The 70,789-nt window shown below is 45.9% G+C and overlaps 4 protein-coding genes and 1 non-coding gene across 7 annotated transcripts; 4 read left to right on the plus strand and 1 right to left on the minus strand.

Moving 5' to 3' along the window:
• The first annotated feature begins 8,063 nt into the window (after window positions 1-8,063).
• Window positions 8,064-9,568, plus strand: LOC123084648 (uncharacterized). Its single transcript, XM_044506131.1, has 2 exons — window positions 8,064-8,437; window positions 8,565-9,568. The coding sequence occupies exons 1-2, from the start codon at window positions 8,146-8,148 to the stop codon at window positions 9,311-9,313; spliced, it is 1,041 nt and encodes a 346-aa protein (XP_044362066.1). The 5' UTR covers window positions 8,064-8,145; the 3' UTR covers window positions 9,314-9,568.
• Window positions 9,569-15,341: 5,773 nt separating this feature from the next.
• On the plus strand, window positions 15,342-23,280 carry LOC123103754 (uncharacterized). Of its 2 annotated transcripts, XM_044525434.1 has the most exons (16): window positions 15,342-15,795; window positions 15,896-16,115; window positions 16,812-17,089; window positions 17,617-17,793; window positions 17,942-18,685; window positions 18,767-18,861; window positions 18,980-19,042; window positions 19,134-19,222; window positions 19,316-19,405; window positions 19,531-20,187; window positions 20,871-20,945; window positions 21,677-21,747; window positions 21,835-21,892; window positions 22,050-22,067; window positions 22,165-22,363; window positions 22,475-23,280. In XM_044525434.1, the coding sequence occupies exons 1-16, from the start codon at window positions 15,572-15,574 to the stop codon at window positions 22,984-22,986; spliced, it is 3,570 nt and encodes a 1,189-aa protein (XP_044381369.1). In that variant the 5' UTR covers window positions 15,342-15,571; the 3' UTR covers window positions 22,987-23,280. The 2 variants fall into 2 exon arrangements, with proteins under 2 accessions (XP_044381369.1, XP_044381377.1); XM_044525442.1 differs by lacking the exon at window positions 22,050-22,067.
• A 276-nt stretch (window positions 23,281-23,556) lies between these two features.
• TRNAL-UAG (transfer RNA leucine (anticodon UAG)) lies at window positions 23,557-23,636 on the plus strand. The gene has a single exon. It is a non-coding gene; the product is annotated as a tRNA-Leu (tRNA).
• Window positions 23,637-26,491: 2,855 nt separating this feature from the next.
• On the plus strand, window positions 26,492-36,422 carry LOC123103770 (uncharacterized). Of its 2 annotated transcripts, XM_044525454.1 has the most exons (6): window positions 26,492-27,379; window positions 27,483-27,587; window positions 28,120-28,294; window positions 29,210-29,337; window positions 32,651-35,791; window positions 35,866-36,422. In XM_044525454.1, the coding sequence occupies exons 4-5, from the start codon at window positions 29,258-29,260 to the stop codon at window positions 35,742-35,744; spliced, it is 3,174 nt and encodes a 1,057-aa protein (XP_044381389.1). In that variant the 5' UTR covers window positions 26,492-27,379; window positions 27,483-27,587; window positions 28,120-28,294; window positions 29,210-29,257; the 3' UTR covers window positions 35,745-35,791; window positions 35,866-36,422. The 2 variants fall into 2 exon arrangements, with proteins under 2 accessions (XP_044381389.1, XP_044381395.1); XM_044525460.1 differs by having other exon boundaries at window positions 26,492-27,587.
• Window positions 36,423-56,584: 20,162 nt separating this feature from the next.
• On the minus strand, window positions 56,585-57,653 carry LOC123084659 (protein PHLOEM PROTEIN 2-LIKE A1). Its single transcript, XM_044506139.1, has 3 exons — window positions 57,511-57,653; window positions 57,304-57,425; window positions 56,585-57,167 (listed from the first exon to the last, which is right to left on the minus strand). The coding sequence occupies exons 1-3, from the start codon at window positions 57,634-57,636 to the stop codon at window positions 56,789-56,791; spliced, it is 627 nt and encodes a 208-aa protein (XP_044362074.1). The 5' UTR covers window positions 57,637-57,653; the 3' UTR covers window positions 56,585-56,788.
• Window positions 57,654-70,789: the final 13,136 nt, after the last annotated feature.

Genomic DNA, 70,789 nt, shown 5'->3' on the forward strand with positions numbered 1-70,789 from the left:
AGTCGTGCCGTCGTGGATGACGCGGTCGATTCCGTCGTCGTGACGCGGTCATTGCCGTCGTCGAGGTCGCGTCTTGCAGAAAAGTCTGTCAGAGGACGCTAGGTGTCCATCTTGTGGACAAGGCAGCGGCGGTGTGTTGACAAAGATGTTGGTGAAGACCATGTTGATGAAGACCTTGGCGATGAAGTGTCGGGATGACGTTGCAGCAGCGTGTCGACGATGATGCGTTGCTTGAAGGCATCCCTCCGCAGCGACGGTGTGTCGATGTCGTGCCATGCTGAAGAAGTATGTTGGCTTGTAGCCCGGCGTAGTCGTACAGCTCAATATCGTTTGGCTCAGGTCGATGAACATTGGTGCAGATCGCTCGGTCTAGGTTTGATGTGTCGGCTCGGTGTAGATGATCTCGGGCGCTCAGGTCAGCGATGCAGGAGACGTTGTAGACATGCCCGCAGGTAGGTGCAGATGGCTCGGTGTAGGTCGTTCGTGCGCCGGTGACTGATGATGCAGATGAAGTGCCCTCCTGTAATCCGAGACATGACGCATCGTGCCACGTAGCCTCTTGCTGGAGTCTGGTGCTGACGCCGATCGACGCATATATGCCCATGCATGTGGTGCTAGCTGCACGAGAACGTCATGAACTCATACATGTGCATGAGGCCTAACCTTGCATGGATCCTGAAACTGGCCGCTCGCCGTGTTGCGCCTCTGTCGTCTGGATCGAAGGCAACTGAAGCCGCTCGCCCAAGTCCATGGATCGCATGCGTCTGCACCTGTTGATGAAGATCTGCGCGTGCGTGTATCTGCCTCCGATCTGCGGCAGGCTCGCCACGCCTGCTGTTCGATCTGGCTCGTAGCCGAGAAGGGCTCCACGCATAGCCATCTCCGCGGCGTGTGGACATCATTGTTGGAGTAGATGCGACGAGGTGTCGCATGTTGATGCCGAAGGAGCGCTGCTGCTTGACGGGCGTGTGCGAGGCCGTCCCTGGAGGTCGTGCTAGTCGATGGGACTGCAGACATGTGGAGACACGCGCTGGAGGTGTCGGCCGGGGATCCGCATGCGAAAGCCCGCCCTCCCGTGATCGGGACGGGCATGATCTTGTCCGCTGTTGGCCGGTTCGCGTCGTGGTCGTCTCGTGCTGATGCAAGCTACGTAGCCTGCGGTTGGTGTCGTCAATTCTTTCGGGCACCGTGGATGCGCGGCCGGCACATGCTATCTCCCGATGGAGAGGCGACTGCATGTGTCGCCTTAGTTGCTCACCGTCAAGGATTGATCTGCACTGGTTTTCACCGGATAGAAGGTCGTCAGGTTTATTTGTGGCTAAGAACAATATTGATCTACTCGATGGATATGAGAAATTGGGAAATTGGAAACCTATGGGATCGATCTAATATCTAAACTACAGAACTGATCCAATCTTTATTGGGATCGGGTGCCGCGCCCCCGGGAAGAGAAGATTAATCTCCCCGAGGGCGGCGCGCTGCGGAAGTGGTGAAGAAAACCTAGGATCGGCGTCGTGAGACTAACCGCTCTAATACCATGTGGAAAATTGTAGGATGGCTGAATATTGTTGTTCTATTAATCTGACCCTCATAGGGGTATCTCTACTACTATAGTACATCAATTTTTGAACATGGACTAGCAGTCCATCGTGCTGTAGTAGCAAACCCTTAGCCGTTGATTTGTTACACCTGGTGAATCTCCACTGTTTATCAATACTAGACTTAACCGATCCAACGGCTGAGGTTTCCTGGATTCGCGTTGTACAGACGCGCGCCAAAACGCTGCCAATTTGGATCTTCCAGACTTGTCACGGACGCGCTGTTGGCCTGCAACCATAGCGGTCTGCTGTAGTGAAGAATTAAACATTCCACCAACGAGTATTTACACGTACACGCTCGAACTATCTAGACCAGGTGCGTGTAGAGGATAGCAGCCTATACTACTACAGGGGCGATTTACTCCATCTCACGGAGTGCTACATGCATGGAAGCATTTCTCACTTCTCTCAAAAGAAGTAATGTGCTGTAGAAAAGACGGTACACATTTTTATTGCAGGTGAAGAAAAGAGTGTACACATGGCAATATTGCTGGTCGCTGAGTGAAATATTCAAAAAAACCAGTAGAAAATTTTGATTTTGATTTTACTTTATTTTTCTTAACAGGATGTTAAGTTATTTAACACGCTGTGAGGTCGAGGATACACAAATGAAATAGATTTTATAAGAAACCTCTGGCGTAAAGGTGTGAAAATTACTGCATCAAACTGATTTACTCTATATTTCAAATTTCAATTTTAAAAATATAAGATTTCACAAACATGTCAATAACAATAACATTTCTCTTGGAAAAAATGTATGCTTTTTCTAAAGCATTCTTCATATAGGAATTCGTTGTGCTACAGTTGTTTGATGTGAATAGAAAAAAAAAGTTTCCATGAGCTCCCACTCGGAAACACAAATGTACTTTTGAAAATTGCATGACAGTTTTATCATAAGATAGGTGATTTAGTTTTAGTTTAAATGATTTAGTATTTTGATTACTCATAATAATCTAACGTGCAAAGCACGTACAAATTACTAGTATATAGAGTACATCATGAAGGAAGAGACTTGAAGTACAAGACTAAACACAATATGTTTAAACTAATTCTATCTTTATCTTTTCTTATCTCTAACTACACGTATGTATTCTAACAAGGACAAGCTCCGCGGGTCGGGTCTCGCTTTCGACTGACTCATCGTTCGCCGACTTTGAGCCGATCGAGGTTGGACTTGAAAACGAGAGCGTGTGTGGTTGGCAGAGCCAAACAGCTGATGCGACCATTTGCACGGCTTAGTTTGAATAAACATTGTGTACTATGTATGTTTTACTTCTCCGTTCTTAAATATAAGGCTGATCACAATGGGCAAGAACATAAGCTAATAACTTACACACTTTCCTAGACTACGTTACTACCTTCATAATGGATAGAAACATCTATGTAGTGTCATGCAACGATGTATTTATTAGGTTATAGACTCATTGTTTCTTCGAGTGTGTGATGTTTCGGTAACTTAGCAAGTTACCACAAGCACCTCTCTCTTCATTAAATATGTGCCACATAAGCAAAGTTGTATTGGAGTGTGTGATGTTACTCCTAAGTTCCTCCCCATTGTGACCAGCCTAAGTCTTTGTAGACATTTCAAATGGACAACAAACATATGAATGTATGTAGACATATATTAGAGTGTAGATTTACTCATTTTGCTCCGTATGTAGTCGCTTGTCGGAATCTCTAAAAAGACTTGTATTTAGGAACGGAGGGGTGTATTTCAATAGTACATAATTGGGTTGGTGAGGTTAGTTCGAATGTCCCTCCATCAAAAAGTAACTTACATATCCTATTAAACAAAGCAACTTACGAACAGTGGGGCATGTTCTCGTGGTTTTTCACCACTAAAAAAAGTCCAAAATAAACCTAAAATTCGCAGATGAAAGCGAAATCAAACCCTAAACTTGAAATTTCAGAAATTAGCACAAACTTTGTGAACCCGGTCTATTTTGAATCTTAAGGGCGTTCAGATGGTATCCACTGACGTGGCAAGTCAGGCCGGCCCTTCTGACGTGGCAAGTCAGGCCGACCCTTCTGGTGGTATTCACTCATGTGGCAAGTCGGGCCAGCCCATTAGCGCAGTCGCTGGTGCTGGTTCTGCTCTGGTTTATTTTTTTTCTTTTCACTTTATTCTGTTTTACCCTTTCTTTTCTTGTTTGTTTTCTTTGTTAAAAAAATTAACTTTTTGTAATGACAAATAACATTTCTTTTAAGCTACACAAAAGCACTTGTCCTGTATAATTTGAACTCAAGATCAGGCACTTACAGAGTCACAGTCCCAGCAGCTAACCACTCACACCCAAGCACGCTCGTGACAATAGGTAGCTCGACCAGTATAAGAACAGACAGAAGCCCCCCTAAAAACACACACACAAGTGTGTGCCTCTGTAAATATTTTTGCAAAAAATTGAAACGTTTATTAAAAAGGGTGAATAATTTAAAAAATTCCAAAAACATTTTTTGGAAACTGTTTGAAAATCCAAACATTTTTTGAAACATGTGAACCACTTTTGAACTCCAAACATATTTTGGCAAATGTGAACAATTTTTGAAATCACGATCGGTCTTTAAAAATGCAAATAGAACTTGTAAATTGCGAATTTGTTTTTAAAAACACAAAACATTTTTGAATTTGTGACCAAAAATAGAAAAAATAAGCATTTTTGAACTTCTGAACTATTTATGAAATGCGCAAGTATTTTTTTAAAATTCCTAAACATTTTTTAAATTTATGAACGAAATTTTTAAAAAATTCTTGAATGTTTTTACAATTTTTTTGCAGGATTCGAATTTTTTCCCGTTTTTTGAAATTAATTATGTTTCAAAAAGTGTTCGCTTTTTAAAAATTGGTGTGTTTTCGAAATAATGTTCTTTTTTAAAAGTACTTAGAATTTCAAAAAGTGTTTGCACTTTAGAAAATGTTCGGGGATTTCAAAGTTGTTTACATTTTCAAAACTAGTTTACCCTTAAATAAGGTTTTCAAATAGCGATGCTACGATTTTTGGATAAATACGTTCAGGCTTCTAATAAAATCACTAAAAACAGTCTATTCTACTGGCTGGCAACTCGGTCTGCATAGTCAAATGCAAAGTCGAATCCCCTGTGTCTCTCTCATTTTGGGGCATTTTTACTTCGAGCCTTACAGAAAATAAATAAAAAACCTAGCTTCACGCTTGTTGGGCTGGCCCAATCGTGTTCGCAGCCAACAATCCCATGATTTAATCTGGCACATCAACAAAATCCTGTATTTTTCTCTCAAAAAGAATCTTGTATGGAAACGCCCTCAAGGTTCAAAATAAACCAGGATCGAACACTGTAGATATCCATGTTGTGTCGGCGGGACCTTTTTACTGTTTTGACCCATGCATTAAGAAAAGATTAGCACAATTTGACCTTTGTTTGGATTTTTTTTGGATGCGACCTTTTTTGAGACGACAATAACCAAGGCATCTTAGTTAGGGTCTTCGGCGTCTGGCCATGACCCACCTCATATCAATTTTGTTGATCATCGACGCGGCAAAGGGCAAACACAAGGTATGGTCGTGAGTGGCAGAGCTTACTGGAACCTTGCAGCCCCCCCCCCCCCCCATTTGAGTAAATTAGTGATGAAAAGTTTTCTGGGACAACATACATTAGATGATACAGTCTGCTCCCCCCCCCCCCCCCCCCCCCCGCCCATTGGCCACTGATGGTCATGTACGAGTGAAGGCATGAATCAAACACATGAAGTGCATAATTGGAACTTGGAGAAACAAGAAGTGTGTGGTAGTGTAGCTGCCAAAAGCGAGAGAGAGAGAGAGAGAGAGAGAGAGAGAGAGAGAGAGAGAGAGAGAGAGAGAGAGAGAGAGAGAGAGAGAGAGAGTTTTACGACGCCTAACTTCGCGGCTTTTTTGTTATCCCTTCCTCTGTGTATACCATGATTCCAAAGGAGCTAACTACGTGACTAACAACTCTTGGTCATCCAGCTATGCCGCGCCATCACACAGCTGCTTCTATGTGCCATGCTAACTAGAGGAATAAATCAAAAGGAAGAAAGAAATGTGCATGCAACACTTCCACTATCCTAGCTATGTGCATGTGTACGTCACATCCACGATGTAAACATTATTAACAGAAAAGCAAAGTCTAACTAGCGAAACTATGTATCCCGGTCCATTCATCTCAATTGCTTTCAACCTCGATCAACATATTTTTATTTCTCGTTTACAATCTGAACTTTTATTTATTTGTTGCAATAATCACTTCCAAACACAAAGTGCATTAGTACTTGTAAGATTGAACTCAACTAACACACACAACTCTTTCTGCGAGATCATTCATGTAAACATTGGAGATTATGCAGCAAAGAACTCATAAGAATGCATGACTAAAACATGTGCAAATCTGTTCATAAAGTGGAAATTCATCTCACTACACCAAACACGCCTTAAAAATTGCATCAGATGAAGCATAATCATATAGGGCAGCTCATGTGATTATTGTATTGAAGAAAGAGGTTCATATTACCACCTAGCTGCTCCTATGGACCCATAGTTCAAAGGAGGACTACTCACACACATGGAGATGGTGGCGGCAAGGTTGATGTAGATGGTTGTCATGATGAATTCCCCCTCCGACAGAGTAGCGAGGAAAGGCCTCCAGATTGTATCACGATGAAACAGAGAGGTGCGATGGTAGGAAAAAAAAATCCTCGATCATTATTTTAAGGGTTTTTTGGAGTACATAAAGGCGGCTGAAGAAAGAGGTGGTGGAGGTGGGCCATGCGCTCCAACCCTAGGCTATGCGGTGGGGCCACGTAGGGCCCATGGGAGACGCTTTATGCTCGCACATGTGCCCTTGGCTTCGTCACTTCTCAAAACTTCCAGAATTTTTTTCTGACTTTATTGGTCCCACAAAATTGGTTTTTCGGAAAAGTCTAAAAACAAAAAAAATATTGACAATTGGCACTTGGCACTGAATTAATAGGTTAATCCAAAAATAATAATAAAATCTGATGTGAAAACTATTCCATTAAGGTATGATTATAGATACGTCTAGGACGTATCATGCGCCCCTCTGGATTTTCTATATGTACGCCGCCGCATGCTCATTACTTTTGGAAATTTATTGTTTCTTTTTCTGTGAGAATCTTATTGTGTTCAGAACATGTAAATACTCCAGGCTGCTAAAGTGATAACCTCCACGAATAAAGGGACTCCTAGTTTCCATTTGGTGGCCACAAAAGGCTTCAAGGCTCGGAGAATTTAGAGTTTGTCTGGCACACAAATTCTACTTTCCGTCCGTTCTGATTTACTCGTTGTGGTTTTAGTTTAAATTTGAATTAAAACCACGACGAGTAAATCGGAACGGAGGGAGTAGCATCTAGCAGCAGCAAAAGGATACTACGAGGAAGGTTGTTGCCTTGACTAGACACTCCATAGCTGCACAATCGCAGGAAGGCGTGGAAAAGTTTTTCATGTGCAACAATCTCTTTGTGTCTAGTAGTCCATCATGAAGGAGTTGCATGTCTGCGTGTCGACGCCTACGCGGTGCAGCCGCGTACTGCCTCGCCGGCCGGCGGTGGCGCCACGCGGTGCCAAGATTAGTTAGCTCCCTAGCTCGCCGCGTCAACGCATTGACAAGCCCTCGTCTTCACGCCATGTCTCGCCGTAACATGCATATGCGCCGCTAGTCTCGCCGTAATTCCACGCGGCACCAACCCTACGTCGCATGGCACGGTGATCAAGTGAGGACGACGCGAGACCAAGGAAGAAGAAAGAAGATGGCCAAGTCGACCAACGGAATGGGCCGAGAGCTTGGAAGCAGGGTAGCCAGCGGCTAGTGCATATACACAATAGAAAATAGGGACTAGATACATGGTCGTTTGCATTTCGCATGCATGTTATGTATGGGGCACATACGTACGTACGTGCGCGCGGGCGACGCCATTGACCATCGATCCTACAGTTATCCACGTAGAAGCGTAATCCACCAGGCCATGGAGCAATTTTTGCATTACCTACGTAGGGTTGCTTCGCAGGGAGAAATGGGGAAAAAAATGCATGGCCTTCATAGGTTCCTATTTTTTCACGTCGAAGCGTATATGTTTGACTCTCAAGTCTCAACTGGCTTGGCACTTGATTGATTGATGCAAGTGTGCAACTGTGCATGCAATAATTACTCTGTGCTACGCACATCACGTTCGGTAGCTTGGCGAGGAGAAAATAGCTAGTTGAGAAGCAGGAATAACTAGCTGACGATCGGTCACCTCGCCTAAACTTATGCAAGTGTGCATGCAATAATGACCGTCTCGTGGCCGTGGTGCGTCCATGCATGCACGCTTCGCAGGTAAGAAAAGCCACCGCCCCGTTGCTGGCCCGGCACGTACCCTCCAGCAGCTTTGCCTCTAGGTCAACGCCCCTAGCTAATCCATGGCGCCCAGCCGCTATAAGACACACGCACCCTAGTACCAGAGCAACACCAACAACCACAACCAGCAAGAGCTAGCCAGAGAAACACAAACTCATCTATCCAGCATTCAACCAGTCACTAGCTTGTCCAGCCGCAGCTAGCAATGGCGGTGCGGTGGCCGTCGACCGCCGTGGCCGCGTGCGCGATCGGCGCGAGCCTCCTGGTCCTGTGCACGCTCATGGCGTCGTCGGCGTCGGCCCAGGCGCCGCCGCCACAGGTGCCCAAGGTGCCCAAGGGCAGCAACCTGGTGGTGATCAAGCCGGGGGTCGGGAAGCGCAACAGCAAGTTCACCTGCACCGACACCAAGAAGAAGCGTCCCGGGTGCGAGGCCACCTGCCCCAGCCGCTGCCCCAAAGAGTGCCTCGTCCTCTGCCCATCCTGCATGACCTTCTGCCGTACGTAGTTTATAAGCACAACATGGCTATTATTACTTGATGAATTGAGTGTAATTTTTGTAGTGTAATCACACATGCATATGCTAATCTTCTTGCATTGCATGCATGATGTACTTTTTGTATGCAGTGTGTGACTTCTACCCGGGGGCGTCCTGCGGCGACCCGCGCTTCACCGGCGGCGACGGCAACAACTTCTACTTCCACGGCATGAAGAACCAGGACTTCTGCATCCTCTCCGACGACGACCTCCACATCAACGCCCACTTCATCGGCAACCACAACCCCTCCACCAGCCGCGACTTCACCTGGATCCAGGCCGTGGGCGTCCTCTTCGCCCACCACCGCCTCCACCTCGGCGCCGTCCGTTCCACCCAGTGGGACTCCGCCGTCGACCACCTCGATCTCGCCTTCGACGACGAGCGCATTGACCTCCCACCCACCGACGGCGCGCGCTGGTCCTCCGCGTCTGTGCCAGGCCTCTCCATCACCCGCACGGCGCAGGCGAACAACGTGGTCGTCGAGCTCAAAGGGGTGTTCCGGATCGTGGCCAATGCCGTGCCCATCACCGCCGAGGAGTCGAAGGTGCACAGCTACGGCGTCACCGCCGACGACTGCCTCGCGCACCTCGACCTCGGGTTCAAGTTCCAGGCCCTCTCCGACGACGTCCACGGCGTGCTCGGCCAGACCTACCGCTCCGACTACGTCAACAAGCTCAACGTCACCTCGAAGATGCCCGTCATGGGCGGCACCGCCGACTACGTCTCCTCGGCCCTGTTCGCCTCGGACTGCGCCGTCACGAGGTTCGGCCGCCCCGCCGCGGCAACCTCATGGACCGCCGGCGGCATCGCCATGGTCACCGACGCCAATTACGTCTAAGCGATCGATCGAGGAGTCAAAACCAGCCCGGTACTTGCGTGCGTGCTAGCGTACGTGCTGCGTCTGGCGTCAACCTTCAACTAAAGTAACGTGCACTAGCGATCTCTACGTATCTGATCTGCTAAGTAATGTTTGTTAAAGTAATTTGTCATGGATTGACCATCCTGGCGATTAATTCGTTGGTATATACTCCTATGTAAGTGGATATGTATTGTTTTGACAATAATTAATGAAAAAAATTCTACTTTTTTCTTATCTTATTTTACCTTATATATTAATAATAAAGCAAGTATTGCTTCTCGTCGCCCATCTAAAAATTACCCTCAAAGTCCCTCTCTCCGGAAATACTTGTCGGAAGAATGGATGTATGTAGATGTATTTTAGTTCTAGATACATACATTTTTATGCATTTCTCCAACAAATATTCCCGCACGGAGGGAGTATATATTACCCGCTATGCCGCCCTGAAAACAATTTGCTTTTTTTTCAAAGTCGCTGTCCAGCTCAGACTTTTATAGGTATGATACCCACTCTATAACACATGCACCCTAGCCACATAGTGGCTACAACCTCTCTCTCCGACCAAGAAGACCAGGGTTTGAACCCCAGGTTCCATCATTTTCCCCACGTACGTATTCATGGGCCACGGGGTGTGGCGCCTCTATTTTTTTTACCATTTCGTTTATTTGTCTTCTCTTTTCTTCTTTTTGTTTTTTATATATTTCTTATTTAATTAATTCGGGGTTTATAAATTTCAAAAAGTTGAGACTTTTGAATAAAATGTTTGAGAAAAAAATATTTTTATGAATTTAAAATGTTTGAAAAATCATAAAAATTTCGTGGTTTCATAAAATGTTGGTGATTTTACAAAAATGTTCACAAATTATTAAAAAATCACAATTTGGAAAAACAATATGGAGAAATAAATTCATGTTCTTGATTTTGAGAAAATGACTGTGTATTCAAAACATATTTGTGAATCTAAAAAAAAATGTCCATGAAATTTTAGAAACTACCCAAAAAAATAAATTTGTTTGTGAATTTCAATATTTTGCCCTAATTTTTAAAAAATCATCGATTCAAAAAATGTTCATGAATTCAAAAACTATTCATGTATTCAATGAATGTTCGTCTAAATAAAACAAATGTTTTTGAATTTTTAAAAATGCCTAATTTTTCTAAAAAATGTTTGTCGATTCAAAAAATTGTTTGCCGTTTCAAAAGTCTTTTATGCCTAGGTTTTGATTAGTTTCTGGAAAGTCTTTATACGTCTAGGCTTTGGGAGTAATTCGTGGTCGATGAGATTTATTATAAGTTTTAGACATTTCCTTGCGCTACACAATGACAAGTGTGTCGTGTGGATGCAAGCTCATTGCCTTGGGATTTACAATGTTGAATGCATTGTGATCACGTGGACAACACGTCCATCATCAGCGAGGGTCGAAAGAAGGATAAGTGGCAAAATGATAAGTGATGTCTACTACACAACCTTCTTCTTATAGACGTTGTTGGGCTTGCAAGTGCACGGATTTGTAGGACAATAGCAAATTTCCCTCAAGTGGATGACCTAAGGTTTATCAATCCGTAGGAGGCGTAGGATGAAGATGGTCTCTCTCAAACAACCCTGCAACCAAATAACAAAGAGTCTTTTGTGTCCCCAACACACCCAATACAATGGTAAATTGTATAGGTGCACTAGTTTGGCGAAGAGATGGTGATACAAGTGCAAAATAGATAGTACATAAAGGTATTTGTAATCTGAAATTATAAAAACAGAAAGGTAGCAAGCGATAAAAGTGAGCGTAAACGGTATTGCAATGATAGGAAACAAGGCCTAGGGTTCATACTTTCACTAGTGCAAGTTCTCTCAACAATAATAATATAGATAGATCATATAACAATCCCTCAACATGCAACAAAGAGTCACTCTAAAGACACTAATAGCGGAGAACAAACGAAGAGATTATGGTAGGGTATGAAACCACCTCAAAGTTATTCTTTCAGATCAATCTATTCAAGAGTTCGTACTAGAATAACACCTTAAGACACAAATCAACCAAAACCCTAATGTCACCTAGATACTCCATTGTCACCTCAAGTATCCGTGTCATGATTATATGATATGCATCACACAATCTCAGATTCATCTATTCAACCAACACAAAGTATTTCAAAGAGTGCCCCAAAGTCTCTACCGAAGAGTCAAGAACGTGTGCCAAACCCTATGCATAGGTTCATGGGCAGAACCCGCAAGTTGGTCACCAAAACATACATCAAGAGGCACATGATATCCCATTGTCACCACAGATAAGCACGGCAAGACATACATCAAGTGTTCTCATAAAAGACTCAATCCGATAAGATAACTTTAAAGGGGAAAACTCAATTCATCACAAGAGAGCAGAGGGGGAGAAACATCATAAGATCCAACTACAATAGCAAAGCTCGGGATACATCAACATCGTGCCATAGAGGGAACACGAGAGAGAACACGAGAGAGAGAGAGAGAGATCAAACACATAGCTACTGGTACATAACCTCAGCCTCTGACGGGGGCCGTCTGGGCGACATGGGCCGCGAGGGCAGCCCGGCGCTCGGCGCGGGCTCGACGAGCGTCAGACATGGATGCGACGGACGGAGAAACGCAAGACGGCAGAAGGCGGATTCCGGCGCACCCCTACCCGACGCGTCAAATGTCGGATTTCGGGTTCCGGCAGACCCTTAAGGTTTGAACTCTGGGGTGCGCGCGGAGATCACTCCCCCTACCAACTCACGTCTCGTCGCCTCACAAAGGATCTAGACTACATGAAGAACAACACAAGGGACGCGAGGTTTATACTAGTTCGGGCCACCATTGTGGTGTAATACCCGACTCTAGTTTGTGGTGTGGTGGATTACCTCAGGGGCTGATGATGAATAATACAAAGGAAGAACTGCCTCGCAAGGGGAGGAGTTCTTGTGTTGGTGGATCTGGCTAAGGTTCGCTTCGTCGACCTTCAGATGCCTCTATACTATGGTGGCTAGCCCTATTTATAGAGCGAGACCCTGGTCATCTTCCAAAATATTAAGCGGGAAGGGCGTCAACAATTGGCCATTTTGAAGGGGAACATCTAGTACACTTATCCTGACTAAAGTTGGTCCTCGCCTGCCAAAGACTCTGACGATGACGCCTTCCTGGGCTCCACGATGACCTCCATCCTGCTGTTCTGCTGGTCTTGGTCTTGTTGCACCGAAATGGTTGCCTTTGCTTGATACCTTTCCTGCGCTTGCCCCCTTTGCACCAAAGAGGAAACAAGGACTCTGCGCAGGCCGGCTCCCGCCTAGCTTCGGTCGTCATGGCTTGCGTCATGGGCACCTCGTGAGGTACCCCGCCTTGATTTCTCCACCTCCTCGCGAGCCAGCCTGACGAGGCTGCACCCGAGGAAGCTTCCTGTCGTCCGCCCCGCGAGGCTTGGCCCCTCGCGAGGGTCTTGAGCTTGTGTTGATGAAGGTGGGCCATACTGGGCCACTCCTTGAGCCATGTCGCAGGCCGCAGGCAGGCAAATCTGGATACCCCCGTTCCCAGAACGCCGACAGCTTCTGCATCTTTCTCCTTGGCTTTCACTACACTTACTCTTCAAACCTCACAAATGACATAAGCGTCAAGTAGTAACCATCCTTATTAGACCGACAAACATTAAATTTCCTATAATTTAACCGTTCTTTTCCGTATGTAGTCGCGGTCCTACCTAGGGATCTAGATACCTCCAGCTGTCGCATCTCCTCCGCTGGTAGTTCATCGTCATCCTCCTCCTTCATGGGCTCCGCGGGTGGGGGAGTGCGGGGAGGCTTTGCTTTATCTATAAAACGGGGTGAAAGCCTGTTTCGAGAGGAGTGAGGGGAGGCCCCAATCCATCGGTGGGAGTTTTAATTCACTCTCATCCTGGGGCTTTTCATAGGTCTTCGGTGTTTGTCACTTTGGCCCTTCTGGCAGTGGTGGCAGCACCACTTCATAATGGTTCATCCGACTTCTTCTATGTCTAAGGCGATGCGTGAGATGTTGGTACCCGCGACGAAATCCGATAGATATGTAGGTCTTTGTTGTCTGTCGCTTTAGCCCTTCCGGCGGTGGTGGCGATGGTGGGCAATAAGTCCTTCTCTTGTTTCTCCGGCTTTGGCGATGTGTGCACTGTCAGATCTACACTACTAGGAAAAGGCCTACTAATGGCGCACCTAATTTGGCCATTAATGGCGCATCAGTGGTGTGCCATTAGTGCCACGCCATTAGTATATTTTACTAATGGCGCACCACTGGTGCGCCATTAGTATCTGGTATACTAATGGCGCAGCACTGGATGCGCCATTAGTACATACAACAGTGCGCCATTAGTATGCCTCCCAGGGGGCCATGTATACCCAGGTGCTTTGGCATACTAATGGCGCACAACAGCAAGATGCGCCATTAGTAACTTCGGCATACTAATGGCGCACTGTCTAATGATGCGCCATTAGTATCCTTTGGCATACTAATGGCGCACTGTGGTGTGATGCGCCATTAGTATGAATATTAGGTTTTTTTTTCTATTTTTTGCACAGGTTACAAAATGTATAATTGGACAAAATATAGACAGCACACATCAACAACAGATTCATCGAATACAATAGAAGATTAGTCTCTGAATACAATTCATCATATTAGTCTCCGAATTGAAAAGACCGAACAAAGATAGAACATTATATTACAAGTCTCGAGACCGCGAGTAGCGAGTTTGTCTTCACATTACAAGTCGATATCGATCATCTAAACTACCATCACATAGAAGAGAGCTGCGGTCATCACGATGAGCATCATCACGATGAAACTCGTCTTCATCCGGTTCCTCCAACGCTCCCTCCCCTCTCCCGCTAGATAGCGGGCGTATCTAGATTCGGCCTCGGCCCTAGTGGTGTACCCTTTGTAACTGTTACCGCTGAATCGGTGAACCTGTCTCCGACACTCCTCCCAGTCGTCGTAGACTCCGGGAACCTTACCCTTGTACATGACATACGTCGGCATCGCTATGCACTAGCCAAACGAAACGTTAGTTTAAACTAGTAATGGCGCACGGTGGAAAAGTGCGCCATTAGTAGTTTTGCAAAAAAAAATAAAATAAAAAATATAATAAAAAAAACAACATTAGTGGCGCACTTCGTCTGGATGCGCCATTAGTATGTTTGGACAGGTGCACTAGTTCAAATTTTTTTTGATACTAATGGCGCACCTTGGGCCAGGTGCGCCATTAGTAGTTTCAACACTAATGGCGCACCAGACAGGCGGTGCGCCATTAGTATATACCAGAAGGTGGTGCGCCATTAGTATATACTAATGGCGCATGGCGCACCGCCTGTCTGGTGCGCCATTAGTGTCAATCCCATCTATAGCCCTTTTTCTAGTAGTGCTAGTAGAAGGATCGGTCGAACAGGTTTGCCTTTCCACTACGGGCAATGCAAGGAGAGTTGGTTGTTTCTTTCGTCGGTCCGGTGATGCTTTGGCTGTAACGGTTACTATTTATTACACCCTCGACTCGGGCGAACGTCTAGGTGTGATCCACTCAGACCATCTTCTTCTTTGGGCCATGGATCCTTCGTGACCAATGTCGCTAACACTTCACGACAAAGATCAATGGCTTCCTAGCCGCCCTGTGTGGATACAACTTTATTGTGCTAGCGATGGCATGAAACTCCAACGCCATCAATTTCGGCGCGCCACCGATTGTGCGGGATGGCGGATTCCTTCATGTAGCGCCAAAGTTTGATTAATGCAGAGCCACAACTCATTCACCCAAAAAAAATTGAAATATAAATTTTCATGATTTTTTTGGCGAATGAATAAATTTCATGGGATTTATTTAACAAGAGCGTTCATCTAAATTCGGCACCTTTTTGGAGGGACCTTTGGTGCCCTAAATTACCACAAATGAAAAAAAAACTAGAGTGGCACGTGCTCTATTGCCGTTGACCCATCCTAGGGAAAGAGGTTGACTCCAATCCCACCCTCCCCCTCCATCCCTATCCATCATCAAATCCATCCCTTTCAGCACAAAGCCTGCGCCTTTCTCCCCATCGCCGCCGGCCCCTCCCCTCTCCCCCGCCGCGGCCGGCCCTCCACCACGCGCCGGCGCAATTCCGCCGCGCCCCCAACAGCCCCCGTCGCCGCGCGCGTCCGCCTCGGCCGGCAGCGTTCGCCGTGGTATCATAGCCTGTCCATCTGCCCAGCCCTAACCCGCCGGCCCGCCCCCCATGGCCGGCGCGTCCCGCGAGGGCGGCGAGGAGGCGGGGGCTCCTCCTCCTCTCCCTCCTGCCACTGGTCTCGCCAAGTACATCTCGCTGGGCACGGCCCCCCCGGCGGGGGAGCCCAGGCACGCGCGCCACGCCGAGCTGCGGCGGGCGCTCCAGGCGGGCGACCCGCCGGAGGAGCTCCGGCGGGTCCGCGACAGCGTCGCCGAGTCCTCCGGCAAGGCCAGGTACGTGCCCCCCATCCTAACCCACCGTTTTCGCCTGTGCCGCCGCTTGTCCCCTGCGCCTGCGCCGTTGCTAGTTGGCTGATCGGTCTGCCTCTGCCAGGGACAAGGTGCGGTCGCTGGAGGACGCGATCCAGAAGATCGAAAAGTACAAGAACGTCGTCACGCGCAGGCGGCAGAGGAGCGATGCCGGCGCCGTCAAGCCGGCGCCGCCACCCGCTCCCCCTGTCGGCGCGGCGTCCAGACCCGGTGCTCAGGGATACAACAACACCTCCCTGGGGGCAATTAGCAAGCGCATGCGCTCCTCGATGTCGGACGGACGGGTTCGTGCCGCATTTTATCACACTGTCAAGTGACATTGTTCCATTATGGATGCTTTCAAATACTCAGTTGTCAATTCACCAATTTTTAGTCTTATCGGTTTCAGGCTTATAGTTTGTAGCTTTAACAAATGTTGCAATTTGGAGTACCTGCCTTGTTTTTGGCTAATTACTTGCTGGAACCAATAAGATTTCATACAGTTTTCTGACTGTAAAGTTATGCCATGGGTGGTTTGAAAACCAGTATAAGATTTCATACAATTTTCTGGCCTTCTGTAAAGCAGGACGTGATTTAGGTTTAATGTCCATAGAAAGAACCGATGTTCCTTCTCTGTTCTCTGACCATTTAGTCTGTGTTGCTAGTGTGGTCATTTCATAATCCAAATGCAGTCCTCAATTTTGAACCTATCCTAAAACTTGCTCATTTTTATGGATTGGCCTCTGTCTCTGATTCGTACTTCCCTGCTGTAACTTGTTCCTCGGGGATTTAAAAAAATATATAAAAAACGTAACTCTGGCTGAGCTTGTTTGAGTGACCTACATCTAAAACCTGAAGTTTTAAAAGTTTTTTATGTCTGCTATTCTTTCCACAGTTTCTGTAACAGATCACACTCATTATGTTTTCATACTCCATGAAATTTATCGTGTTACCATTTTCTGCGATTCCAACTTATTTCAATGTGTTTCTGCATATTTCAGTTGGAAGGACGTGGTAGTGTTCCAACAAGGCAAGGTCCTCTAGCTAATAGTGCTAAAACTTCACCACTGGAGAAGGAAAAGACTTGTGCAAGAACATCTGTTGCAGTATCGGAGTTGTCTGAGGACAAATCACAGGACTCACCTAAAGTAAAACGCAAGCGCTCTCTGGGAACAATGCTCAGTAGAAGCAATGATGCTGATCGAGATGTTAAACCTGTGTGTCAAAGCAGGCCAGCCAACGAAGCACGCCCGCGGTCTAGTGATGGTCTTGCATTCAGGTAAACTTTGTTTGGTGTGCTTACCTGTTGCTTCAAGTTTTTGTTCTTTTTTTTTTTACTGAAAACTCACCGAGTTCTAGTCCTAATTGAGTACTATGCTGAACTAAAGTTTGTTGTAATGTGAAAACAACTCAAGCATAGTACTATGGTAAATGTGACATCTAGGTTGGTGAAACATCATACAGACAAAGTTCATAATTGAAATAGAGAGCGAGGCCTGACATGCAGTGCATTGAAAAAAGACAAGCATCACTAGAAAGATGAATGTCATTACTATGTATTGCCATCAGGCGTAACCCCGAGATTGGTGCTTGGGGTTTCTTCAGCTCTTTGTTGGCTAAACTGCTGTTTATTTGTTTGATCCACATAGGTTTTTCGTTAGGTTGCAATCATATTTGTGTTGCTTACCTACTCTACTTAAATCCTCTACCAGCACTATTTGGCTATATGTGGACATCTGTTCTGCTAATTATGTCATCATTTCCTCACCAGGTTAGAACTCACCTTTTTTCATTCTTTTATTGCAGACATGGAGCTTCTGCCGGAGCAGTAGCAGGTAGCAAGATGGATAGCAGTTTTCAGCAGAATAACATTGGGTCGCGTATTCTATCCAAGATTGATGTTGATTATGCCAGTCTGCCAAATGAAAGAAGAATCCGGCATGCTGGACCTGGAAAGGAGCGTGCTATGATAAAAGGAAACAAGTAAGCATAGTCCTTTACTTTATTCTCATGCATAAGTAACTCTCATCTTGACAAATCACACTTTGTTTTTTTGCATATACTTAAATAAGTACTGCAACATTATCATTCTTAATTCTTCTGATGATCTGCTGCATTTCTGTATATGCAGGGTACATACTTCTGATACAAACTTAAGTCCCTCGCCCAAGACTAAAGCATGCAGGTCACCAAGAACAAGTTCACTTGTCATGCTCCCCTTCCAACGTTCAGCTGGAGTAAGCGATGAATGCGAAGAAGCACCTTGTTCAAATAAAGCCTCACCTTTGAGAAGCATGACAAACCGCAAACGTTCAGGTGGTTCGATACCTTCAAATGCGTCCACACCTCCGATTGCTTGGGTTGGTCAGCGCCCACAGAAAATTTCGCGGACAAGGAGAGCGAATGTAGTGTCTCCAGTCTCAAATTTAGATGAAGCCTTATCTGATGGATCTCCACTTGATACTGCTGCTAGGTCATCTACTGAGTTATGCGGTGTTTTGCTTCCAAAAAATGTAACTGGCAGTAATTCACAAAAGGTAGCCAAGATTGATAACATGTCATCTCCTGTTGGGTTGTTTGAAAGTGGGCGGCTCGCTGCTACCGAAAGCAAAGCTAAGGAGAAAGTTAAGAATAGTGGTGAGATGGAGAATGAGGAGGCAACTGCTGTTCACAATGCAACAGGATCAATTGTTTCATCAAATAGGGCACCTTCCAAAGAAAAGCCTGAACATGGAGCTGTTCTTCAGCATGGGAGGAGCGGAAGAGGTTCTATGGACTTAAAAGGGTGCTCTTCAATATCAGAAGAAAATTTGGATGCTACAGGAACAAGAAAACCACTAAAATGTGGAAGAGCTGGAGAAGTAAATAATGAAAGGTACCTAATGCTTCCTCAGTAACAATGTGAATTTTAGTTTCTTTATATGAAACTGATTTGGGCTTCTAAACGCTGGTGCAGTAAAGTGGGGCACTCCATGATGGCTAAATCTTCTGACTGCAAAACTTCACCCAGTCACGAACAGATTCTGAATTGCAAGCCTACAGTTATACCAGGTTTGTAGAAAGACACTTCACCTTTATGCTTCAACTATTATGGTTCAATTTTGGATACTTTCCGTCTCCTCTGCCCTAATTTAGCCTATCGATTTTAATAACTAACTGATCATTGCAGTTGAACCAGACGGTGACCTAGAGGAGCTTTTAGCTGCTGCAAATGCTGCTCGCAGTGCTATCAGTGCGTTTATTCTCTTGTCTGATTTTGCCGGTTGAGCTATGTGACATCTCTTTGGGCTGATGCGCTATAACTTTCTGTTTTTTTTCTGCAGTTGGTGCATATTCTGGACCTTTTTGGAAGGAGATGGAGCCAATGCTAACTTTCATAAGCTCTGAAAATCTGGCTTTCTTAGAGCACCAGGTTGGTGCCCATTATAATTTAAATATGTCATGCTCGACTATACTTGCTTCCTTGCTGGGTTTGGACGAATTCTCACTTGAAATTCGTTGTCAGATTGACCTTGTGGAAGAGCTTGAGATGAACATGTCCTATGGTGGACATAATGTCATAGCATCCACCGACTACATCAAACCACAAACAATGGTATGTTACACTTCTTTGCGTGAGTCATCCCATCTAAGAAAACTTTGTCCTCTCATGAAGTTCATCTCACTTTTTAGAGCTCGTATCTTTGCTTCCGTGCTTGACGTGTTCCATAACATCTACAGGAGGAGATTTCTTCTCAGGTGCTGGCTGCATCTGATTCATCTCTCTCATCTGAGCTAAGCAAAACCAGTGGAGTTAGAACAAAAGGACCTGTCAGAACTTGTATCCCTTTTGAGGAAAACCACATCAATGGGACACAAAATGTAGAACCCAATGAGTGGTTTCATGAGATGGCCCCGATGGCACACAGACTCCTTTCAGCTTTAATCATGGAAGATAATTTTTCTGGCCCCAGTGACGTGCAAAGAGATATGTTTGCAGCTAGCCATATTTCCTGCACTGCCGACAGATACCTAACTAATGAACTTCAAGTCAGTGACCTAACATATAATTCTGGGTTGAGTGTGGATTTTACACATTCAAGCAATTCTTCTGTGGTAAACCAGAGCCTGTGCGATGGATACACAGCTTCGAGCAATTTCATGAGCTCCAGTAGTCAAATTTCGATCCATTGCGAGAGTTTATCAGATGGATTCAGTGGTGCTGTACACCCAGAATATGGCCCTTTGCATGACTTAATACCACAGATTTCACAGCAGTGTGGAAATTCCAGGAAAAATATCTCTATACCTCCACATGAATATCAGTACAGGCAGATGTCTATGGATGATAAGATTCTGATTGAGCTGGAAAGTATTGGCATTTGTCTGGAGACAGTGGTATGATTCCATAAAGCCTGAATCTCTTTACATCCTGAGCATTTGGAAACTTAAATACCCCTGTATGTAGTTCTTTATAAGTTTATATGCCTAGAAATCAGGTAACATGAAACATCACAAATTGGCAAAATGTGAGCAGTCTCATGTGTTTGTTGGGATGCTAGTTGACAGGGACTTATCTTCCTTGGATGTTATCTGTGGCACACAGGGTTTCTATACCTTTTGTAAACGTAAAACTATTAATGTTGGGCATTTGAACCTTGTACATGGAAGGGTTAAAAATTGAGGAGCTCTGTTGTATGGTTTGATGCTCGTCATAGTTTAAGATAATTTATCAAGTAGCCACAAACACAGATGATTTCGAAGAGTAGTTGAGATCCTTGCAGGAAATGCCTTAATATCGTTATCCTAGTATGCATTTGCTATATATTATCGGTTGTTTTACTCTGGCAGCCAACATGGTTAGAAGCATAATATGCCTAGGCATGCACTTAGTTCACATTTATTTTACTTCTGATATTTGATGTCATTTTCTGCATATTTCAATTTTTGTGTAGTCCTGTCATCCTGTGTAATGGCTGGTTAATTTCATGCAATAACCCGATCAAAATTTACTTTAGTGAACTTTTCCTTTTTTACATTTGATTTTTTTTTCTTGCCTCATTTTTGCATTATGATTTCAGCCAAATCTAGATGATGAAGGGGATGAAGACATCAATAAGATGATTTCAGAACTAAGGAGAAGGCTACATGATCAGGTTTGCAACCACTCATAGTAACATGCTTTCAATGCGCTTTAAGTAAAATGTCATCATTTTCATTAAACATTGATGCAATGTGTTACTGTGATTGCGTCAGATTAGTGTAAGCTAGTACAACTTTGTTCATGTTTTTAGAGCTTGGGTTTTGAAGTATTGGTTATTTGAGAACAAAAAAAATGGACACTTGAATTTGAGCATATAAGGCCTTTTTCACCTTGCATTAACATATGGTAATGTAAACTATGCTTGAATGATGTCTATTAGCATCATCAGGTACGATTAACAGATAACTACTAGTTATTTTCCATGGAAGAACTGCATCTTGGTACCCTTCATGATGGTTCGGACTTCGGAGCCATAATATCACGTATACATCTTAATCTTGCCATCCCAACTTGTGATTATGCCAATTTGAACGCTGGGGGTCCAAATCTAGTCATAGCACAAAATGAAGGTGGTTTGTCCATATCACTAGAAAATGGAAGCATATAAGTGCATATGGAATACCTCAAGGGGTCTCTATAAAAGTTTCAGTGGCTTTAAGTGGTTGATCTACACCATAAGATAAAAGATTCAACCTGATTAGATTGATAATTCATGTTATCCTATTTTAAGACTTCTCATTTGATGCATTTCCTTTGATGCCTTTTCTTATCTCTGAATCATATGTAGTTTTCTTCTCATTAGGGGTTTAACAGTTTATATAATGTATCGTTTTTATTTTGCAGTTGAAGGAAAAGAAATATGGATTGCATAAGTTAGACAAAGCAATTCAAGATACAAAAAGTATCGAGGAGAGGTATAAATGGATTTTTGTTTGTGGATTATATCTTAAATGGCACTGTTTAGGATTTCTTCAGTGGCTAACTTAAAAATCTCCTGACAGGAGCTTAGAGCAACATGCATTGAACAAACTGGTTGAAAGCGCGTACAGTAAACTTCAGGTACTTGAGGCGTCTCTTTACATGGTCGCATTTCTGATATCGATGCTAATACCTTATCACGAGAATGATCATCCTGCTCTTATATATACTATAGTTTTCCTTATAGAGGAATGCTGAGTAATCCTGGATACTGATTGTATGTCTTGATGATATGTAGGGTGTGGAGGCTGTGGAGGTTGTTCATTCTTCTTTTGTCAGCGCTTTAACAGTACAGACTATAGAGGAATGCTGAGTAATCCTGGATACTGATTGTATGTGTTGATGATATGTAGGGTACGCGAGCCGGTTCTCGTCAGAAGGCTGTTGTCAGTAGGACTGAGAAAGAACTAGCATTTTCGTCGGCCTTTGCGAGACGCACCCTTGCCCGATGCCAGAGATTCGAGGGAACGAAGAGGAGCTGCTTCAGAAAGCCTTCTCTTTGGAGCGTGCTATCTGCACCCTTCCCAATCAGCGACGCAAAGTCCACAGAAGGCAATACACGCGCAACCACTGTTTATGAGAGACAAAATCATATTGCTGTTTGTTACTGGCACTGGTGCTTCAGAAGTTAACATTGACTTTTCCTTGCGCATTAATTTCCAGGTGTTACAACAAGATCAAAAAAGGGCAAGAGGGAAAGGGACCGCAGCAGAGAAGCATCGGCAAAGGGCTCCGGTGGAAGATCAGGGCGCCGTTCGTCAGGCAGCGGGAGGAGCGGTGACCGCAGAAACAAGACAAAGTCAAAGCAGAAGCTGGTGCAGCTATCAGCCTCCGGCGACGTCCTCGGCAGAGCCACCGAGCCATCTCCAGCACCGGCAGCGCAGGAGCACCCTGAACCGCCGGTAGGCCCCTCAGGCGCAGCGACAGTCGCCCGGCAATTTAGAACCGCTCCCGGGAATGCCGCCCAGCGATCCGCCCATCCCGTGATGCCAGCAAGCCTGCCTGGACTAGACGACGACATGCTGGACGTCCCGGTGGGTCTCGACGTGCAGGAAGGCGGTGATTTCAGCTCGTGGTTCCCTGATGGACTTGATGATTCGTTGCCGCAGGACTGCGACTTCTCGGGCGTCCTGGAGGTCCCAGACGACGACCTGACTCAGCTGGGGTTCATGTGAAAAAAAAGGAATAAAACCTGATTGTTTTATTTAAACTGTGCATATTTAGCTGCTAGTTGTTACCCATCATTGCAGATTGGTTCCTGTAGCTAGCAAGAATAAGATGGTGAGGGTGCCAATGGCATCTTAGTTTGCAATTTTGTTTCATTGCCATTGATTCCGCCTCTGTTTATCGGAGTGCGCATATGGGGGGCTGTTTGTTATAGACTTATAGTAAATATGAGACATTTTTGTCTTCTGGGACGCAAAATTGTTCCTGAGAAAATGGAAAATAAAGCCGAGGTTTATGGCACATGTTCACTTCTGCTGGTGATATATATTTTTGTAAGTTTGATGTGAAATTTAGTTTTTCGTTGTTCGTCCCAAGATCCCCGCACCTGGTCTGATTCAAATGTATGTAATAAGTTCATAAAAGAAAAGATGTCTTTGTTTTTGGACAAAGAGGTTTAGTTCTCCCTCAGTTTGCAGCAAGGGTTTTTGAGGCCCTCAAGTATAAGATTTGTCTGCTTCTGAAGCATAGGAGGGACTGACAGAGTACTACTTGGGTGTTTGTAGACTGCTGTCAGCAAAGACAGTTTGGCCGAGTGGTCTAAGGCGCCAGATTTAGGCTCTGGTCCGAAAGGGCGTGGGTTCAAACCCCACAGCTGTCAATACTCCTTTTTTTTTCTCTTAATAATTAATTTATTTTTTTCTCTTGGGTGCTATTTACCTTTTGCTCCTCCTGTTCAAAATATTTATACGGTTTTGCTTGCCATGCCATGGTATAAGTTATATCGGATTGCGAACAAAAACTCGCAAAATCGACTTTCGTGGACCAGTGCCCAGCGGCATACATAGAGAATAATAGTGAGAGGACATTCGGAAATAGTGCGTGTGTTTTCCAACGCTGTTTTTTTCTTCAGTTGGTTTTTCAACGCTAATCGAGGGAAGTTACTTGGTTGCTCTGTCTTTTTTTCTTTTTCACTGCAAGGTGTGATTAATGTCTTTTATATTTACATTTAATTTTTTAGAAAAGCAAATTCCGGAAGATTCTTTTAGGACAACTGAGGTGATGTGCCTGTTGAGTCTCTAATTTTTTTTATTTATTTTTTAGAGAGAAATGCCAGTGGCGCTACATTTGTTTATTGGGAGAAAAATGCCAGTGGAGGAGCTACAGACCGAGAGAGATGTTGGCTGCTATATGCGTTTGGGCCAGTCGACGGCCTCGCCCATCTACGCGACCTCCTGGTCGCCGCCGTATTCCCCCGATCCCCAAATCGCTAGCCAGAATCCTCCTCCGCCATTTTTGCATGGGGTCGTCGCCTTCCACGGGGGCCGGTGGTGGCGCGGTGGGCTGAGGGGAGAGCACGGCATAGCGGCGTACCCCTCCCCTTCCCTCCCGATATACTCCTTCTGTCTCATAATGTGAGACGTTTTTTGTCACCAGTGTAGTGTTAAAAAACATCTTACATTATGGGACAGAGGGAGTAGATTGCAAAGGGAAAAAGTTCACTGCTTGGGAATTGGGATTGTTTCTCCCCTGAAATCACCTTCTGTTTTCTTTCTCGTAGGAAGGCAACTATTTTGTCGATGTCAGAAGGGGCCTGATATAGATCGCGAGTAATATAGTGTTTACCATTTCCAGATTATATATTTGCAAGTGCTGATTTCTTTCTGGGTGTCTGCAAATGCCAATGAAATCGTCAATTTCTTGGCCCGATTAAAAGGGGAAAGAAGCCGCGTGTCTTATTCTTATACAAGATGAGTTCTCGAACCTGGGTCGGCTACAGCTTTTGGTTTTCCGAAAAAAGTAATTGTGTTTTCCAACGCTATTTTTTAGTTGGTTTGATTTGGCTGCTCAGTCTTTTTTTTTTCACTCTGAGGTACAATGTCTTTTGTATTTCTATTTATTTTTTTAGAAACAAAACTTTTTTTGGAAGATTTTGTTAGAACAACCGAGGTGCCATGACATTGGAGTTCTTTTTTGAGAAATTCCAGTGGAGCTTTTTTTTAGATCGAGATGTTGGCTGCTATCTGCATATGAGCCCAGTCGACGGCCCAGCCCATCTACGCATGCCTTCACCTTCCACAGATCCTATGGGCTTCCACACTTCGAGAGAATCTTATCAGATTGCGTTGCGATGGATTCATAGATGGTTGGTCGGCTGTGGTGCGGCTGGCAGACGGGAGGGACGGAGAGCACGGCGTACCCTTGATGCAGGTTGCAGGGGTGGGGGGATAACTGATACTGTTCATGCAACTTATTACTAAGTACCCCGTTCCCAAATATAAGTCTTTCTAGAGATTTCAACAAGTGACTAGGAGCAAAATGTGTGAATCTACACTCTAAAATATGTCTATATACATCCGTATGTTGTAGCATATTTGAAATCTCTAAAAAGACCTATATTTAGGAAAGGAGGAGGTATAAGTCTTTCTAGAGATTTCAACAAATGACTATATTTAGGAAAGGAGGAGGGGTTTTCATTCCAAGCAGCCCGGCATTTGTGAGCGTTCCACGTCTCTAAATTATGTTATAATTGCAAGCGTCCATATATTTTCTGGATGCCTGCTAATGCCAATGAAATCGTCGATTTCTTTGCTCGGACTGTGCGCAACTTCTCTTACCGCACACACGCACGCAAACTGATCCAGAGGTGTGCAGATTTAGTATGCATAGGTATGTGATAGCATGAACAAATTCAATCTGGCACCCAGTTCAAATATCTATATCAAGCTGAAGGCATGGACACCGTCAGATGTGTGAATTGCACTTCCATAGGAAAGACGATGCTGGCTGGGGGTTTCGGTTCACCAAAGCACCTTCACTAATGAGTAATGCAAGCGATTAAAAGACATTGCCATGATGACCAACTTATTATTCCGTCTTACAAGCTTGTGGCTGCGTGCCCTTCTTCTTTTGCTTTTGCTTTTGCTTTTGCTTTTCTTTGTCTGATGTGCTATGTGTATGTAAAAGATGGAGGACAAAATCAACATACAGTTCACAGATTTAATACTTCATTTCATCTCCTCATGAATTCCTCTTCCTTTTTTCCCCTGTTTTTACTTACAACATGCCAGTAAAGCGGAAACCACTCCAAGTTATGTTATTATCACCTCATGTATATGTTCTCGAACACCCCTAGCCACACACCCAAATATCTAAGGCCTATCTATTTGACATGCCAGATAGAAGTACGACGGTCCATCGCGAATACCTAATGGCAGGACTATGGTGGTCTACAACCATGAATCGCAGAGCTGAATTAATCTTGAAGGCTACACCTTAAACATTATGCAACTTCGACTTTACATAATACCCCCCTTTGGCCTTGTTGCACATGGCAGGTTATCCCCTTTATTCTTTGGACATTCATGATTTGTTTCCTTTAACTCTTTATCTGTCAGAGAACCGTAGTCTTTGCTTGCTGATGTAACCAAGCATCACACCCTTCCTTCGGCTGATGTTTAAGTTTTGTGTATATATAAGTGATGAGTCCAGGCATTGAGATGCCCGTCCCTCTTCTGTCCTATTCATTTTTTTCTCCTACCACCAAAACGATTGACACTGTTCTTCTAATTCCTTCGTCTTCTAATAGCTAGAAGCATAATTTCGATTTCAAATTTTGTTGGTGTTTTCACTCGCTTTTGTGGTTTCACATCCAGTCTAGGATTAATCAATACAAAAAATATATATTTGGTGTTTTCACTCGCTTTTGTGGTTTCACATCCAGTCTAGGATTGATATTCTTTCTAGTCATCAATACAAAAGTAAAACAAAAAATAGTTGGTGTTTCCCCCTTTCCATTCTTGTTCTCCCACGTGTAAAATATAGTCTTTGTTCCTAGTGATCAGCACAAAAAACCAAAAAAATATGTGCATGTTCTAGTCGTTCCCAGAGAAAAAGAATTCTATTTTTTGTTTCCCCGTTCATTGTTGTCCTTTCACATCGACAAAATACTCTTTGTTTCTAGTGATCAATACAAAAATGAATCGATTGCATGCTCCACTTTGCCATTGCTGTTCCACATCTACACTGAATCCCGTTTCCTAGTGATAAACATTGAAAAAAATATCATTTGTGTTTCCCTTTATGGTTGTTTTTTCAGATCTGCAACTACTCCTTTTATCTAACTCTAGCTTTTGATTGATAAAAAAATAGGAAAAAAATTCATTGGCTTTCCATCATTGCTATTGTGTTATTCTCTTATCCAGACTTTGTTCTCTTTCTGCGGATAAATACCAAAAAAATAAAATCTTTGGTTTCACCCCACTGTTGTTTTTCCACATTTATCATTGCTAGCTTTTCTAGTTACCAGTTCCACTAGAAACACCAAAAGATTCCTGGCTTGTCCCAGTACTGAGATATTTCCAGTGAATATGGTTGAGGTCATTTCTTGACATCCGTATTACGGTGCCTAATTCAACCACCAGCTACTTTATATATTCTCCTTTGTGATATTTTACTCACTTCTGGGCTATATAACAAGCAGGGTCAATTTGCTTGTGTTTCTCAGGACCATACAAGGAAGCTAGTCTGCAGCTTTTAAGCAGAAACATGAACACTTAATGTTTATACTATACAAAGTTATCCCCAGTTCAGGTTTCTTAGCCGCTGAGAGGTAAAACATACATTGATGGTTAATGAATCAGTATTATGTCTACAAAGCTCACCCAGTACGGTTTACTCTATTAAAAGTTGGTACATGGTTATGCTTACAATGTTTATGTCATATCTATATATATAGTCCATTCATTCGTGATGTAAGATGTTGAAAATAATCTTGACGTGCGTGCGGCCAAGTTGTCGCGTGGAGCCGGCAACTGAAGCAGCGAGCCGTGCCCTTGTGGCCGGATCTTGCGGCTGCCATGGTCGTGGGCTGTTTGTTAGCTGCATGCGTGTGTGCTAGCTGACTTTATGCGTTTGTGGACTTACTTAGTGCATCCGTGGGTTAGCTGGTTAGCGTGTGAGTGCATGTGTACATGGAGGTAGTAGGCGAGTCTGGCGCCTGATTTAATCAGCTGTAGCCTCTATGTTCAGTGCAGTGCCTGTTCGTGTAGGTGGCTGTGAGGGCGGCTAGGAGTCAGAAACGGTAGTCGCGTGTGTAGCATGAGTATAACACCTAAAAATGTCAACTGCTTATGTTTTCTCAGGACCGTGGAAGGAAATTAGGTGCAGCTGTCAAGCCAAGTCAAAGAGAATTGATATTTGTTTGCCAGCCTTCAGTTTAAGTGTTACTGAATATTGTTTCTTGGTGATCTAAGATCCTGCATGTGACAAGTTATTCCCGGTTCAAAGCTTTTCAGAAGGCCAGCCCAGAGCTGAGAGGTAAATCTATGGTATTTTATCTTTACTGAATTCAATCGTACAGCAATCTCTATATCTTCACTAATTCTTGACATAAATTTAGGAGTCTGTTTACCAAAAAAAAAAAACACACCCGGTACTAGGAAAATTACTAAGTGTAACTAGAGAATAATTAAAAATATATATAATATGTAATCAATATATCTTGCCATTTATTCTAGAGCAAAGAGTTCATACCTGCTCTTATCTCAGACTGTTTGTGCCCGATCTACATGTTCTGTAGACAAAAGTGAATAGGCCCATGTCAAAGGCTGGCATTTTTTATGTAGGTATCCCCTAAAAATGATATTCGAAGAAATTTAGAGGACAAGCAAGAGATATGGACATCTAAAAAACAATTTAACAGAAAAAATGGACATTACTGACGGACATTCGTGCCAAATAGAACTGTTTCCTATCCTCCTCTCGCTCCAAGTAAAAGACTCCTCACCCTGAAAAATCAAAAGCTGCTCCACTTGTATCTCCCCTTGACCATATTACCACCGCAGCTTTAAAATGTTCCTTCCTTGAACTTCTGATCGAGAAACACCCATGGAGGGTATCCTTCAGCTCCTTCTTCCGCCACCATAAATGGCAGCCACCACCTTCCTAGTACAACGTACTGCACACTGTTTTGGTCCTTACTTTTCTTAGTATGTCATACACAGAACTGTACTTTCTTATCTTGCCAACGTTCCTTGTACAGCAAGTGTCAGATTTCTAGTAGTAGGAGTACTATCCAGTTTAGCTTGTTCAGTGATGGTTGCTTTATATATAAGGCCGGGGGAAACCCTTTTTGTCAGCATGCACGCTATATAGAAATTTTGTTTTGCTGATTATGCTAGCGGTAATGTGATTCCATATGAATAACCGATTCACGTCATCTTTTTCTTGCAGGTCAATTTGTGCAAACTAGCAAGTTTGTTACACTACTGAACATAAGTCATGGCATCATCTTCATGGGAAAAATGGCCTGATCATGTGCGGGATAAATGGCATGATGATTTGAGAGATATAGATTTTTGGTATGATTTCTAACTTCCTAATTTACATTCTTTACTTTTACAGCGTGCTTTTTATTAGTTTATCCATATCTTTTTATTGTTAGAACTACCATAAAGTGGTAATTTTACTTAATTATCATAAAAAATTAAAAAAATACTTAATTATCATAACACATTCATTTAAAGTAAATCTATATCTACCCGCAAAAAAAAAGTAAATCTATATCTGACATGATACCCTATCCCCAAACACATATAGTCCTCTAGCATAGAAGTAGAGGCTGAAATCCTATCTTGAGGTTGCTTGGCCCCTGCCGTCAATAGAATTAGATGTTACCTGCAACAAAAGTTGATAGAAATAGATATGAACTAACATGCCGTTGTACAAATTAAGCTGAATAAGTTTGCATTTGATTATGCGGTGTATTTTGTAAAGTATTTTTTCCTTTTTTGACATAATAGTTTACTGAAGTTATGTTTTCTTACTGCAACAAAACAGTTCATCCACTATAGAGCATCCTGTCTGGTTCGTCCACTGTAGTCGTCGAGTTGTACTCCAACTCGCTGGTTTCCCACATTGTAACCACGGTTCTATTATGTCTCAAGAGATAATCCAATTCAAGCGGAAGTAGGGCTATTACCCTAGCCTAGGGTGGCCGAACCTAGGTAAAATCATGTTTAGTGATCCGTGGTAACCCGAGCATAACCATACGACCAAACATATCGCATACAAATACCGTACCGTTTATGGGCATGGACATAATTATCCTCGACAGCTTTCGCTAATAGTGGGGACCTCGCACCGACAGAATAGATCTACATCATCGACTTTGATTCATTCAGGCGAGATGGAGTACACAGGCTACATTACTTCCAGCCAGACTTTAGATCGAATGCAAATGCCATGGGTTCTGTGCAGCCCCTTGGACTGGAGGGTTACTTTCGCTACCAGTTGGAGAATAAACTTACTGGTTCCTACACAGACCATTGCGGGGTGAACTCGCCCCATGACTTTGGGTGAAAGTGTGGCATGCCACAACTATGGCAATGCAACAAACAATAGCCATTTTATTGAAAGGGGGTGCTTTATTACTTAAAAAATTTAAACATTACAACCGGCTTCTACATAGCTCAGATGCACACAGCCAAACAAAGTCCACTCACAAAAACGAAAAATAAAAAGGCGAAATACAAAAAAAACACGTAGAGTCTGTATAACACCTAAAGAGGAGGGTGTCAATCCTAAGATCATGCTACCATCCATGTCGGGTAAAACTATCACTCATCATAGTCTCCAACCGTGTACACACCAACGTAAATAGGTCTTGATTCTCCACGCGTTTTAGAGAAGACCATAAACAAACAGTAGCCATAAGCAGCGGCCGTGGCAGAGTTTGGCAATGTATATGGCTGTGAACCAAACATGCCTCAAGTGTATGCGTTTTTTTTTATGTTGGCGTGGCCAGTGGCCATTGCTTTCTGCATCACGTACGCTTCTATCCAAGTACATACATCAAGCAGCTCCCCCCCCCCCCCCCTCCCGTTGTCTAACCTATGCCACACGGGTGGTGACCCAATCTACCACACCTTCGACTCCCTCGCCTGCTCCTTCCCTCGCTGCTGTCGGAGGCCTGCACCGGGCAAAGCTTGTGTGAAGGCGGCGGCGGCAGCGGCTGCGAGGCCTCTCTCTGTTCTGGCGGTGACAAGGTGGTTGGCGGCTACCGGCGTTTGACAGCGCTTATAATGGGGGAGACTACGGCATTCTCGGTCCAAATACTCGGTGTCAATACCATTGCAGATTTGATCCAAGCTGGGTTGTTTGCCTGTCCAACGTGCACTCACATGGATGTGATCCTCGTCACGGCTCCTTGCATATTACGTGGATGTGATTCAGCAGCCCGCTTGATTGTCGCGTCTGCCGACGCCTCGTGCAAGGACGCAGAGCCACAGAGCCAGGCACCAGGACACGTTGGCTCCTCGCCTGGATCCGGTCTAACCGTGTCGGTATGGGCCGATCGCTCGAGCTTCGGATTGCAGTGACCATCATCCATGATAAGGTCATCGCAACCCGACGGTGGTGGTACGCCTTTCGTGATTCAGTTTAGGCTATGTCAGCCCCTGAGCTGACAGGCATGGACAGAGCTCTCTTTGGCAAGGTGGTAGTCGGCAGTGATGTGCTCCACCGTCGCTGTTGGTCCTTGTGGTGACCACCTTGTCCTATGGCAGCAAACTCGATGTGGAGTACGATTACCATCAAAAAGTGTTCATTGTGGTTCATCTCTCCAGGTGGTGGTGGACTTCGGCGGGAGATGCAAACTATAGATGGTGGCTTGAATATGGTTATGCAGCGGCCGCGATCGCACATCGCATTTAGCTGCTGGGATTATGGAAAACTGGTGTGGACAATACATAACTGACGTCGATGGTGGTGCTTCTCGAGCACCCTGTCTCGAGCTTCGGGGAGAAAACCTAGGACTGGCTGAGTTGGTTTTACAGGCAATGGTGATATTTTACGTCATCAGGCATTACTCAGATATGCTTGGCCTTGTTCTTCAGGGTGAAAACCTAGATTCTAGTCTGGATTGGTTGGATCCGGTGACGACAGCACTAGATCGTCGCTCCCTTCCTGAAGGCGTTGGTGTTAAAGAATCTCATATTCCATGTGGTGTCATGAGATAGTTCTTGCGGATATGGTCATCGATGTAGTTTCCTAATCGCGGAACTGATTCCTTTAATTTTTTCCTTTCCTCGCATACGCATAGATTTTGTCTTATTTGACTTTGCTATTGGCTGACATAATTTTGTGTGTGTGCGCGTTTGTATTGGTTGTGTGCATTGTAACTATGCAGAGGCCGGATGTGTGCTCGTGATTTTTGTATATTCTTGATGCTTCACTTTAAGTCAATAAAATCCATCATTTATCAAAAAAATGTAGATATATCAAGCGCTCGCGCTTTTTTTTTTGAGAAAGAAGATCTAAAAATAATCTCATATGAGAAGGAGCCGAACTTGCGAAAATTCCATGTCTTCCTTACTTTTTTCTGTTCATACAAAATGAATTGCTTTCCAGCTCTGCTGCTCATACTCCCTCTTTCTAGGTTTGCAATGCGTGTAGGTATTTGATATTTATTTTCACCATCATTTTAACTAACAAATATTAAGTACATGCCACAAAATATATCACTGAATTTGTATTCAAAAGAATTTCTGTGATATAATTCTTTCTGTGGCCAGGTTTCTTGGTCGAATACGTGATATATTTATTTGTGCTACAAGTGATATATTTCTTGGTCGAATATGTGAGTGCTAATAACTAATTTGCTTGTGTGGCCAGGTTTAATAGATATCATGAAGAGGATGATGCAGGTCTTAAGTTCACTATTAATCCATGGAGGTATTGGAATGTTGGGGCGGGGCCCATGGCTTCCTTCAGACTAGCCATGTCAGGCATGGTTGAGGGAATCTGTGAGAGCTTTGGGCCCTTCAAACCCGTGATAAAGGTGGATCTGAAGCCCACGCCAACTGTAGATGAAGCACAAGGAACAAGGTTCATGAGCATCAAGTACCAGTTAGCCGTCGCTGCGGCAGAGGAGTTGGGGCTACTCGACCAAGAATATAACAGGCTGAAGGAAGAGCACGATGAGTTGCAGTTTTACACCTACGGGTGCAGTGGTACCGGTGCCTCTCATAATTTGGAGAATCGTGTGCGGTACACTATAGTTCCTCAGATCGTCAAGAAGTTGTCAACCGAGAAGTATTTGCTAGTGGTCAATAACCTCCGGTGGCCAATTGTGCCTGACAGTTTTATACAGGATTGCGGGTTCCCTCCCCCGCTGTGGACAGATTCTAAGTGGCTCATCTCAACCACTTCTGAGGATGTCTGCAACAAGAGCAAGCTGGAAGACGATTGGGTTATACCCTATCCCACAGATAGGGATGTTGTGGCGCTTACCCTCTCTGCACTGCGTGAATCGGCACATCACATACTCAACATGACCCATCAAGAAAGCAAGGAATACTGGCATCACATAGCCCTCAATTGCTTCCACTTTGCCATGGTGATCTTTGCCAAACATTCACAGATGGCAGCGGTTACCTCGGACGAGCTCATCCATCATTGGGCCACCCAAGGCATCTTGCCTCGTATGACCAGTAGTGAAGAAGAAAAAGAAACCAACATCTGCAGCAGCAAGTGTGCCTATATGCATCGAGTTGGAAGGGTCATCCTTGAAGCATTTGAGAAATACTCTTTGTTGCAGCTACCATTCTCTCCTGCCAATGAAGCTCATGAAGCCACCAATACTGCTGCACAATTCCTTGCATACCATGCCCTCATTGCAGAAGGCATGACAGTAGGTGAACTCGCGGATCATAAGAAAAAATGGATCGCCTTTTTGGATGATCATGGATGTCATGTAAGCCGAGAATGGTTGGGGCCGGGGGAAACTAGGGGGGCAACTGCACTTATTCTAAGAGGTTGCTCACACCAATCGGTCATACTTTGCAAGCTGGGCCATATCCTGCCCAAACTTATATTTCTTCATTGTCTTGATCTCTCTTACACTCAACTGAAAACACTCCCTTCTTCTATCGAATGTCTAATAAACCTTCGACTGCTTTCACTTAGAGGCTGCCATGATCTCAAAACTCTTTCCAGTTCACCCACAACAAGTGCCACAGACTCGTCAACAAATACTACGTCATATTCCCCATTATCCACTCTATACAAGCTTGAAATTCTTGATATGAATGGAGTTCCTTTTTCTCATATAACACAAAATGTAGCCAACCAAAAGAGCAACTTGATTTACCTCAACATGTCCTATTCAAAAATATCTACTTTTCCACCAAATGTTTTTCGGGACATGTCAAATCTTGAAGTGCTTATTCTTGCCAGCTGCTCCAACCTTCTCCAGCTTCCTCCTTCCATGGCATTGCTATCCAGCCTAGTAACCCTTGAAGTCACAGGGACCCAAATAAAATGCTTCCCGCCGAAGATATTTGAAGAAATGCAGAAGCTTCAGTCGCTCAAGCTCATCGACAACAAGAAATTGATTTCACTCACAAGACCAATCTCTAGGTTTCAGGGAATCAAGTTGGAAGGGCATCCTAACCTTATATCATTCGTCTTGATCGGCGCACCTCACGTAAGGTGCTTGTCTTTGCGTGGATGTAGGAAACTCGAGTCCGTCGAGATAAAGAATCTTGGTGCGTTGGAAGAGCTAGATTTGTCCGGTACAACTATCAAGGAGCTCCCTGCTGACATCCCCAATATGCCCCATCTTAGGAGATTGCTCCTACTTGGTGTTCCTTCTCTGAGGCGATTTCCTTGGCATAGGCTGGAGCGACTCCCTGATGTGTTTTTCTTGGATAATTGCTCAGAAGGAAATGGTAATCACTCTAATCAAGTTTCCCAAGTGTGTGTTACTGACGCCAGGTTCTTCTATAGCTTCCATCGCAATGCTCTGAATTTAGTAAGACATGGGAAGTTTTTCCAATCATTTTATATTCGAGTTGCACCATGCATTACAAATAGTATGCAACTGCAACTGCAAGATGAAGAAATCATGCTAGCTAACAAGCTGGACGAGTTGCTACAGAAACAGTTAACATATGTAGATGTATATAGCAGATATTTTGCAGAGAAAATTGCTATTGCCCCACAAATTAGAGTTCCCCTTCACCGAACTAAGCGGCATGTGGATATCACAGGCGGGCAACAGTCACACAATGGTTTAGCATACCTTCTGCATATCACGAAATCAATATCAGTGACATATGATACTTCTATCAAGTCTTTTTCTAACTTGAGCGGTTTTGATGAGCTGGAAGAATGTGAGCTTCAATGGTGCCACAAAATAGACACCGTTTTCCACAACTTCATGGAAAATCTACGGAATGTGCATGTGTCCAACCTCAAAAGTCTAGTTAGATTCTGTTCACCATACTGTTTTGTTGAATTCAGTTCACTAGAGCATCTACACCTGGAGAACTGCCCCAGATTGGAGATCCTGATGACATATGGTGCATCAGCACTACCATGTCTCAAGACACTTGACATCATGTTTTGCTACAACCTCAAGAAACTATTCTACAGTTATGAAGATCAAGATCGTGCTTATGAGCTCCCGAGCCTCCAAAGGATACGTCTACAGGAGTTGCCACTGCTAAAGCACTTTGATGACAATGATGCCATCATAACGGCACCGGCATGGGAGGAGCTCCATGTCCGGGGGTGCTGGAGCCTTCAACGCCTCCCGCACCTACAAGGACGCCAGCCGGAGATAGTGAAGGTGAACTGTGAGAGGAGCTGGTGGGGCAAACTCCAGTGGGGGCCACTCCCACACCATAACAACTATGAACCGAAGCTACCCCCAGAGTTTGCCTCATTCGACGAGTCTGCCGACATGAGCAGCTACCTCAGATGAATCAACAAGGCCTCCATCAAGGCATCCATTCATCTATCCATCAGTTGGTATGCCATTTCACTCTATTCTTCAACCATGCGGTCACCACAGAATGCCTTCCTAAATACTACCTTGTTAACAGTGTTCCACCATACGTCCATGTGGTATATATGTCAACCACTCTGGTCTGCAAGATGATACTTATCAGCTCCAAAAGATACGTCTCCAGGAGTTACCACTGCTCCAGCACTTCCATGACATAGACATCAACCTCACCATCACCGCCCCAGTGTTAAAGGAGCTCCACGTCCAAGGGTGTTCGTGCCTCCGATTCCTCCCACGCCTACAATAAGTGTTCCAGCATACCCCACAGAGTACCTCCCTCAATACAGAGTGTTCCACCATACTCTACATCCATACTGTATATGTCAACTACCCTTGTGTCGTTCGACACTCACACCCTTGTGTCGTTCCCTGACATGCCGTTGCCTCTCTATACACCTGCATGCCATCCATTTGATTTTTAGAGCTTTTAGCAAATAAAAGTCCAAATTCCTAGGTTATTGTCAACCGACCACTTTGTCCCCTGTGGAATTGGTTTTACTTTTTACTATTCCAGCACATTTTATTGGAGTATCAGCTACTCTACATTTGGTGATGTACGAGTGGCATTTGATTTGTAAATTATGTTAAATCATCAAGTGTGGTTTGTAATGCCATGAGGCATGTGTATTTACTTGATTCAGATAATGGTTTGACTACAACCAACATTGCTAGCTAGTTTTATTTGTGAAGATCCATTTCACTACCCGCAAAAAAAGAAGAAGATCCATTTCACTATATGATGCAAGTTTTGTGGGTGTTACGCTCTGCCTTTCTACTCTATTTATAAAGAACAGGATAGTCAGAAGGAAACCATTGGACAGGTCTGAGATTTGTAAAGAACAACAATATTTACTTCGGGTTAAGGTTACTAAGCAGCTTGCATAAAGGGGTGCAGATTTCTATGGCAAGTTTTACCCTGCTTATGAGCATACAAATAAGTAAAGGAGGGATTGAAACTATTGGTTAAATCCGCTCAGACTAATGGTCTAAATATACTAACAGAAACAGCCGAGTCTCTAGTCATCAAGGTAGCTCCAGCCATCGAACTACTTATACAACATCTAAAACTGACGTAAATGAAACAAGCTTTTTAACGTCCATGTGAGTTCACTAGGAGGTGACTCAAGCCGCTTGCGCACATATTCATGTGTAGCAACCGTGTCACCGAACAACCAGATTTTGTTTCAGTCGACAAGAGGGGACAGACCGACAGAGTAAAGTGCAAACCATCTCCCCAGCTCACCATGGTAGGGGACGAGGGCAGCAGTCCTTGCCCAAACGATGTGGCATTGTCCAGAGTGCATTCGTCAATGTGCTTCAGGAATTAGTGGCTACATTTCCTGTTGTAACATCAACGTAAAAAGAGACGGAAAAGATTCATTAATTCTCCACCAGAGAGGCGGGTTCAGATACACATGATGTTAATATCAGTTTGACCATGAACCATTAATTAGGATTTGCGTTCCAATCTCAGAGGGTGGAAACAAGCTAAAGACAAGGATATGAGAGGGTGGAAGAATCTAAAACAGAGTGTGGTCATCCCCTCAGAGTCAGTTTTGTGCCTGAAATCTCTACCAGTATACCAAAATCTCGACCAGTATGTGCACACTTCGGTTCGTGCGTTTCCTTTCAGTGTCTGAGAAACTTTGAAAAAGAACACTATTCAGAATGGATTTGTTTGTTTGTTTGTTTTGGCATGAGCTCCTCAGATGTTTAAACACCATGAAAATTTGCATGCACATTATGCCCTTGAGCATCTTGGATACCTAAAAATTTCAGAATTTCTTTTTTGAGTTTATTGTTCACGCTCGGGTGTAGATGAACCTCTTTTTTTTTGCGGGTGGGTGTAGATGAACCTCGGTGTAGAATTGCAGCTAAGGCAGAGGTGGTGAGTAACGCACCGTGTAAGATTATTTTGGCCCGTATATGTTATATATGTTAGAGTTGCGTCGAATATTGTGTACAAGGTAGGTTGCAGTTGGACTCTGAGTAGTATTGTGTTTACATTGGATATGGAGTCGTGTCTAAGTAGGACACTTGTATCCTAGGCCTCTCTTATATAGCGGGAGTAGACACACAATGTAACCTATGCCAACATAATAGCACCGGAATGCAGGGGAAGCCAGCGGCTTGTGCCGGTGTCCAGTGCGACCGGGTGCGGTATTGTAGCGGTGTCATGGGGAGGAGCGCCCATAGTCAGGCCCCGGGGATGTAGCCATATCAGTGAACCTCGTTAACAAATCTCGGTGTCATGCTCGTGTGATTGCTTGGTCCTCGGATGATCGACGGTATGCCTCGGATTTATTCTAACAGTATATATAATTCGTTCCGAGGTCTACGAAGAGCAAGTTGGTACTACATAAATTTGAGCGGTGTCCGACTGAGTTGCCTGGAACTTTTTTGGTATTTCCGGGGTAAGACTCACAATTATAGACAGACATTAAGTAAGTAATGACTTTACATTGAGCAAGCAAACGGGGAGATTCTCTCGCTAAGCTGCTTTGGCGCACGATTCATATACTCCCTCCATTCTAAAATATAGTGTGTCATCGGTTTTCGTGCTTCAAGTTTGACCATAAATTTAACCAATGAGACTGACTGCGGCGGGAGCAAAAATTATACCAATGAATTCATATTCAAAAGAAGTTTACAATTATATAATTTTTGCTCCCACCACAGTCGGTCTCGTTGGTTAAATTTACGGTCAAAGTTGTACCTTGAAAAGCATGGGCGCGCTATATTTTGGAATGGAGGGAGTAGCATTTGACATAAACCCTCCAGTCAACATTGACATGTTATTTGGGATGTGGTTTGCTGGAGTGGAACCAATTATTGCGGGAAGTATTCTGATAGGAATATGCGTATTACTTTGGGCTATATGAAACTGCAGAAATGATATGATCTTTAACAGACAAACTCTTACAAACTTATTGTAGGTTATTTACAGAGCTACAACTTGAATCCGTACGTGGTCACTATTCACTCATACGGACTCCGGGGAGCTTTTGGCTACTGGGTGCAACTGATGGGAGATGGTCGCACGGGCTATCTACAACCGATTTCGATGGCGGTCCATTAATAGTATAGGTGTTTAGTCATCTAGTCCTTTTTTTTATCGCCGGTTGTGGCTTTATTTATAATTTTTTCCTTTTTATGCTCTCTTTGCAAGTTGTACTCAATTGTAGACTTTTGTTTTGTTTGGATTATAAATAAGATGACCGCATACATCGTTCTGATGCTGAGACCGGGGATATACTCCTTTAAAAAAACAGAGAGATTCCGCTAAGTATTGGTCATTGGGAACGGCAACATCCGGCTGACACTAGCTGTTGTACTTACTGTAACTTGTTAGGCAAGATTTATAGCCACTTCCTGTAAAAAAAAGCATATCTAATAGCCAAGTAGTGTTACACAAAGCAATAGACAGCATGGTAACCTCCATCACAACCACTTGCATCTCTGGATGTAAGAGTCTCTGCAATACTACTCACAGTTTCATATGCAAGGAAGCTCCAGGCACAGGAGCACCACTTGCGTCACAAGTCATTGGTTCCAAGTCTCCGCCAGTGACGAACATTTGACTTTGTCAATAGGTCTACTCCAAAGATGCTACTAGTAGGAAAACCGATTATTTGACTTCCAATTGCCTTGGGGAAAGTTTACTAATTGTATTAGTATGTTATGTAATACTCCCTCCGATCCATAATAAATGTTGCAGATTTGAACTAAAGTTAGTTCAATCTTAGCTCAAAACTGCGATACTTATTTTTGAACGAAGGGAGTGCTAATTAATAAGGGTATGTATAACCATTTGACATCTCTCTTGTCATGATTAACTTGGTGCTTTATTAGTTTTGATCGTGTTTAGCTAAGGACACATAGTGAAAAAGGAGTGCATTATTTTTTCAATTGAAAACTCATCTGATGACATTATTAAGGATCATTTTACAAACACCATAATTTTAGTAAGTTACAGAAACCCAGCCTTGTCAAAATAGCGCAATATTCAAAAACTTTAAATTAGCATGAACCAGATGTTCCTGGGGCATGTGCGTGGGCCAATTTGCTAGTTTTCTAAGAAAGAACTGTTAACCCAAGTGATTTCATGTGCAAGGAAGCTCTAGGAGGCAGAGCACCACTCGGGTCACAAAGTCTTCGGTCTCCGAGTCTCTTCCAGTGAAATCAACATTTGACTCTGTCAATAGACTTCCATCCTATAGGTGTACCCCGAAGATGGATGCCATGTGCAGATCTCCATCAGCATCTACACTAATACCAGTACTTTACTTGCTACATTTCAGGGTCCGATGCAGAGTTGATAAGCTGCAAATAAATGAAGGCAGCCCCTATATAAACAGCAGCCAAAGCCAAGAATCCATTCACTCAGCTTCATCCATAGCACGCTAGAACCTGGTAACTACTTGCATTAGATATGAAGAAGTCTGCAAGGCTTGACTCCATCAACATCGTCCGCTTGCTGCTCGTCGTCGCAATCCTCTGTGCCGTGAACATTGGGGTAGTCCAGGGAGGCAGAAGGTTTTGGCGGCGGCCTCCATCTCCACAAGGGCGCCCGGCCGCCCACGGGATTTGCCCGAGATGCGGTGGATACGTTTCCACCACCGCCTCTACCGCTGTCAACGAAAGGAAGAACTCTGCCTCCACTACACCATTCTCCGACCTACGCCACTAGCCAGTTAGCTATGCTCGATCACTGGCTATTTCGTTCCCTAATGTGCTTCGTCGGCTTTGCTTATTATTTTTTACTACGAGTGGTCAACCCATTTAACGATTTTATACTTTCTCTATTGTGTTGGTCCTGTAATATGTAGTGATCTTTCTGAATTTCGTACGGTGTTGACAGGATTTTTCCCTATAGAACATGTGTCTGAGTTCCTTGCTTTTGATAATAGAAAGGGGATCTACCTTTGTAGAAAAAGAAAAGCTATGTGTATTTTGTATTACTAGCAATAGAACTCGTGCATTGCAATGGGAGAAAAAGATACCATACTCCCCTAACCTAATAATCATGATTCAACATCCTAATTAAGTATCTAGGGTGGACTTGTAACTGAGATAAAAAAAATACAGGCCCCCAGTTACATGTCGAGGGTACAGTGGAGTTGTAACTTGAGAAAAATGGTCGCCCCCCAATTGTGTGTCGAGGGTGGAGTTGTAACTTGAGAAAAATGGTCATCCCCCAATTGTTTGTCAGAGGGTGGTGTTGAAAAAGATACCATACTCTACTAACCTAATAATCATGATTCAACATCCCAATTAAGTATCCAGGGTGGACTTGTAACTGAGGCAAAAAAAATACAGGGACAAAAATGGTCATCCGCCAATTGTGTGTCGAGGGTGGAGTTGTAACTTGAGAAAAATGGTCATCCCCCAATTGTGTGTCAGAGGGTGGAGTTGAAAATGAGACAAAAATGAGTTGGATCCTAGTTGCATATCTAAGGTGGACTTGCAACTGAAAAAATGGGGGCCCCATTTGCATGTTAGATGTGAAGTTACAACTGGCCCCAATTGTAACTTCCTAGTTCCATATCGAAGGCGGATTGCAAATGAAAAATGGGTCGAGCCCAATTCCATATCAATTGTGGATTGCAAGTGGGAATAAAAAACCCCTAGTTACATGTCAAGGATGGAGTTGCAACTTAAAAAAATGATCGCCCCCAGTTACGTGTGGAGGATGGACATGCAAAAGGGACATATCTAGTTGAGTATCCAGGATGGACTTGCAACTGGAAAAAAAGACGGTCCCAGTTGCATGCCAGATGTGAAGTTGCAACTGGGGACATAAATGAATCGATCCCCATCCAGGACATAAATGAATCGATCCCCATCCAGTTGCCTGTGAACGGTGTACTTACAATTCAGACGAAAATGAATAAGGCCAATTGCACTTGCAAAAATGGTTGATATACTAGATGTGGGTTTCCGCGACTCCCTATTAATGCTTCTTGTCATTTTGTAGTCTACTTCAAGTCGCTCGGTGCGTTGTTGGTGTAGCTCTTTGGCACCTATGGGCGTGTTTGGTAGCATTCCCAACCTAGCATGGTTGTTCTTCTCTCATAAATGCTGAGTGTACGCATGCTGCTGTTATTTGTAGCGATGTACGTGCTGAGACATTGTAACATTGTAAGCAGATTTTGTTTATCAGCTTGCATTTGTTTTGACGTCGGTCAATACTGTAGCAACCGGTATTTTCAAATAAAGTGAATAAAAAATTACAAAAATGTGAACTTTTTGAAACATGGAAAAAATAACATTCTTTGAAAGTCTCACATTTTTTCAAACTTAATTTTTTTTGAAAATCTAAAGAATTTTTTTGAAAATATAAACAAATTTACAAATTTTGACTTTAAAAAAATACAAATTATGAAATTATGAACATTTCGAAAAATTTAATAAAAGTTTAAAATCTAGACATGCTAGGTTATCATTGCGCTCTTGGGCCCTTGCGCCGAGATTGAGCTGGAGGTCCACGGGCACTTGCCACCCAGCGCACCGCATCACCTCGAAGGCAACCTTGTAGGTGGCCCCGGCGTGAGCTGCGACAGCTCCAACTTCCCGTGGACCTCCAGCGACCACACGATCTTTAGCTCCGCCACCTCCTCTCCGTGTGTAGCACTGTGAACGATCTATCAACACAGTAGAAATTATACCCTGGCCTCAACCTTCTCCCTAAATAAACTCAACCGCTGCGGCTTCGAGTAAAAGTCGCGCCTTTCCCTTGCGTCGTCCCCTGCCCCTGCATCTTCGCCGGCAAGCCTCCCGGAGACCGCCCGCTGGCCCCGCTGCCCTTTTGCCCGACGTCGAGCCTGTTCGGCCCCCATCGCCGTCACCAGAATCAAAGTGAAACACCGCCGCCGTCGCCATAGCCGATTTGTCGGATTGCTTCGAAACTTCTTCATTTTCTGTCGCCGCTGCATCTCACCTTGCTTGCACATTGCTGCAGGTTATTCACACGTGTCGCGGCCTGCCGGTATGGTCTAAACGACACCGGACGGCCGGTGCATCACCACGGCACCGCAAGTGTTCGACGAATTGCCTAGGTGAGTTTTTTTTTCTCTTTTAGTGGAGGCGTTTGGATTAAACCTAGGCGTTTGAATTGTAGTTGAAGAGGTTTAGGGAGATGGTCTTGGAGGACTCGTCGTCATCCGAAGAGGAAAATGATGACGATCACTTTGACACCATTTTAGGCATGATTTTCAATTATGATGTTTGGAGGTCTAGGGGGGGGGGGTCACATTTTGGCTGCATACACATCAACCATGATAGAGCGGAGGTCCATGCTGTGACGCCCCCGATTCAATCGTACACTAATCATGCACGCAAACGTGTACGATCAAGATCAGGGACTCACGGGAAGATATCACAACACAACTCTAAAAGTAAAATAAGTCATACAAGCATCATATTACAAGCCAGGGGCCTCGAGGGCTCGAATACAAGTGCTCGTACATAAATGAGTCAGCGGAAGCAACAATATCTGAGTACAGACATAAGTTAAACAAGCTTGCCTTAAGAAGGCTAGCACAAACTGAGATACAGATCGAAAGAGGCGCAGGCCTCCTGCCTGGGATCCTCCTAAACTACTCCTGATCGTTGTCTGCGGCCTGCACGTAGTAGTAGGCATCTCCGGTGTAGTAGGAGTCGTCGTCGACGGTGGCGTCTGGCTCCTGGGTTCCAGCATCTAGTTGCGACAACCAGGAAGAAGAGGAAAATGGGGAAATGGGGGAGGAAAGCAACCGTGAGTACTCATCCAAAGTACTCGCAAGCAAGGACCTACACTACATATGCATGGGTATATGTGTAAAGGGCCATATCGGTGGATTGAACTGTAGAATGCCAGAATAAGAGGGGGATAGCTAATCCTGTCGAAGACTACGCTTCTGGCCACCTCCATCTTGCAGCATGTAGAAGAGAGTAGATTGAAGTCCTCCAAGTAGCATCGCATAGCATAATCCTACCCGGCGATCCTCCCCTCGTCGCCCTGTGGAAAAGCGATCACCAGGTTGTCTGTGGAACTTGTATGGGTGTGTTTTATTAAGTATCCGGTTCTAGTTGTCATAAGGTCAAGGTACAACTCCGGGTCGTCCTTTTACCGAGGGACACGGCTATTCGAATAGATAAACTTCCCTGCAGGGGTGCACCACATAACCCAACACGCTCGATCCCATTTGGCCGGACACACTTTCCTGGGTGATTCCCGGCCTCAGAAGATCAACACATCGCAGCCCCACCTAGGCACAACAGAGAGGTCAACACGCCGGGGTGCACCACATAACCCAACACGCTCGATCCCATTTGGCCGGACACACTTTCCTGGGTGATTCCCGGCCTCAGAAGATCAACACATCGCAGCCCCACCTAGGCACAACAGAGAGGTCAACACGCCGGTCTAAATCTTATGCGCGCAGGGGTCTGGGCCCATCGCCCATTGCACATCTGCACGTTGCGAGGGCGGCCGGAAGCAGACCTAGCAACCTCCATTATAAAGGAAGTCACGTTACACGGTCCAATCCGGCGCGCGCCGCTCCGTCGCTGACGTCAAGAAGGCTTCAGCTGATACCACGACGTCGAGTGCCCATATCTTTCCCGCGTAGTTGGTTAGTGCGTATAGGCCAGTGGCCAGACTCAGATCAAATACCAAGATCTCGTTAAGCGTGTTATTATGAAGTAACCGCGAACGTCGACCAGGGCCAGGCCCACCTCTCGCCTAGGCGGTCTCAACCTGCCCTGTCGCTCTGCCACATAGTAACAGTCGGGGGCCGTCGGGAACTCAGGCCCACCTTTACTGGGATGGAGCCACCTGTCCTTCCAGGCCCCACATCGGAATCACTTGCGGGTACTCTACGAGCTGACCCGACTTTAGTCACCATCTGTATAGTATGTATATATGTATAGTATATACCCGTGATCACCTCCCAAGTGATCACGGCCCGATAGTATAGCAAGGCAGACTGACAAGAATGTAGGACCAATGATGATAAACTAGCATCCTGTACTAAGCATTTAGGATTGCGGGTAAGGTATCAACGACTGTAGCAACAATGATAGGCTATGCAACATAATAGGAGTAACCGAACAGTAACATGCTACACTACTCTAATGAAAGCAGTATAGAGAAGAATAGGCGATATCTGGTGATCAAGGGAGGGACTTGCCTGGTTGCTCTGGCAAGTAGGAGGGGTCGTCAACACCGTAGTCGTACTGGGTAGTAGCGGCGTCGGTCTCGGTGTCTAGCGAGAGAAGAGGGGGGGGGGAAGAAACAATAAATATAAAAGCAAACATAAGCATGACGATGGAAGACATGACAATGTGTGCGGTCCTAGGTGTGCCCTAACGCGGTAGGAGGTGGTACCAGCAAAGGGGGAAACATCCGGGAAAGTATTTTCGGTGTTTCACGTTTTCGGACAGATGAACCGGAGGTGAAATGTTGCAGGTTTGCTATGCTAGGGATGTGTGGCAGGCGAACGGATTGCGTATCCGGATTCGTCTCATCGTTCTGAGCAACTTTCATGTACAAAGTATTTTCATCCGAGTTACGGATTATTTTATATGATTTTCTAAAGTTTTAAACATTTTTAGAATTTATTTAATTAATTTAAACTAACATTATCCAGAATAGCGTTTGCTGATGTCAGCATGATGTCAGCAGTCAACAGGGGGTTGACTGGGTCAAACTGATGCATGGGTCCCGTCTGTCATCGACACAGTTAACTAAATAGGACTAGTCAATTTAACTAAAGTGATTAGGTTAATTAATTAGGCTTAATTAGATTAACTAACATGATTAATTAAGTTAATTAATTATCTTAATTAATGAATTATATTATTTTTATTTATTTTATTTAATTCATCTCCTTTTTTATAAAACTGTTCTGGGGATGGCCCCACTTGTCATAGGGCCAGTGGGCCTTAGCGGGCATGGGTGCTAATGGGCGCTCGGCGCCGCCTGAATGTAGGGGCGCCGATGTGCGGTCGGCCGTCGTGGGCGACGACCGAAGGAGACGGCAGGAGGCGGAGCCGGGGGGCTCTAGGCGAGGACGTGGCCTCTCGGGGCGCTGGCGCGCGACAGGAGAGGCCGGTGCGGTGCAGCCCCGGTGCGAGGCAGGGGCTGACGAGGTGCGCGGGCGGCGAGGCAGGAAACAACAGTGGCGGCGGTTGCGGGCCGCGACGAGCAGGAGTGGGGAGCGCGGCTGGTGGCACTCGCAGCGGCAGGGAGGTCGCAGGCGCTAGACGGCGTGAGAGGGCAGAAATAGGGTCACGGTGGCGACATCGGAGCCGCGGGGAGGAGGCCATGGCCGTGAGCACGTGCGCGTGAGGAAGAGAGGAGGAGAGGGTGAGCTCACATGGGGGTCGTAGGGGACTAGGTAGCGGGGGTCGTGGAGGATGTCGGGGACGACGTGCGGCGGGGCGACGAGGTCCGGCGACGGGGTGAACGAAGGTGATGGCGTCCGGCGAGGTGTCTCCAACGACGGGGCCCTGGGCGGCGGCGACGCGGCGTTGGCATCGAGGCGAGGAGGAGGCCGTCGGGGAGGAGATGAGGAGGCATCCGACGAGGTGAGGGCGGAGACGGCGAACGGTGGCGTCGGGGGTCGGCGATGGGGCGACGGGATCGGGCCTCGATTGCCCTGATCCGATCTGGATCGGGGAGAGGGAGGCAGAGAAGTGGGACGAGGGAGAGGGAGTGGGGCGAGTGGGAGTAGTGGGGGGTTAGGGTTTCGGGCGAGAGGGGATAAGGGAGTGGGGGGGGGGGGTCCGGCCGGGCGGCCTGGAGGCCTGCTGGGTCCTGGCCTAGTGGGGGGGGGGCTTTCCTTTTTTTGTTAGTTTAGTTTTTCTCTTTTGCATTTTCTTTTATTTATTTACTTTTCTGTTTTAAATCATTTTGAATCATTTAGGCATTTTATAAAAATGTGTTTACTACACCATATTTATCTATGTAATATTTAGTACAGACGGAACATTTTTATTTTAATGTTTGAAAACTTTTATTATTTACTAAACTTTGAATTTGAATTTAGGACCGGTTTTGATCTAACGATAGATTAGCAGCAGTAACCGTGGTGATGTGGCACGATTAGCGTGGGATCACTGTAGCTTAATTATCCGGGCGTCACAATTCTCCTCCACTACAAGAAATCTCGTCCTGAGATTTAGGAGCGGGAGTAAGGGGGAATGGCTTTGGTTACGAAATTTTGACGAGTTTCCTCGGTCTTGGTTGCTCTTCTCGAAGAGGTCGATCCATTACATTGATGTCTTCATTTCTCCGCTTCAGGTCATGATGGTGAAGTCGTCCTTTGCTTCAGGAACTTCAACGTACTTATGAATAGGTAAGGGGCAGCTTGACTACAACAGAATGCTTGTGAGGGAAACAATCTGGGGTTAACCCATGAATGAGCATAAGATTATCTCTCGAGTTGAACATATAAAATACCTCGAGAGTAAGGTACGAAGGTACAATAAGAGGTTCCAAGCGGATAGATAGTTGCTTGAAGTCTGAACCAGAGTGAGAAAGGGGTTCAAAGTAGCGAGAGTAAGTATTGCGTCTCGTACTAGAATAGAGCACTAGGAAGGTGGCCCATGAATTAAATAAGAAGCCAAGCGTGGGGAATAACCATTAGAAACAGGGTTGTACAGGAGAGTCAGGTTTCGATCCTGTGGAACTGTGGGTTATGGGCCCACCATGTGGGTTAAAAGTAGGAAGGGCGGAGACGTCTTGCGTGATCATGCAAGCAAGGCATGTCAGAGAGTAGTATGTCAATTATGTCGGCAACAATGTCGGTACCAAGAGCGAGGGACAAAGAGAACCATTTTCCTGCTCGTTGAAACGAGGTGGACCAATAGGCAAAGTTCTCGTCCATCGGTGGCTACCAAAATGTCATCAACAATAGTAACAGGATCTTGCTGACAGAATTGTACACCAAGGTGTTTACATAAGCAGGAGAATATTGCTGCTTAGATCATATAGATCACAAGACACGTTAAACCAACCAATGGAAAGGAAAATACGATTATCAGATTAAATAGAACAATGGAAAGGATAATGTGTTTAAACACATATTTCAAGGGTATATCCTTCCCAAGGACAAGTAGAGCATGATATCCATGACAGGATATAATGTAGAAAATTCTTTAGGTACGGGAGAGAATTTTCATGACATTACCCATACAACAGTGTTTGGATAATTGAGTAGGAAACATTTAGCATTGGGCTTCAAATGTTCTTGTTGAAAATCGGATTACCATAGACATGCTTCGAGATAGCATTGACATGGTCATCACGTGAAGATCAGACTTTGGAAACACAAAGGATTCATCGGAAACAACTTATAGGATAAGTCTTACAATTTCCTCATGGAAGAATGGCTAAACTTGCTAAAAAGGAAACTATAACAATGGGTCCTCCGACCAGGTGTACTAGGCATGACATCATCTTACCGGGTCAAATAAAAGACCAATGTTATAACTCTTGGAAATATATTCCAACCATCATATCTGACCGAGATTCAGATCTGATTGGTGTCAGGATACCTCCGACTCGAGATGCCTGAGAAGAAAAGGTGCAACACAAATTGACGAGAAGACATCATAAGATTCTCGGGAAATGTACCATGGAAGCAAGTTCCAAAACAAGAGTTCATCATTAATTCAAGGAGAGGGTTAGGAGGTGGCTGATGGACTCAGCGACAATTTATTGAGATCCCCAAAAGATGGATTTCCACACTTAGGTGAACAAAGAGATAACATTTGTCAGATCAAATGATATAATGATGTATGCTCGAGGAAAACATACACAATTTAACAATGATAGAAGGGGGCACCCGGAAATCTGGACTAGGTATCACGATCAATGTTTGAATGATGATTCAATAAGCAATAGACTTAGAGTGAAACTATCGACCATTAACTTCAAAGCAATAGGGTTGTTAGAAGTACAGAATCCAAGCAGCACGGTTCACGTGTTGGTATCCCGGGTAAAATCAACATGGGGACCCAGGAATGAGCGGAGATGGCAAGAAGTATTACTATACCAAGAATTCTTAAGAGGTGGTGAAATTCTCACAACATTCTTGACATAAAAGATGGTAATACTCCAAGGTAAAGGAGAACAAATACTGGATAGCAAGAATCTCAAGGTATAACACAGAACACGAACAAGTTTGTGTTTGAGGGAAGGAAATAAAGTGGTCGATGACAACACAATTCATCGAGGGCAAGGATGGTATTTCTCATCATGAATTCGATTGGTATCCTGGAAGGAGTTAAAATGTTGATGATGATCACAACAAATTTTGTCGAGAGTCTCCATGAAGATGTAATTCATCGGCGATGACATCAAGTTAAAGGAATGATGAAGCGAAAGGTTATTGGAACCATGGGTATGACACAAACTCGAAATCAATTTTGTTTTTCAAGGAGAAATGATATGACGAGGAAGATTGACGTAAGATTAGCTCACCGTCAAAATTTGTGCTCTGGGAAGAACCAGATAGCACAGTTAAAGTTAGCACGATAATGATGTAGCCGATAAGGCTAGGAATGACATGATGGAGTATTAAACTCGTAAGCAATGAAGATTACTATTAGTTGTCAAATCGCAGTGCGGACTCGATTCACTATTCGGTTTTCTCATTGACGACAACCCAAAACTCATGGAGTGACTATGATAGGGAAAGGTATTACTCCGGCACAAATTCATAGGATGTAGTGCAATGGCATGATATCCTCGAGATACCAGAGAGATAATACTCGAGGGCATATCAAATTAAAGGTTGAAGTGGGGTGTATTGATCTATAGAAGACAAGCGCTTTTACTTGTCTGAGAAATGGAATCAAAGGAATAAATTATGGTCGAAACCACGATTACAAAGGATCAATTCACAGATCCAGATGATATTTTCAAGGAAATAGTTATTATTGCAAGAAGCTTCCATGATAGGATCTACACCGTGTCCATGGGCAAGAACACAAAGGTTCAAGGTCGACTCCCACTTCGTCAATGCATAACCTTCCATTCACCTCTCATATTTCAAAAATGACATTAGTTGTTGAAAGTTTTACCTAGTGCAATACCAGATAAGTATGACCCGTGAAATCTTTCGTGTTCACACGGATTAGAGAACGCGTAGGTTCAATCCATCAGGGCATCTTAGGAACATATACCACAAACTTCAATAGTAATTAACACAAGCTCGATAGTAGAGCATGGGTGACAAAACGAGAGGATACAATTTACCGAAGGCATTATGTATCAGGAAAAGAACTTCTCGAGGTTTTGTATATGAAGGACATTGTCGGATGATAATTCATCAAAGGACCCGACGGTCCATAATGGAGCTGATGTGAGCATCGGTACTCAACCAGAAGAAGAGAGAATGCAAGGAGATCAGTTTGTAGAAATAATTCACTACTTCCAAGCTCAATTGCGAAGGAATTATGAATTCCAAGACAAGGGATCAGAAGCAATGCTCTGATTAGGGATGGATAAGTTGAATAGCCTTAGGGGTACAATCGATGGCATTTTTATTAGTCAAGATACAGCTCATGTTTGAAATGACGTTTGAGCCGGAAAGATAATTTAAAAGGATCAACTGATGATTGCGTGCATTCACACTCATGTTGAATCAATAGGATCAAAATGACGATGCCTAAGGATACTAACGAATATTGCCAGGCATATGGAAAGCATCCATAATGCAAGCAGACAAGTATTGCAGAGCATTAATTTTAAAGAGGATTCTCGAATGATCGGATAGAATTTCAAAGTATCATATGAAACATATGAACAACTGGGGATGGATGAATACTCGGTAATTGTGAGGAATTATCCGTACATGTATTTGTGCGGAAAAGGAACTGCAAGGCAATAAGCATAAAGGATCCTCGGAACATCGAAGAGTATTTCAACGCATCTTGTAATAATAAGAGCAACTGGGGATGAAGGTATGAATGAGAAGTTACCCATAGAGGTTTATCGAGGGATGGGAATTGCAAAAGCAATGGCACAAGTCTCGAGAGAACATCATAGAGTATCTTGGGAATCTTCTGGTGCAGCAGGCGGTCATTGGTAACACGGGGCTCTCCGGGTGGAAGTGATCACGAGATCCTAATGTTAGAGTTAGCAAAATTCATTTAACCCGAATAGAAGAGAGATCGGAGTCCCAGAGTATAGACGAGGAGTAAAAGATCCTAATACCACCCAATGGCAACGTGGGCCCGTAAGCCGCACAACCATGTTAGTAAAAGTTTTTCAATGACTAGACTCGACTTCGGCCAAGGATTTGGAAAGGGGGATTCCTACAGGCAGTCGGCTCTGATACCAACTTGTGACGCACCTGATTCAATCGTACACTAATCATGCACGCAAACGTGTACGATCAAGATCAGGGACTCACGGGAAGATATCACAACACAACTCTAAAAGTAAAATAAGTCATACAAGCATCATATTACAAGCCAGGGGCCTAGAGGGCTCGAATACAAGTGCTCGTACATAAACGAGTCAGCGGAGCAACAATATCTGAGTACAGACATAAGTTAAACAAGTTTGCCTTAAGAAGGCTAGCACAAACTAAGATACATATCAAAAGAGGCGCATGCCTCCTGCCTGGGATCCTCCTAAACTACTCCTGATCATTGTCTGCGGCCTGCACGTAGTAGTAGGCACCTCCGGTGTAGTAGGAGTCGTCGTCGACGGTGGTGTCTGGCTCATGGGTTCCAGCATCTGGTTGCGACAACCAGGAAGAAGAGGAAAAGGGGGAAAAGGGGGAGGAAAGCAACCGTGAGTACTCATCCAAAGTACTCGCAAGCAAGGACCTATACTACATGTGCATGGGTATATGTGTAAAGGTCCATATTGGTGGATTGAAATGCAGAATGCCAGAATAAGAGGGGGATAGCTAATCCTGTCGAAGACTACGCTTCTGGCCACCTCCATCTTGCAGCATGTAGAAGAGAGTAGATTGAAGTCCTCCAAGTAGCATCGCATAGCATAATCCTACCCGGCGATCCTCCCCTCGTCGCCCTGTGGAAAAGCGATCACCGGGTTGTCTGTGGAACTTGTCTAGGTGTGTTTTATTAAGTATCCGGTTCTAGTTGTCATAAGGTCAAGGTACGACTCTGGGTCTTCCTTTTACAGAGGGACACGGCTATTCGAATAGATAAACTTCCCTGCAGGGGTGCACCACATAACCCAACACGCTCGATCCCATTTGGCCGGACACACTTTCGTGGGTCATGCCCGGCCTCAGAAGATCAACACGTCGCAGCCCCACCTAGGCACAACAGAGAGGTCAACACGCCAGTCTAAATCCTATGCACGTAGGGGTCTGGGCCCATTGCCCATTGCACACCTGCACGTTGCGAGGGCGGCCGGAAGCAGACCTAGCAACCTCCATTACAAAGGAAGTCATGTTACGCGGTCCAATCCGGTGCGCGCCGCTCCGTCGCTGATGTCAAGAAGGCTTCGGCTGATACCACAACGTCGAGTGCCTATATCTTTCCCGCGTAGTTGGTTAGTGCGTGTAGGCCAGTGGCCAGACTTAGATCAAATACCAAGATCTCGTTAAGCTTGTTATTATGAAGTAACCGCAAACATCGACCAGGGCAAGCCCACCTCTCGCCTAGGTGGTCTCAACCTGCCCTGTCGCTCCGCCACATAGTAACAGTCAGGGGCCGTCAGGAACCCAGGCCCACATCTACCGGGATGGAGCCAGCTGTCCTTCTAGCCCCCACATGGGAATCACTTACGGGTACTCAACGAGCTGACCCGACTTTAGTCACCATCTGTATAGTATGTATATATGTATAGTATATACCCGTGATCACCTCCCAAGTGATCATGGCCCGATAGTATAGCAAGGCAGACTGACAAGAATGTAGGACCAATGATGATAAACTAGCATCCTGTACTAAGCATTTAGGATTGCGGGTAAGGTATCAACGACTGTAGCAACAATGACAGGCTATGCAACAGAATAGGAGTAACTGAACAGTAACATGCTACACTACTCTAATGCAAGCAGTATAGAGAAGAATAGGCGATATCTGGTGATCAAGGGGGGGGGGGGCTTGCCTGGTTGCTCTGGCAAGTAGGAGGGGTCGTCAACACCGTAGTCATACTGGGTAGTAGCGGCGTCGGTCTCGGTGTCTAGCGAGAGAAGAGGGGGAAGAAATAATAAATATAAAAGCAAACATAAGCATGATGATGGATGACATGACAATATGCGGTGCTAGGTGTACCCTAACGCGATAGGAGGTGGTACCAGCGAAGGAGGAAACATCCGGGAAAGTATTTCCGGTGTTTCGCGTTTTCGGACAGATGAACCGGAGGTGAAATGTTGCAGGTTTGCTATGCTAGGGATGTGTGGCGGGCGAACGGACTGTTTATCCGGATTCGTCTCGTCGTTCTGAGCAACTTTCATGTACAAAGTATTTTTATCCGAGTTACGGATTATTTTATATGATTTTCTAAAGTTTTAAACATTTTTAGAATTTATTTAATTAATTTAAACTAACATTATCCAGAATAGTGTTTGCTGACGTCAGCATGACGTCAGCATGATGTCAGCAGTCAACAGGGGGTTGACTGGGTCAAACTGACACCTGGGTCCCATCTGTCATCGACAAAGTTAACTGAACATGATTAGTCAATTTAACTAAAGTGATTAGGTTAATTAATTAGGCTTAATTAGATTAACTAACATGATTAATTAAGTTAATTAATTATCTTAATTAATTAATTATATTGTTTTTTTTAATTCCTCTCCTTTTTTATAAAACTGTTCTGGGGATGGCCCCACTTATCATAGGGCCAGTGGGCCTTAGCAGGCATGGGTGCTGAGCGCTGGATGCTGGGTGCCGCCCGAATGTAGGGGCGCCGATGTGCGGCCGGCCACCGTGGGCGACGACCGAAGGCGGCGGCAGGAGGCGGAGCCGGGGGGCACTAGGCGAGGACGTGGCCTCTCGGGGCGCCGGCGCGCGACAGGAGAGGCCGGTGCGATGCAGCCCCGGTGCGAGGCAGGGGCCGACGAGGTGCGCGGGCGGCGAGGCAGGAAACAGCAGCGGCGGCGATTGCGGGCCACGACGAGTAGGAGTGGGGAGCGCGGCTGGTGGCACTCGCAGCGGCAGGGAGGTCGCAGGCGCTAGACGGCGCGAGGGGGCAGCAACAGGGTCACGGTGGCGACATCGGAGCCGGTGGGAGGAGGCCATGGCCGTGAGCGCGTGCGCGCGAGGAAGAGAGGAGGATAGGGTGAGCTCACAGGGGGGTCATAGGGGACTAGGCAGCGGGGGTCGTGGAGGATGTCAGGGACGACGTGCGGCGGGGCGACGAGGTCCGGCGGCGGGGTGAACGAAGGTGATGGCGTCCGGCGAGGTGTCTCCAATGATGGGGCCCTAGGCGGCGGCAACGCGGCGTTGGCATCAAGGCGAGGAGGAGGCTGTCGGGGAGGAGATGAGGAGGCGTCCGACGAGGTGAGGGCGGAGACGGTGAACGGTAGCGTCGGGGGTCGGCGATTGGGCGATGGGATCAGGCCTCGATTGCCCTGAGCCGATCTGGATCAGGGAGAGGGAGGCAGAGAAGTGGGACGAGGGAGAGGGAGTGGGGGCGAGTTGGAGTAGTGGGGGGTTAGGGTTTCGGGCGAGAGGGGATAAGGGAGTGGGGGGGGGGGGTGGTGGCCGGTTGGGCCTGGTGGTCCGGCCGGGCGGCCTGGAGGCCTGCTGGGTCGTGGCCTAGTGGGGGGTGGGTGCTTTCATTTTTTTTGTTAGTTTAGTTTTTCTCTTTTGTATTTTCTTTTATTTATTTACTTTTCTGTTTTAAATCATTTTGAATCATTTAGGCATTTTATAAAAATGTGTTTACTGCACCATATTTATCTATGTAATATTTAGTACAGACCGAACATTTTTATTTTAATGTTTGAAAACTTTTATTATTTACTAAACTTTGAATTTGAATTTAGGACCGGTTTTGATCTAACGATAGAGTAGCAGCAGTAACCGTGGTGATGTGGCACCATTAGCGTGGGATCACTGTAGCTTAATTATCCGGGCGTCACACATGCCAAGATCATGAGAGACTACTTTGATCCAAACCAACCTAACTGAAGAAGTTCTAAAGCATTGATCGTTGTCTTTGGCCTCGAGTACTTGAGGGCACCAACACCCAGAGGCGGATGACTAAGAGTGAAGCAAGAGGATGGCCAGGGATGCTTGGATGACTTGACTGTATACACAGGACATGGAAGAATTGTCCTACAGGGCGGAAGGGTCATTACAAAGGCCAATGCAACGATCCAACGATCATTCCCGAGGTAGTTGCATCGAAGGATCTCTGGATATGGCATTCATTCTTTGGTTTGCCTAGCTTTCACAATGACTTGAATGTGTTGTTTAGATCACCACTATTTTCTAGGATTATTAGAAGCGATGCTCCTGCTTGCAACTACTCGGTCCACGGGCACAAGTACTAGACGGGTTACTACCTTGCGGATTGCATCACCAAAATCGCTTTGCAATTGTTCATGGCACTGCCGAGTACTAGAGCTCCAAGGTTCTATGGTGGATCATGACTTGTTTCATCATATTGCACAATATGATCATTGAAGACAACAGGGATATGCCCGAGAACATTCGTTACATCACCAATGGCACTCTGATTGAGCCAGAGTATGATACGGACATGATCTTGGCATTCCTTGAGGAGCATCGCAAGACGAAGAACCGACAAGTTCATGCTCAGTTACAACAAGAACTTATTGAGCACCACTGGCAACGTCTTAGTGAGTCCTAGTTGTTCTATCGCATGCTATTTGCTACATTTGGACCATCCAGTGTGTTTAATTTTGAATAATTCAGTTTGTATACTTTGAATTTGATTTATAAACTATATTCGTGATTTGCTTGAACATTCAAATTTATGTTTAGTTTCTATAAGTGTGCTAATATGTAGTTGCAATGTATACCAGAATTGCAAAGTTTAGGAAAATTGAAATTTTACTTCGTTATATATAGGGGATCGGCTAGGTCCGGCCAAAACTTAGTAGAGTAAATATATTCCCCTAATGGTAAACTCCACTACTTTTCGGGGATCGGTTAGGTCCGGCAAAAACTTAGTAGAGTAAATATATTCCCCTAAAGGTGTACTTCACTACTTTTAGAGGATCAGTTAGAAATGCCCTTATGTGAAAGTGTTATTCTAATCCTGCCTTTTGTAGGGCTTTGGAGGGAGACATGGACTAGGCCGGGCCGGGTTTGGTGTTGAGTGATTGATTGGCTAGAGCCTAACTAGAGGTAGATAGCTAGCTAGGGTTAGATGCGGAGATGCACCCTCTCTGGCTTGTGTGAGCATTTCATGATTCACATGGTAGAGCAAGATTAATAATATAGCCGGCTACTAGCTCTATCTTTGTGCCACTTCATTTATAGCCAACCTAAAAGCCTTTTCATATAATAGTTTCTGTCTCTAACAATAGGTAGTTAATGCTTGACCCCACATTTTTTTCTCACAAAGTGTGTTGGAGCTCGTGCTGCAGCTGACTACAAGTTTACGGTCCACCCCTCTTCTCTCTCCTCTCCTCTCTCCTCCACATCATCATAAATCAGAGGTGACAACCCTTATAGCCCGCTTATGTCACCCTATTATACTTGCTCGTATGTGACTGAGCTGTGACTCGTCAGTGTGGTTTGCTGACTTTTCATAGTAATACCCCCTTCGTACCTAAACTAGCCTACCAAAACAACTTATATTTAGATACAGAGAAAGTATATAATTGGTTTAAAGAACTACAATTGTTGAGAATAAAAAGTTGGATAAGAGAAGTCTACAAGACTCAAACGTGCATGCATGCCCACGTCGTCGGGTCAGCTCAGAGCACAAGTGAATCCTCAATCTAATCAAGGGATAGTAATACTAGTTGATAACCATGCACAACCAAATGAAATGAAATTCATCACGTTTTTGGGGCGATCCTGATGCCCCTGACGACCAGCCCACTCTTCCAGTGCCCACCGTCCTGAGACAGGGTGACCACAAGCTCCCCACCCTGCTGCCCCTTCTCCACCTCAACATCCCCTACCTTGAGCGGCAGCCACTGGCCCCTGGCCTTCTTCTCTAGGCTCTCCTTGCGCTCCTGGGCCCTCGCCCCGGGGAGCTCGAGCTGGAGGTCGACGGGCACCTGCCACCCGCCGCACCCCTGCTTGAGCATCACCTCGAAGGCAACCTCGTAGGTGGCCCCTGGCGTGAGCTGCGACAGCTCCAGCTTCCCGTGGACCTCCAGCGACCACACGTTCTTTAGCTCCGCCACCTCCTCTCCCGCAGCGTCGCCGGCGCTGCATGACAGGTTAAGGTCCGCATCGATCGATCAGTGCGCGATACTTGAGCATGATTAACTACTAGATAGCTTTACCTTCCGTTTCATTCGGTAAATTTGGTCCGTAGATGTAGCAAAACTCAGATAGCACGTACCTTCCTTCTCCCGGGGGTGGGGGCAGCCAGGCCCAGTAACTGGGGTTCTCCGCCCAGGCGATGGACAGACCTCGAGGGAGCAGCATGAAGCAGCTGTTGCCCTTCTCATCCACCCAGTGCCTCTGCGTTTGCATGGATACACAATCATGTTATGTTTGTTCAGAAAGCGGCAAAGCTCATAAGATCCAGTTCATGTGTAATATTCACCTTGGTGGGTCGTTCGGGTTGCGTCTTGTCCGAAGTAGTAGAGGTGCTGCGCTCAGTGGTAGTAGCAGCCGGTGTCGCCGGCGAGCTGAAACAGCACGGGCATAGTCGCGACAGTGCCGTACCCATTGGCAGCTTCTCCGGGAGTGCAACTAGAGCACGGACGTGAGTGAGACAGATTGTGTCTGACATATATATGTACCTGGTTGCGGAAGGTCTAGAAGCCGGAGACTGACCCTGCATTAGGTTAGTGATAGAGAGATCTAATTCCTCTAGCACTGATTAAGCATGGGATCTGGTTCCCACGTGATGAAGTTCAAGAGAATCTACTTTTTTGGCAAATGATAAGTACGCATCATTGTTGCACTGATGCTCTGCTCTGCTTTTTATTGAAATGTCATGCTTGCATTGATGCCCCTTCAGGCTCTTCTTTGGAGTGGGAGACATGCATGCTTGCTGGCCCAGGTAAATTGGATCCAGTCCTCGTACTTGCTGGCAAGGTCCGCAATGGTCCTCGAGCTTGCATAGTTCCTCGCTAAGGTCCTCATGCTCGACGATATGGTCCATCTAGGTGGGTCCCATCTACATACACTGCTGTGGGTCTCATCTACATACGCGGCTACCCTCTGTGCCAAGTGTAGAGATAATGCGTGGGTCCCACCTGTCAGCATGCATGTGATGGACGGGCCCGGGCATGTGATCACTACCGGACTCGCGGCCTATGCCGACGGCCCAGGGCCGTCGGCATAGGTCATCTGTCGTCGGCATAGACCCGTCGGCGTAGATCACGTCAGCGTAGTCTTGTCAGACCGTCGGCATTGTTTTGCCGTCGGCATAGGACCCTATGCCGACGGCTACCGTCCGGCCGTCGGCAGTATTTTTCGGCTGACGACAACGGACGGCGCTGTCAAAAGCGCCGATGAATCACGGGAAGCCATGTGGCATAGGTATGCCGACGGTCAAGCCGTCGGCATAGGTGGAGATCTATGCCGACGACTAGGCCGTCGGCATACCTACGCCACGTGGCTTCCCGTGGTGCCTCCTGGAGGCAGGGCTATGCCTACGGCAAAGCCGTAGGCATTGATGAAATCTATGCCGACGGCTTTACCGTAGGCATAGGCTTGCCACGTGGTGTCCTCTGGTGCCTCCTGGCGACAAGGCTATGCCTATGGCAAAGCCGTCGGCATAGCCCTGCCACGTGGCAGGCCCTGGGAAGCCCTGACGCATCTCGGCATATATATACTTATTATTATTATTTTTCCTGTTTTCTCTTTTTCAATTCATTTTGACAGCATTTCAAAGCAGAAAATATGAGATTATGTAGAAATATGACAGTTCATCATCTAAACATACTCAAGTTCATCATCATCATTTAAACATACTCAAGTTCATCATCTAAAGATCATCAACGGCGAAAGTTCATGAACATAAGTAGTGCAAGACATGAAACATCATTTCAAAGTAAGAACATGAAAGGTATGGCACGACATCAAGCAAGACCACCGCCGCCAAAACCACCACCGCCAAGACCACCTCCGCCAAAACCACCACTGCCAAGACCACCTCCGCCAAAACCACAACCGCCAAGACCATCTCCGCCAAAACCACCACCGCCAAGACCAGGATCACGCTGCTACATCGGAGTGACTGGGGTCGACGTAGCAGGAGTCGAGCCACCGGTCCCCTACATGTTTGAGAGAATATTCGAACGGTAAATATGATATGATAGTGTTGAATGAACGAGAACTAGTTTGTCAGTAGTTAGGCAAATGTACTAACCGGACTATCACCGCCTAGTGCCACCCATTCATTAAACGTGGGAATGTGTGGGACTTCTCCCGCAGGTGGTGGTGGGGGTCCAATTTTTGGTGGCTCTGTGCGGTTAGTCCAAGACGCCAACATAGCCTGGATGTTAGTTAAACAAGCAAACTAGAAGGTCAGAAGGAATGAAAGTGCAAATTTTAGCTTGGTTTTAAGAGGGCAAAACTAACCGTCATCGCTTGACGGTTGTAATCCTCATTTTCCTTCACTCGTTGCAAGTACTCCCGCACCTCAATATGCTTATGCTCGAGAAAGGCCTGATATGCCTACAAAATTGAGGTTGTTTCTAAGTGGGAAGTGCTGAAAATAAACTGAGAAAGTTAGAGACAAAGAAGATAAGGGGAAGTACTTACAGCACGCTGGCAGGCTAAGGGAGGCTGCGAATGCCCCGTACTCTCTAACGGGCTCGGGTTGGTAGCCCGAAGCTGTTGTACGAGACCGAAGGAGTGATCAAGCCATCGAAACACGGATACAGGCCATGGGGCTTCTAGTGGATGGCCACCACCGCGTGTCATCGATCTGAGATTGGGCGACCTCAGGAACAGGAACATCTGGATGCAACTTCTCAAACTGCCGAGTGTAAGACTCCAGGTGCTCCTCGGTCTTGCCGTAGTACCGGCTCTCGCCGTCCATGCGATCACTATGCTCACGGGCCAGCTTCCACGACTCAATGTCTCTGAGAGCGGCCTCTTCAACTTGTCCTCTTGCAACGTCAAACAGAAGTTAGCCATACATAAGAATATAACGGTAAAGAAGAACAAAAATGCATCATGCATATAGATATACCTTCATGGCCTTGAAGCCCCAGTGGTCCTTGTTTCCTTGGTCGTGTGTCCCGTCTCTTCCATGGTTAACCCAGGCCTTGCTGCTCTTGGCAGCAAACTCTACATTGTCACCGAGCCACCTATCCACCAAACCCGCCCATCTGTCATCCCTTCCATAGCACCAACGAGGAACAACCTATGCAAATTTTGGAAGCATGACATGTGAGCATGAAACATATAGTTGACTGCTTGAAACAATGAAAAGTCAGTAATAGTTACCTTCATGAACTGCTCCCTGTTCAAGGTAAGTGTCGGTGTCAAAACCGGCGGATCTCGGGTAGGGGGTCCCGAACTGTGCGTCCAGGCGGATGGTAATAGGAGACAAGGGACACAATGTTTTACCCAGGTTCGGGCCCTCTTGATGGAGGTAAAACCCTACGTCCTGCTTGATTGATATTGATGATGTGGGTATTACAAGAGTAGATCTACCACGAGATCAAGGAGGCTAAACCCTAGAAGCTAGCCTATGGTATGATTGTTGTTCGTCCTACGGACTAAAGCCATCCGGTTTATATAGACACCGGAGAGGGCTAGGGTTACACAGAGTCGGTTACAATGGTAGGAGATCTACATATCCGTACTGCCAAGCTTGCCTTCCAAGCCAAGGAAAGTCCCATCCGGACACGGGACGAAGTCTTCAATCTTGTATCTTCATAGTCTTGGAGTCCGGCCGATGATGATAGTTCGGCTATCCGGACACCCCCTAGTCCAGGACTCCCTCAGTAGCCCCTGAACCAGGCTTCAATGACGATGAGTCCGGCGCGCATATTGCCTTCGGCATTGCAAGGCGGGTTCCTCCTCCGAATAATTCATAGAAGATTGTGAACACCAGTATAGTGTCCGGCTCTGCAAAATAAATTCCACATACTACCGTAGAGAGAATAATATTTACACAAGTTCAATCTGCTGACGTATTTTATGGCGTGACGTCACACCACAACCAAGCCTTTACTCGAATTGTTTTTATTATACCACCTCCACGCGTCTAGCGAAGCGGTTTCCTTGGCACGTCTTGTTGAAGCAGAGATCGTGTTCCCCTTATCCCGGGATTCTTATCAATACGGACGTGGGTAACCCAACCGCGCCCGTTACCACGCCCCCTCCATCGAAGGCGGGTTCCAAATGGTCATGGGGACGGCTCTTGGTATTCTTCCTCTTTATAATGAGACCAAGGCCCATTCTTTTTCTCCAATCCTCAATCGAATCCGCCCCTCACCCCGAGTTCCAACACCCAGGGCTCCAGATTCGGGTACTTTCGACCTTCGACAATGTCTGGCTCCGACCTACGAGGCCGGTGGATGCCTTCCTCCATCACGGAAGAGGACGTGCTAAAGCTGAGAGATGCCAGGTACTTAACCTACGAGATTTCGCATAGGTTGCCTGCCCGAGGGCAAGTTATTCCCACTCCCGAGCATGGCGAGAGTGTCGTGTTCGTGTCTCACTTCCTTCGGGGTTTAGGCTTCCCGATGGATCCCTTCATGAGGGGGCTCATGTTTTACTATGGGCTGGAATTCCACGATTTGGCTCCGGAGTCCATCCTCCACATCTCATCTTTCATTGTCGTCTGCGAAGCCTTCCTCCGCACTACCCTCACTTCGGCTTGTGGCTCAAAACCTTCAACGTGGAGCCGAAGATGATTGAGGGGCGTCAAGTAGAGTGCGGAGGGGCGATTATAAGTAAGAGGGCCGATGCTCCATGGCCCGAGGGCTCTTTTCAGGAGGATCTCGGCTTGTGGCAACAGGAGTGGTTCTATATAACCGCTCCTAGGGGCAGTAGGCAGAGGCCGCCGTCCGCCTTTCGCCCGGGCCCTCCACAACGGCTGACGTCATGGGTCAACAAAGGGCTTGACTGGGGGCCGTCCAAAGACATCCCCCTTTTGTAGGGCCGGATTTGAGACCTCCAAGAAAGGGAGATCAATCTGGTCATAGTGACAGAGGTTATGCTGATTCGGCGCCTTCTGCCCAGCAAACGTCACCCTCTCCGCCTGTGGGAATTTAATCTGGAGGGACCACGAGCTCTCCAACACTTCATGGGTTTGACACCCGTGGAGATGTACAAACTGTTCTTCGGATCGCAAGAGATGCGTCCGGACTTGACCGAGGACGCTGGCCTAAGCTACAATCGCGCGGATTCTCAAGTAAGTAGCCCTGTGTCCGGACACATTGTCCATTCATCTATCATGGGATTGCCTTTTAACCAGCTATCCCTTGGACAGGAGTGGATAGCGCAAGCAAAGCTGATACGGTGTCCGGCCCCCCTCCCTGAGACCATGCCGGATCCCGTATTAATCAAAATGTTGGAGGTTGCACCCTCGGAGGATGGCGAAGGGGGGCACAGGGAAACTACCACCTTTGCCAAGGAGGCTTTCAGTAAGGGGGGAATCGAGAGTCCCTCCCTTCAGGGGGAGAAGAGGACCGCTTCCGAAGACCCGGAGGCCAAGGCCTCAAAGCGGGGAAAGAAATCTGCACCGGAAGGTCCTGTGCCGGGAAGAGCCCCGACCGCACAGTCTCCCCAAAGGAATCAGCCCTCCAGCGAGCCGTAAGTAAAAAAGGGGAAATTTTGTAATAGGGACATTCCTACTTTATTTCTAAGGATAACCGAAGTTTTCACCTTGTAGTTCGGATCTCAGCCCTTCTCAGCAGAGCTCATCTTCGGGGGATCTTCGTCCGGAGATGATGGAGAGCGAAAGGCCTCCATCTGCCGCCCCGTCGGGCGGGGCGGACGATCCTAAGGTGTCGTCACGGAGGGTCTCCCCGAATCCGGCGGGGCCGGGGAGTTCGGCACCCACTGGAGTATGGCCGGTGGAGCTGCAGGATTTGCTCGAGAGGGCGTCTATCTCAGAAGATCACCGCACTTTACTGAGTATGGTGATTGAAAGGATCTCATCCGCCGAGAGCGGGTTGCATGAGGCCGTCGGAAGTTTGCTGACGGGGTTTGAGGTACGCAAAAAATGACATACCTTTTGACAGTTTTGCACATAGAGTGTGCCCTGTATAGATAGTAGCCCCTGAGACTTGGGATGCTGTCGAAAGCGACAACGTGCCGAGGATCATAGTCTCAGTTATAGAATGTCGCCTTTCCTATGCAGGTGGCGGAACATTCGGTGGCCAGCCGGACTGATGGAGTTGCCGAGCTGAAGCGACAATTTGATGTTGCGGATGTGGACATCGTGCTGGTCAATAAACGACTTGACGAGTCACAAGGTAGGTGGTTTCTCTGCGGTCACCTAGCGAGGGAGCTAATGCCCGTTCCTTACAATTAGTATGCTTGATGCAGATGGTGCCGCTGCTGTGGAAAACCTTCGAGCAGAGCTTGCTCGAGCCAAGGAGCAAGCCAGGAAAAGTGATGCGGCTGCCTCGAAGGCAGCGGAGGAATTAAAAGCCGAAAAGGCTGCTCACTGCCGAAGCAGGGAGGAGATGGCCGGAACGGCCGTGAAATTAAAATATGCTACCGACCGCTATGAGGTTCTTGAAAGAGAACGCCGAGCGGAGCAAGAGGACCTGAAGAAGGCCGCCGCCGAAGCCAAGGATGCCCGTTGCGCGATGCGGGCTATGAAGGAGGAACTACGTCAGGCCGGAGACATTGCGGCTGGAAAGCCCTTTTGTTGCGTAGGAAGTTCACGGATCCGAAGTATGCTCAGTTGGGCCAATTGTGTGGTGCGGGGGATCCGTATCTGGATTTGGCGGCGAGTGCGGTGGACGCAGTCGTGCACTTCCGAAGCCAGAAGGATCACGAAATGGAAGAGCTTTTCTGGTCTCAATTCCATAGTCCGGAGCGTCCGCTTCCGTTGTCCGATCGGTTGGCTGAGTGGGCTGAGCTGAATAGATTGTCCGGACTTGTCATGATGGATGTGGTGGCTCATCTGTGGCCAGAAAGGCCCAAGCCGAAGAGTTATTTTGGTTTGTTGCAGCAATTCCTTGAGGCGGTGCCGCATATCGGGGCGATGCAGCGGTCGGCATGCATAGAGGGTGCACGGATGGCTCTCGCCCGTGTTAAGACATACTGGGCGGAGATGGATGCTACCGATGTTGCATCCCGAGGTTCGGACAAAAGCCGATTACCCGCCGAGCACTATTTTGAGGAAGTCCTGCAGGGCGCTCGTTTAATAGAGTCGAAGTGCTCGAAAGATGTTATGTTCAAATGACATATATGATTCGTGGGATCATATTTATAATGTAACGGCTTTTTATACTTGTGCGTTCAAGTACTGGACTATCTCCTGTGTGACCGTATATGTGTGTATAACCTGAAAGATGGCAGTCTTTGGCTTCAGCCCCCACGCACATGGTGCGGGGGTGTTTGCAAAAAAAAGTGCTTTTTCACACTTAATCCAACGTCTTGGTCCTTTGAAGGAGGTGATAGCATAGCAAACTAGGCAACCGGACTATAATGCTTTATCACTTTCACTTAGCCATAGGAGCTCGATGGTGGGGCTACTATATAGCCCCTAGAGGCACCGCGCTCTCCGAACTCGGGGCGCGTATGTGCCTGACCGAGAAGCGGTCCTTCGTCAAAGCGGAGGAATTATAAACATTCCAGTAGTCGATCGAGTGGTTGACCAGTCTCTCACTATATCATGACAGTCAGTTTTCGGCTTTCTCTACTGAGGTGCTCGCCCGGCCGAACCGGGGCACAATCGCAGTAGTTCTCCTGGTGCCGCGTTAGCCGATGGAGCGGAACGTAAGGCAGCAAAACACAGGAGCCGGGCAAACCCAACATTTGACCAAAGACATGGTTCGGAGCTGATGCATATAAGGCCTAACTCGAGACGCCGAACACTCCCTGAGGTATTCGGTCTTTATGATACCGGGGAGAACAATGCCCTAAGCCCCTAGTATCCAGGTACGGGCGAGAACTTCTGATGCGGCCGATGCCAAAACGCCAGCCTCCTCCTCGGTTATGGTAGTAAACCGGGGGATGTGTATCAACAAGAGACAGTAAGAAAGGTTTACGTAGGGTCTTAATCTGAAAAGAATCCTTGCAACGGGTCCCTGCTGCACGTCTGCGCCTGTGTCTCTGTTGTGCTGTATCCTGGATGGGTGTAGCACGTGCTTCATCTGAAAAAGAGAAGAACTTAGTTTGGAAAAAATATCGTGCAAAAGATGTATTTAAAATAAAGTATGATTTGGAAGATGAATAAAGTTGAGCTTTATTGGCTCTCATTGTTTATACATGCAGCCCCTTGTAAAGAGGTATGCGGCTGGGAAGCCCCTTGTTTATTTATGCCGGACTCGCCTAACCGTGTCCGAGGTCTGAATGACCTGTTTTTAGGGGCTTTTGACCAGCAAGGTTGGATTAGTGTGTGGCTGTCAAGGCAGTCTCACGTTTTCTGTGGTCGAGGAACACTCGGAATTACCCTTTAATGAGATTATGCCGCATGGATCGGGCATTTTAAGCGTAAGAGACGCGTAATGCGGTACTGCATTAAAGCGGGCAAAAGCTTCGCGTCCCAGTAGTGCTTGATGGCTACTTTTGAATGGGGCGATATGGAAAGTGAGCTTTTCGCGACGGAGGTTGTCGGATGAACCGAACACAACCTCTAGCAGTACAGAGCCTGTGCAATTGGCGTAAAGACCTGGCGTCACTCCTTTGAAGGAAGTGCTGCTACGGTGAATTTTGTTAGGGTCTATCCCCATTTTGCGGATGGTGTCCTGGTATAGCAGGTTTATATTGCTGCCGCCATCCATTAGGACTTGTGTGAATTGTAGTCCATTGATTATGGGATCCAATACCAAAGCAGTCCCTCCTGCGTTTTGAACACTTCTGGAGTAATCCTGGTGGTCGAAAGTAATTGGTTTAAAGATCCAATTTCAGGACTCTGCTGGGGTGGAACGTGCGGCGCGTGTTCTAGTAGGTGCCACAATATTTTTCCTTGTGATCACATGAAGTGAGTTCACTGTTTTGACTTCTAGTGGGAAAGTCTTCTGTTTCCCGGTGTGCTGCTTGTGGGGTTCGTCGTCTTCGCTTGGTGTGTCGAGCCCCTTATGTTCGGCGTTAAGTCGGCCGGACTGCTTGAAGACAACAATCTCTGTGGGTATGGTTTGCAGGCTTCCCGGGGGTACTATGGATTTGACACATCCTATCCAAGATTTTATTTAGGTTGGATAGCTCATCACTGTTGTCCTTAAGAGGCAGTGTTTTATTATTCGGCCGAGAGCTTTTGAATCCGGCGTTGACCGCCGTGCTATTTGGGCCATTTTCCTTATTCCGGCGCTGATCTTCTCTGCGTCGTGATTTCTCATTTCCATCCCGGACCTCGGATGTACTTGGATCGGTGGTACTGCATCTTGCCAGCCAGCTATCTTCCCCCGCGCAAAAGCGGGTCATGAGGCTTGTTAGCGCGGCCATTGTTCTTGGCTTTTCCTGGCCGAGGTGTCTGGCGAGCCATTCGTCTCGGACGTTATGTTTAAAAGCTGCTAAGGCTTCAGCGTCCGGACAGTCGACTATTTGGTTCTTTTTGGTGAGGAACCTGTTCCAGAATTTGCATGCTGACTCTCCGGGCTATTGAGTTATGTGACTTAAATCGTCTGCATCCGGAGGGCGGACATAAGTCCCCTAAAAATTTGCTCGAAACGCATCCTCGAGCTCTTCCCAACTTCCAATGGTATTTTCTGGGAGGCTTTTGAGCCAATGCCGAGCTGGCCCTTTGAGCTTGAGGGGTAGGTATTTTATGGCATGGAGATCGTCTCCTCTGGCCATATGTATGTGTAGGATATAATCCTCAATCCAGACTCCGGGGTCTGTTGTTCCGTCATATGCCTCTATGTTGACGGGTTTGAATCCCATTGGAAATTCATGATCCAGTACCTCATCGGTGAAACATAGTGGGTGTGCGGCGCCCCTGTATTTAGGTGTGCCGTTGTCAAACACTCGGCGGGTTGTGTTGCTCCCTGGAGTCTTCTTTTTTGGCCCATAGATGGACCTGGCCGGGCCATCCTTTTTGCGAGGATCCTTATGTGGATCATGTGCCGGCTAGTGTGTGGTGCCGCTTGCCGCTCTCAGCCTATCAATGAAAGCACCAATGTCGGTGTCAAAACCGGCGGATCTCGGGTAGGGGGTCCCGAACTGTGCGTCTAGGCGGATGGTAACAGGAGACAAGGGACACAATGTTTTACCCAGGTTCGGGCCCTCTTGATGGAGGTAAAACCCTACGTCCTGCTTGATTGATATTGATGATGTGGGTATTACAAGAGTAGATCTACCACGAGATCAAGGAGGCTAAACCCTAGAAGCTAGCCTATGGTATGATTGTTGTTCGTCCTACGGACTAAAGCCATCCGGTTTATATAGACACCGGAGAGGGCTAGGGTTACACAGAGTCGGTTACAATGGTAGGAGATCTACATATCCGTACTGCCAAGCTCGCCTTCCACGCCAAGGAAAGTCCCATCCGGACACGGGACGAAGTCTTCAATCTTGTATCTTCATAGTCTTGGAGTCCGGCCGATGATGATAGTTCGGCTATCCGGACACCCCCTAGTCCAGGACTCCCTTAGTAAGGCATTGCCTCTGCGCTTGAGTTTTGGTCATCTTTTGGTGCAGGTAGATGTGGTAGTACTGCGAGACGGCAACCCAGCGCATCTCATACTGCAACTGACAAGCTTTCTTCTTCGCAGCCACAAGCAAGACCACGTCGGCTCTGGCCTTGTTCTCGTCAAGAACACTATAGAGTTGCTGGAATCATGCATAAACCAGAAGCAAACAAGGCATGACTTGAGTGATTCAATGATAAACTATGAACGAAACTGAAGACAAGTGATTCAGAAGAGAACTTACCCAAAATTTTGTGATCACGGCCTTAGTGGCCATCCCGTACTCCGCATGGCTGTAAGCCTCGTAGTGGGCCCAGCTCGTGGCCAAAACCCGCTGTTGCGGGTCCCTGTCTGGCCGTGGGAAGAATAGGCCCAGCCAAAACTCTTTAAACATGACAGTAATAAGGCACTTACTCTGTCCCCGTAGGTTCAATGAGCCACTTGTGCGCCTCGATAGAAGGTGGTGTAGTTACTCCGGTAGTACAACGCAGCCACCCCTGCAGAGCACCCGGTGGCAAGTCACCCCACAACTCGGGGTCAACCTCCCCTCCACCACCCTCCTCGCCCTCCTCCTCGCCCTCCTCCCCGCCCTCCTCCTCCTCGCCCTCCTCCTCCTCACCATCAGGAACATACTCCTCCTCCTCAGACTCAGAAGGTGCCTCAGCATAGGAGGGCATCGAAGAAGACCCTCCTATTTCGGACATGATCCGAAGTTTTTTGCCCCGGCTGCCTCTCCCCACCTCCTCCTCCTCTAGGGGCTCTCCCCCCACCCCCTCCTCCTCTAGGGTCTCCTCCCCCGACCCCTCCACCTCCCTGTGAGGTGTCTGATAACCCACAAGTGTAGGGGATTGCAACAGTTTTCGATAAGTAAGAGTGTCAAACCCAACGAGGAGCTAAAGGTAGAATAAATATTCCCTCAAGTTCTATCGACCACCGATACAACTCTACGCACGCTTGACGTTCGCTTTACCTAGAACAAGTATGAAACTAGAAGTACTTTGTAGGTGTGATAGGAAAGGTTTGCAAGATAATAAAGAACATGTAAATAAAAAGTAGGGGTTGTTTAGATAAAGATGCAATAAAGTAAATATAGCGAGTATGGAAAAGTGGTGGTAGGAGTTGTGAAATTGTCCCTAAGCAATTGACTATGTTACTAGACCGATAATCACTGTTGCAATTCTATTTGAGGGATAGGCATAAGCTATCATACTTTCTCTTCTTGGATCATATGCACTTATGATTGGAACTCTAGCAAGCATCCGCAACTACTAAAGAACATTAAGGTAAAACCCAACCATAGCATTAAAGTATCAAGTCCCCTTTATCTCATACGCAACAATCCCCTTACTCGGGTTTGTGTTTCAGTCACTCACGCAACCCACTATAAGCGAATCATGAACGCATTGCAACACCCTACAGCGGGAATCCCTCAAGCTTGCGCGACACGGAGGGCACCATAGGACAGCACCAATAATAAAACATGCAACTCAAACCAATCATAACAATTCATCAATCACCGATAGGACAACAAAAATCTACTCAGACATCATAGGATGGAAACACATCATTGGAAAATAATATGAAGCATAAAGCAGCATGTTCAAGTAGAGGGTACAATGGGTTGCGGGAGAGTGGACCGCTGGATATAGATGGGGGAAGGTGATGGAGATGTTGGTGAAGATGACGGCGGTGTTGGTGAAGATCGCGGTGATGATGTTGGCCCCCGGGAGCGCTCCGGCGCCACCAGAAGCAAGGGGGAGAGAGGCACCCTTCTTCTTCTTCTTCCTTGACCTCCTCCCCGCTGATCCTTGGCTCCCATGGCTTGGGAGGGGCGAGAGCCCCTCTGAGATTGGATCTATCTCTTTGTTTCTGCGTTCCCTGATTCTGCCCCTTCATCGTTTCCTTTATATCTGGAGATCCGTAACTCCGATTGGGGTGAATCTTTCGCCCAGATTTTTCTCATAAAATTAGCTTTCTTGCAGCAAAAGAAGAGCGTCAACCGCCTTACGGGTGGCCCACAAGAGTCCAGGGCGCGCCCAGGGGGGGAGGGCGCGCCCCCTATCTCGTGGCCACCCCGGACACCGTTTCGCGTTGATTCTTCCTCCGGAAAATCCCAAATATTCCAAAATAATTCTCCGTCCGTTTTTATCCCGTTTGGACTCCGTTTGATATTGGTTTTCTGCAAAACATAAAACATGCAACAAACAGGAACTGGCACTAGGCACTGGATCAATATGTTAGTCCCAAAAATAGTATAAAAAGTTGCCAAAAGTATATGAAAGTTGTAGAATATTGGCATGGAACAATCAAAAATTATAGATATGACGGAGACGTATCAGCATCCCCAAGTTTAATTCCTGCTCGTCCTCGAGTAGGTAAATGATAAAAAGATAATTTTTGATGTGGAATGCTACCTAGCATAATCTTGATCATATGTCTAATCATGGCATGAATATTAAGACACGAGTGATTCAAAACAATAGTCTATCATTTGACATAAAAAACAATAATACTTCGAGCGTACCAATAAAGCAATCATGTCTTTTCAAAACAACAAGGCCAAAGCAAGCTTATCCCTACAAAATCATATGGTTTGGCCATGCTTCATTTTCGTCACACAAAAATGCTCCCATCATGCACAACCCCAATGATGAGCCGAGCAATTGGTTCATACTTTTTAACGTGCTTCAGCTTTTTCAACCCTCACGCAATACATGAGCGCAAGCCATGGATATAGCACTATAGGTGGAATAGAATATAATGGTGGAGGTTTATATGGAGAAGACAAAAAAGGAGAAAGTCTCACATCGACGCAGCTAATCAACGGGCTATGGAGATGCCCATCAATTGATGTCAATGCGAGGAGTAGGAATTGCCATGCAACGGATGCACTAGCGCTATAAGTGTATGAAAGCTCAAACTGAAAACTAAGTGGATGTGCATCCAACTTGCTTGCTCATGAAGACCTAGGGCATTTGAGGAAGCCCATCGTTGGAATATACAAGCCAAGTTCTCTAATGAAAAATTCCCACTAGTATATGAAAGTGACAACATAAGAGACTCTCTATATGAAGAACATGGTGCTACTTTGAAGCACAAGTGTGG

Source organism: Triticum aestivum, chromosome 1B, assembly GCF_018294505.1.
Source record: "Triticum aestivum cultivar Chinese Spring chromosome 1B, IWGSC CS RefSeq v2.1, whole genome shotgun sequence".
NCBI lineage: Eukaryota > Viridiplantae > Streptophyta > Magnoliopsida > Poales > Poaceae > Triticum > Triticum aestivum.

Excerpts from the sequence above, each read along its gene's own strand:
- LOC123084648 (XM_044506131.1), top strand. The coding sequence starts at position 8,146 with ATGGCGGTGCGGTGGCCGTCGACCGCCGTGGCCGCGTGCGCGATCGGC. Across the intron at positions 8,438-8,564 it reads ATCCTGCATGACCTTCTGCC|TGTGTGACTTCTACCCGGGG; the intron begins GTACGTAGTTTA and ends TTTTGTATGCAG.
- LOC123103754 (XM_044525434.1), top strand. The coding sequence starts at position 15,572 with ATGGCCGGCGCGTCCCGCGAGGGCGGCGAGGAGGCGGGGGCTCCTCCT. Across the intron at positions 19,043-19,133 it reads TGCTGCTCGCAGTGCTATCA|TTGGTGCATATTCTGGACCT; the intron begins GTGCGTTTATTC and ends TTTTTTCTGCAG. Across the intron at positions 20,188-20,870 it reads GCATTTGTCTGGAGACAGTG|CCAAATCTAGATGATGAAGG; the intron begins GTATGATTCCAT and ends TTATGATTTCAG.
- LOC123103770 (XM_044525460.1), top strand. The coding sequence starts at position 29,258 with ATGGCATCATCTTCATGGGAAAAATGGCCTGATCATGTGCGGGATAAA. Across the intron at positions 29,338-32,650 it reads TTGAGAGATATAGATTTTTG|GTTTAATAGATATCATGAAG; the intron begins GTATGATTTCTA and ends TTGTGTGGCCAG.
- LOC123084659 (XM_044506139.1), bottom strand. The coding sequence starts at position 57,636 with ATGGGTACGGCACTGTCGCGACTATGCCCGTGCTGTTTCAGCTCGCCG. Across the intron at positions 57,426-57,510 it reads AACCCGAACGACCCACCAAG|AGGCACTGGGTGGATGAGAA; the intron begins GTGAATATTACA and ends ATGCAAACGCAG. Across the intron at positions 57,168-57,303 it reads CCACCCCCGGGAGAAGGAAG|CGCCGGCGACGCTGCGGGAG; the intron begins GTACGTGCTATC and ends CCTGTCATGCAG.